Here is a 58,783-nt window from a genome sequence, read left to right on the forward strand (position 1 = left end):
CGATCAACAGTTTATTAAAAGGTTTTAAATGATTCAATTGATGGCTCGTTATTTGTGGATGATGTTAATATTTCTTGTCGTGGTAAAAATATGCACACTATTGAACGACAACTGCAGTTGTGTCTAAACAGAATAAATAAATGGTGTCTTGAAAACGGCTTTAAATTTTCTAAATCCAAAACTAATTGCATACACTTTTGTAGACAATATAAGCAGCATACGGACCCTGAACTATCTTTAAATGGCACTCCCATCAAAGTTGTAAAGGAGGCCAAATTTTGGGGCTTAATTTTCGATTCTCATTTAACGTTCTTACCACACATTAAATCCCTTAAAGCTAAATGCCTGAAGGCACTGGACTTGTTAAAGGTTGTTTCAAAGTCACTCCTTCAATTATACAGATCATTAGTACGATCTAAACTTGATTATGGTTCCATCGTATATGGTGGAGCCTGCAAAAGCAACCTTAAACTTTCAGATTCCGTCCACCACCACTGTCTAAGATTTTGTCTTGGATCTTTCAGAACTTCGACAGTTGACAGCCTTATGTCGAGGCTGATGAGCCATCTCTTGACCAACGTCGTATAAAATTATCTTTGCAGTATATCACAAAACTATGTTCCAGTGAGTCACATCCTACATATGACTGTGTCTTCAATCCTCTCTATGAGGATTTGTACAATAAGAAATCTTCTCTTCTTCCGCCTCTTGGGCTCAGGATTAAGCCATTTATTATTGCTGCCGGCACTGACATGAAAAAAATATCTGCTTCCCGTCTTCTTTCTTCTCCCCCTTGGCAATTGGTTAGGGCACAAATCGATTTAACTTGAACTATTTTTAAGAAATCAGAAACAAATGCACTACAATACAAACAAGAATATATTCAATTAAAAAATAAATACTGCAATTACAAATCCTTATTCACAGATGGGTCCAAGGACGGTGACGCAGTTGCTTGAGCCACTGTCATTGGATCCAGAACGATATCTTCTAGATTACCACAGTTCTATATTTACTGCAGAAGCTAACGCCATATTGATGGCTCTTAAATATATTGAAAAACACCCTAAACAAAACAATATGTAATCTATTCAGACTCTCTTTCTTGCCTTAAAAATATTTCTTGTAAACATCCACTTTTAATAGAAATTATTGAATTGTATAATGATCTTGCTACTGGCCAATGCGACATCGTCTTTTGTTGGTTACCTAACCACGTACGCATTTCTGGGAACACACTGGCTGACCTTGCTGTCAAGGCAGCACTCAGCAAATCCGTGACACCACTTCTTATTCCCTACACTGATTATAAAGCTACTATTAGATCTTACATCCATGATTTGATGCGGAAGAGCAAAACCCGATATCGGTTATGCCTACTTGGGTTGTCAGTCCAGATTTGAAGAGGTCATCATGCGACGATGTCATATTGGCCACACCAGATGTACCCACAACTACCTACTGAAAGGTGAGGATCCTTCCGAATCACAGTCAGGCACGTGATGACTGCTTGACTGTGTTGAATACTCCATCACAAGGAATACCTATTTTAAATCACGAACTATGAAGGATCTTTTTAACAATATAAGTTCTCATTTAATTATTGGATTTTCAAAAGAATTGGATTTGTTGACTGATTAGTAAATAGATCAATATTTTATGATTGGAACTTTAAATTAATAACTGGATAGTGGCAGTACCCTCAAGAGAGGTTGAAGTACCGTAAAATTATTGTCCTCCTGAGAGGGTAGGTAAGTCCCAAAACATTTAAAGTAAAATTTAATCTTCCACACTTTTAGATGTAATATTATTGTCATTTTAATTCGTGGCTAAACTTGCATACAATCGCCAATAGGTGAAGGGATGGTGTACATCCAAATAGGGATCACGCAGGTAGCTAAGGTACTGTAAGTCCCCATGGCCCCTAGTATGGTGATCTACCTTTAGTTGTTGGTGATCAAGAGCCAATTTTTACGTGGTATTGTCTAACATAGTTTTCTGCTTTTAAAAATACATTCTAGCTAGTTTTAATTTTTTTTGTGATACTCTAGTTGTTTTACAGTGCGTCGCTGACTGGTTCTTTAATTACTTGTATTTGTTGTGTGCATCTACAACATTTTTCGTCACTATATGGCTGCAATATTGCCGATGTGACGTTAAATTTTAACTCACTCACTCACTCACTCTTTATCCAAACTCGGAATTTTGTTTTGCTTCTTGTTACTTTATTCAAACTTGAAGTGAAAAATAATTGATTGCAGAACGTCAGTTCGAAAGAATACGCAGTCTTAAATGGTCTTAAAGGAAAAGTAACTTTGAACATTATTGGAATGGATCACTGAAAATCAAATTGATCAACTCGTCAAGTTTTTGAAACAAAGAATAAATAATGGCTGAAGTAGCGGGAAAATACTAGCAATTTTAGAGAGTAAAAATAAGGTAGGTTTGAAACAAAATGTTTGTTGCCAAAAAGGCGCGATTAGCACCATGGTGGGCTTGTGTTGCCATTACAGGCAGAGTAGGAACATGTGTTTCGCTGTTGCCGTCACAAACTGCTGACGCCAACAACATCCGAGTGGTCGTTATCCACCTATCTAGCCATCTGGTGGTAAACGTGTTAAAATATCATTTCCAAAGAACTAAATAACACGTCAGTATCGCAATAACTGTGTTAAATCAATATTCCCAATTGACATCCTTCTCTCCCAGCTGTTTCTTGTAACGATGGTACAGATACCCAACATGTTGTCCAATCAAGCGCCATTATTCGTGACATGTTATCTTTGAGATCTCAAATGCTTTTCCTGTTTCCTTTCACGAGTTTCTGATCCATACAAGCATAAATATGTGCGGTTTATACATACAATCTGCAGAAACTCTTTTCGTCGTCCATTTTGGTAAGTAACATTTCTATGATTTCTTGATTTGATGACTGTAGTTAAGCAGCAGCATCCTGAACTACACAGTAGACCTATCCCAACAGAATCAAGACACACCACATTGCCACAGGAGTGGTTCATCTACTGCATCAGATAACAAACACAAAGACACTTCTTTTGTACAGAAATCAGCGGTGGTTGCCATCTGAGACATTATAATGGTTAAAATGGAGCATTTTCACAATTTAGAACTTTAGAGAGCTCATATTTTAAATGCCATTTCAACTGCCTACTGTATCCATATAAGCGTCCTCTTAATAAATGAAAAACGAAGAGAATATATCAGTCATGCCCATGACATACCTATAAAGGTCTATCTCGTATTTCACGTCATTATCTCAAGGTATTATTGTCTGAAACAGTTGTGATGAATAATAAGCGTGTTATCCTTCTAAAGGCAGATACAAGAGACAAAAATATTGTCAGTAGTGTGTTCCACTATTGATTGCGTTTGTAATTTGCACAATGATCTATATGTCAAGCAGATAATATCAACTGACCAGAATGCGTCTGTTCCTCGTCCTCCTGCTTGTGGCCGTGGTTCTGATGTCGGAATCGGACGCCTGGAGAAGATTCAGGTTAAGGGTGCGCGGCCGGCGTTTACTTCGAACCGCTGGACGGGTGTACCGAGTTTACAGGCGATACAAACACATCATCAACCCAGCCGTCGGTAAGCCAGTACAGAAAGATGTTCTACAAACATGTTTAAGACTTCATACCTCTCAGTATATCAATATTTCTTGAGGACATCAGTTCATTTATTTGAAGATTATCTGTGGTAATAATGTGGGATCCACTTATTTCTGCCATAAGTAGAATCAAGGCACAGCAGAAGACAATGGTGGTCGTCGTCGTTTAGAATGTAATCAAAGTTTGGACATTTTTGGCATGCATTAGTTTTGCTATATCGCATTTTCTCTCCTTGAGTCCCATCCGGGATCTATAAAATGTGTAACTAGACGTCAAACCCACTCTGAAAAGTATCAAAGGTCGAAAGCTATTAATACACTGTACCTTTCAGTAAGTGATGACTTTTAATAGTAAAAAGTGTCCACATTATGTGTTTCTCCTTTGTTTTCAATGTGAACATCATCAACGGATTTGAACGCCAACATACTGAAGACCGTTCACTAAGAGACTGATAAACAGGTGGAACCATTAGACTAAGAAACAAGTTAGCTTATGAAGAAATGCCAAAATTCAGGTGTCTTATTTAACAAAGAAATAATGTTCTTGGGTGTTTGAGTGATCGAATGAGTTATAATTGTGCTTCTTTGAAAACACGTTCAGTTAAATAGGCGGTTTTCATTGTACTGAGGACTCAACTCTGAAACATGAATTACTGTGTTTGGAAGTACTGTTTCATCTGTTCTGAGAAATATTGAAATAGTCAAGGGGACAGAATCCTGTTATTATCAGTCTTAACAAACCGTAGCAATATGTGTTTGTTTTTCCTTTCTGTGTGAAAAAATCTCATTGTGTTAGTTTGAAGCCATTGCTTTGTAACTTTTGCTACTGCGCGAGAATATATTTGTGTGTTCTTTGCTTTCAGGAGCCCTAGTTGGTAAGCGAAGTATTGACGACCTCGATAAGAACAAGGATGGCAATATTGACCAATCAGAAGCTGAGGAACTGATGGAGAGAAGGGCGGCCGAGGATCTACTTTCACTTGCTGATGAAAACGGTAAACTTGACTCACCGTTCACATAATGACGATATATACAGTCCCTGTAACCCTGACTTTAATCACAAGTTATTTCATTGTGAACATGAAAATAATGCTTAAGTAATGAAGAGATTTGGACTGATCATTTCAACAATTTCAGATGATTCAAACGTGAGTTTGGAGGAGTTCTCGAGGAGCATCCATGACTTCATGACCATAGATTCAGGTAATCGGACATGACGAGTTGAATTGTACTGGTTTTGTACAATCGAACATTACAGATAAATTGTATACGTTGTTGCACATAACATTAACTTGAAATGTTCATATTCAAGTGAAGTCTAAAGCTGATATTAACAGTGTTCTTCATATATTACATTCTATCAAAAACATGAAAACATGTGCTACAGTGGAAACAGACCGAGGATCGTAATCAGGAATCATCCACAACCAGTCCTCGGGACTGCAAGATTGGATTTGAAGTATGGCTGAACTATAGTTGTCTGTGTATATTGTAATCTGTGCCTAATGTTTCTTTTCAGACCCTGATTTGCAAAATGTACTGGAGAAGGAGTTTGCTGACGCTTTTGACTCAGAGTAATGATCCTTATCACAGTGTTTATTACAAGATTTCAATAATAATGTGGGTACACTAGAACTGTCTCGTGTCTGTTCTTCATACTTAGGGAATCAGAGTTGCGTCCCTTAGTAGTGTCAAAATCCGATGATGGATATACCATGCTACAACCATGAGGGAAGGTACACCTACAACCGTCATAATTACAATACACAGCGGGACTGTTACACAATACAGCGCCACGGAATAGCACTGTAATGTTTAAGGAAATGTGGCGAGTGGAGTTGATTGTATCGCTGCTACCCTGTCATCTGTTTATAGTCACGTTCCAATTGTGATGACATCGGTGAAAATGTGAGTGTATCCTGCACCACTGCAGGGACCCGTCATGAATACATCCAATGTATATCAATACGTTTGAACAGTTGTCCCCCTTAGCTGTGTCAAAACTCATTTATGGACACACCATGCTACAACCATAAAGAAAATTGGAAGAAATTGTACCTCACAGTAACATTCGTAGTCTTTCCTTAATTGTGTACCATATGTTGACTTTGGAATACACTTTCTAGTTTAAAGTAGAGATTCTGTTGCTTTTGAGGGGTTAAGTCCCACTTCAGAGGAATATGAATTAAGTTAAACACATCACATCACAACACAACAGAACTCGAAACAGCACAACACACAGTGAGCGGGATTCCAACTGTACAGTATCCTCTAACATCAATGTCCAACACCGACATCTATATGACATTATACTCTCAACTAGTGGTCATACATATACTGTGAAAATCGCATCTGTTTTATAATAACATGGTTATAAGTTTTTCAGATGCATCAAATACATTTAGTATTTTTTTCTTCATTGTCCAAATTGTGGGGTTAAATGAACATCATACTTTGACAGGTAAAAATATATGAGTTACTATTCTATTGTTGCGTTGTTTCTTACATGCTGGTGTTTGTTACATCAACCAACTCATTTTAAAGAGTTATAGTAAAGTGTGCAATATGAGCACAGAAACATCAAACCAGCTCTTAAGAGGCATTGTATCTTGAAATGTCATACTTCTATATACACTCCTTTCACATTAATATCCCCTAGAGATTAATCAGTGGTATAAGACGGATTCTTTCTATTGCTGGTCGGCGGGTTGGTGTCGGATCTCCCCCAATAGCCATCGGGCATGAGAACTCTGCTTTTGGTCTTGAAATCCTGTCAGATCAGTGCATTGATTATCAACTTCCTCAGGAATTCTGAAACTAATTCTATATTTTATAGTGAGCAATGTCAAAAATTGATTTTTGTAGTATGCTGCAACTGACGTTTTATAATCGGTAGAATAATTTATCAACTAGCTAGGATAGTTACTAGCTCCATCCTCGAAGAGGGTGAAGTACTGTGAATGATTGTCCTCCTGAAAGGGTACGCTAGTCCCGAAATTCAGTTTAGCCCTACATAGGATTTTGATCTTAGAATATTTCTTGTTTTATTATGGCTAAATATCAGTAATATCGCAAATGGTTGAAAGGATGGTACAAATCCAGCTAGAGTCCATGCAGGTAGCCAAAGTACTGTAAGTCCCCATGGTTCTTAGAGAGGTGATCGACCTTAGGTTACTAGCGATCCTCAGCCTTTTTTAAGTCCCGGTATGACTGAAATACTGTCTGCTGTGACTATAAACTTTAACTCGTTAACTCACTCACTCACTCACTCACTCACTCACACTGTCAGTAAGCTTAGATATGTTGTAGATCCACTGTATCCCTACTTTAATCCCAGTGTACGTGACATAATTCCAGTAGGCCAGTAAACTTACTTAAATCACCCCATTGTGACAATTATTTATAGGTTCAATGAATCATTAATTAGACATACCTTTTAACACACACAAAAATATGTGTGTGTTGATCAACTGATCAACTATTCCGCTGAGGGTGGGGCCCTCCATCGCAAACACATTTTGAAACGAGAAAAGGGATGGAAATTACATTCCCAAGCCTCCCAGGATATTATCTTTCATCAGAACCGCAAGTCTCTCATGCAGCCCATTTCCTCGTTATCAACAAAAACGGGAAGGTCAAAAATCCGGACAACCAGAAACTTGGGGAGCTAATGGCGCCTTAGCAACAAGCCATATCACGGTGACGGAAAGATGCGATCTGTTTGGATGAAGAACGATCAGTAGTAACCATGCATAATGATGTGTTGTGTTGTGCTAGGTGTAGTAAGTGTTATTAACTGTTTGTTGATAACTGAATGAAAAGTGTATGGAATTCTCGTTTTGTCTGCAGTTATCTGTGACAGCTGATGTTTAGGTGTGTGGCATCGATGTTCGTTGTGTAACAATGTTCTCAATGTAATGCATTGTATGTAAATAATAATAAAGGTAATCTTGCATAGCTCCTGTTCCAACGTATTGATATACTTTGGATGTATTTATGACGGGTCCCTGCAGTGGTGCAGGATACACTCACATTTTCACCGAGACGTGTTGTGTTTACAAAGAAAATGTGATATTAGAGCCTGCCTACGATGAATAACCATCTTTTAACTGTTAACAATTTTTATACGTCCTTGCTTTTCTTCTATCATCTTATTGCTGTACGATCATCAGAGTGTTGCCGTTCAAACCCGTTGATGATATTCACATTGAAAACAAAGGAGAATAAAATAAAATGTTCCTGATGAAACCCCGGTCACTGTGTATACAGTGTTGGATTGTATATTTAATGTGTATTCAGTGTTTCGGTTGAAGTCGTTGCTGTCCTTCTTAGGCCAGGAGACCGTCGGTAGTTTGAAGATACCTTTGTACTAGATTGTTTATTAATTATACTTTCTCTTTCTGGTCATCATAATAAATAGTTTTATGAATTTGGGCGGTGTTCCACATTGTTCCACTATGAACATCACTGCAATATGCCAATGCTACAGTCTTAGTTATCACAGGTAATTGCAGACAAAATGAGAATTGCATAAACGTTTCATCCAGTCATCAACAAACAGTTAATATCATTAACACACATCACAACATAACACAACACAACACAACACAACATATCTCATCACAACGTAATGCAAAGCTGCTTGAAAGAACACAACACACAGTGAGGGGGATTGCAACTTAGTTCTCCGCTAACTGCAACGTACAATGCCGACATCAATGTCACATCTACTGTATATCATCTGTAAATCATGAAATTGATGCGTCATGAATTTAATGCGAATGCAAAGGTCTTGTCTAAAATGCATCATGAAATTAATGCGAGCTCAGGAAGCGGTGTTGATCAGAAAATGCGACACCCTGATTCTTTGATGTTCATTTTCTTTTCATTTCTAATTACCACACACTAGTGACCTGAATTGAACTTGTTAAGTATTGAATAGAATGGAGCTGATGATGTTTTGATTACGCTGAGATATTTGATCACGTGATTGCTTGCCACTACTTGTCTTATGACAACAATTATAGAGGTCGCGATTGCAAAGGTGAGCAAAGATCGCGAAACGATCCTGCGTGACTGGAGAATGTCCGGTCTGGCTGATGTGCTTCAATGACTTTGAACAATTGACAGTGATTATTGTAACAATTTTAGCAATAATTTATTATTGCTGCCGGCACTGACATGAAAAATATATCTCCTTCCCGTCTTCTTTCTTCTCCCCCTTGGCAATTGGTTAGGGCACAAATCGATTTAACTTGAACTATTTTTAAGAAATCAGAAACAAATGCACTACAATACAAACAAGAATATATTCAATTAAAAAATAAATACTGCAATTACAAATCCTTATTCACAGATGGGTCCAAGGACGGTGACGCAGTTGCTTGAGCCACTGTCATTGGATCCAGAACGATATCTTCTAGATTACCACAGTTCTATATTTACTGCAGAAGCTAACGCCATATTGATGGCTCTTAAATATATTGAAAAACACCCTAAACAAAACAATATGTAATCTATTCAGACTCTCTTTCTTGCCTTAAAAATATTTCTTGTAAACATCCACTTTTAATAGAAATTATTGAATTGTATAATGATCTTGCTACTGGCCAATGCGACATCGTCTTTTAAATTTGTTGGTTACCTAGCCACGTACGCATTTCTGGGAACACACTGGCTGACCTTGCTGTCAAGGCAGCACTCAGCAAATCCGTGACACCACTTCTTATTCCCTACACTGATTATAAAGCTACTATTAGATCTTACATCCATGATTTGATGCGGAAGAGCAAAACCCGATATCGGTTATGCCTACTTGGGTTGTCAGTCCAGATTTGAAGAGGTCATCATGCGACGATGTCATATTGGCCACACCAGATGTACCCACAACTACCTACTGAAAGGTGAGGATCCTCCGTTCTGCGTTCCTTGTGATGAAAGAATCACAGTCAGGCACGTGATGACTGCTTGACTGTGTTGAATACTCCATCACAAGGAATACCTATTTTAAATCACGAACTATGAAGGATCTTTTTAACAATATAAGTTCTCATTTAATTATTGGATTTTCAAAAGAATTGGATTTGTTGACTGATTAGTAAATAGATCAATATTTTATGATTGGAACTTTAAATTAATAACTGGATAGTGGCAGTACCCTCAAGAGAGGTTGAAGTACCGTAAAATTATTGTCCTCCTGAGAGGGTAGGTAAGTCCCAAAACATTTAAAGTAAAATTTAATCTTCCACACTTTTAGATGTAATATTATTGTCATTTTAATTCGTGGCTAAACTTGCATACAATCGCCAATAGGTGAAGGGATGGTGTACATCCAAATAGGGATCATGCAGGTAGCTAAGGTACTGTAAGTCCCCATGGCCCCTAGTATGGTGATCTACCTTTAGTTGTTGGTGATCAATAGCCAATTTTTACGTGGTTTTGTCTAACATAGTTTTCTGCTTTTAAAAATACATTCTAGCTAGTTTTAATTTTTTTTTGTGATACTCTAGTTGTTTTACAGTGCGTCGATGACTGGTTCTTTAATTACTTGTATTTGTTGTGTGCATCTACAACATTTTTCGTCACTATATGGCTGCAATATTGCCGATGTGACGTTAAATTTTAACTCACTCACTCACTCACTCTTTATCCAAACTCGAAATTTTGTTTTGCTTCTTGTTACTTTATTCAAACTTGAAGTGAAAAATAATTGATTGCAGAACGTCAGTGCGAAGGAATACGCAGTCTTAAATGGTCTTAAAGGAAAAGTAACTTTGAACATTATTGGAATGGATCACAGAAAATCAAAGTGATCAACTCGTCAAGTTTTTGAAACAAAGAATAAATAATGGCTGAAGTAGCGGGAAAATACTAGCAATTTTAGAGAGTAAAAATAAGGTAGGTTTGAAACAAAATGTTTGTTGCCAAAAAGGCGCGATTAGCACCATGGTGGGCTTGTGTTGCCATTACAGGCAGAGTAGGAACATGTGTTTCGCTGTTGCCGTCACAAACTGCTGACGCCAACAACATCCGAGTGGTCGTTATCCACCTATCTAGCCATCTGGTGGTAACCGTGTTAAAATATCATTTCCAAAGAACTAAATAACACGTCAGTATGGCAATAACTGTGTTAAATCAATATTCCCAATTGACATCCATCTCTCCCAGCTGTTTCTTGTAACGATGGTACAGATACCCAACATGTTGTCCAATCAAGCGCCATTATTCGTGACATGTTATCTTTGAGATCTCAAATGCTTTTCCTGTTTCCTTTCACGAGTTTCTGATCCATACAAGCATAAATATGTGTGGTTTATACATACAATCTGCAGAAACTCTTTTCGTCGTCCATTTTGGTAAGTAACATTTCTATGATTTCTTGATTTGATGACTGTAGTTAAGCAGCAGCATCCTGAACTACACAGTAGACCTATCCCAACAGAATCAAGACACACCACATTGCCACAGGAGTGGTTCATCTACTGCATCAGACAACAAACACAAAGACACTTCTTTTGTACAGAAATCAGCGGTGGTTGCCATCTGAGACATTATAATGGTTAAAATGGAGCATTTTCACAATTTAGAACTTTAGAGAGCTCATATTTTAAACGCCATTTCAACTGCCTACTGTATCCTATAAGCGTCCTCTTAATAAATGAAAAACGAAGTTACAAACAAGAGAATATATCAGTCATGCCCATGACATACCTATAAAGGTCTATCTCGTATTTCACGTCATTATCTCAAGGTATTATTGTCTGAAACAGTTGTGATGAATAATAAGCGTGTTATCCTTCTAAAGGCAGATACAAGAGACAAAAATATTGTCAGTAGTGTGTTCCACTATTGATTGCGTTTGTAATTTGCACAATGATCTATATGTCAAGCAGATAATATCAACTGACCAGAATGCGTCTGTTCCTCGTCCTCCTGCTTGTGGCCGTGGTTCTGATGTCGGAATCGGACGCCTGGAGAAGATTCAGGTTGAGGGTCCGCGGCCGGCGTTTACTTCGAACCGCTGGACGGGTGTACCGAGTTTACAGGCGATACAAACACATCATCAACCCAGCCGTCGGTAAGCCAGTACAGAAAGATGTTCTACAAACATGTTTAAGACTTCATACCTCTCAGTATATCAATATTTCTTGAGGACATCAGTCCATTTATTTGAAGATTATCTGTGGTAATAATGTGGGATCCACTTATTTCTGCCATAAGTAGAATCAAGGCACAGCAGAAGACAATGGTGGTCGTCGTCGTTTAGAATGTAATCAAAGTTTGGACATTTTTGGCATGCATTAGTTTTGCTATATCGCATTTTCTCTCCTTGAGTCCCATCCGGGATCTATAAAATGTGTAACTGGACGTCAAAATCACTCTGAAAGGTCTCAGAGGTCGAAAGCTATTAATACACTGTACCTTTCAGTAAGTGATGACTTTTAATAGTAAAAAGTGTCCACATTATGTGTTTCTCCTTTGTTTTCAATGTGAACATCATCAACGGATTTGAACGCCAACATACTGAAGACCGTTCACTAAGAGACTGATAAACAGGTGGAACCATTAGACTAAGAAACAAGTTAGCTTATGAAAAAATGCCAAAATTCAGGTGTCTTATTTAACAAAGAAATAATGTTCTTGGGTGTTTGAGTGATCGAATGAGTTATAATTGTGCTTCTTTGAAAACACGTTCAGTTAAATAGGCGGTTTTCATTGTACTGAGGACTCAACTCTGAAACATGAATTACTGTGTTTGGAAGTACTGTTTCATCTGTTCTGAGAAATATTGAAATAGTCAAGGGGACAGAATCCTGTTATTATCAGTCTTAACAAACCGTAGCAATATGTGTTTGTTTTTCCTTTCTGTGTGAAAAAATCTCATTGTGTTAGCTTGAAGCCATTGCTTTGTAACTTTTACTACTGTGCGAGAATATATTTGTGTGTTCTTTGCTTTCAGGAGCCCTAGTTGGTAAGCGAAGTATTGACGACCTCGATAAGAACAAGGATGGCAATATTGACCAATCAGAAGCTGAGGAACTGATGGAGAGAAGGGCGGCCGAGGATCTACTTTCACTTGCTGATGAAAACGGTAAACTTGACTCACCGTTCACATAATGACGATATATACAGTCCCTGTAACCCTGACTTTAATCACAAGTTATTTCATTGTGAACATGAAAATAATGCTTAAGTAATGAAGAGATTTGGACTGATCATTTCAACAATTTCAGATGATTCAAACGTGAGTTTGGAGGAGTTCTCGAGGAGCATCCATGACTTCATGACCATAGATTCAGGTAGTCGGACATGACGAGTTGAATTGTACTGGTTTTGTACAATCGAACATTACAGATAAATTGTATACGTTGTTGCACATAACATTAACTTGAAATGTTCATATTCAAGTGAAGTCTAAAGCTGATATTAACAGTGTTCTTCATATATTACATTCTATCAAAAACATGAAAACATGTGCTACAGTGGAAACAGACCGAGGATCGTAATCAGGAATCATCCACAACCAGTCCTCGGGACTGCAAGATTGGATTTGAAGTATGGCTGAACTATAGTTGTCTGTGTATATTGTAATCTGTGCCTAATGTTTCTTTTCAGACCCAGATTTGCAAAATGTACTGGAGAAGGAGTTTGCTGACGCTTTCGACTCAGAGTAATGATCCTTATCACAGTGTTTATTACAAGATTTCAATAATAATGTGGGTACACTAGAACTGTCTCGTGTCTGTTCTTCATACTTAGGGAATCAGAGTTGCGTCCCTTAGTAGTGTCAAAATCCGATGATGGATATACCATGCTACAACCATGAGGGAAGGTACACCTACAACCGTCATAATTACAATACACAGCGGGACTGTTACACAATACAGCGCCACGGAATAGCACTGTAATGTTTAAGGAAATGTGCTACCCTGTCATCTGTTTATAGTCACGTTCCAATTGTGATGACATCGGTGAAAATGTGAGTGTATCCTGCACCACTGCAGGGACCCGTCATGAATACATCCAATGTATATCAATACGTTGGAACAGTTGTCCCCCTTAGCTGTGTCAAAACTCATTTATGGACACACCATGCTACAACCATAAAGAAAATTGGAAGAAATTGTACCTCGCAGTAACATTCATAGTCTTTCCTTAATTGTGTACCATATGTTGACTTTGGAATACACTGTCTAGTTTAAAGTAGAGATTCTGTTGCTTTTGAGGGGTTAAGTCCCACTTCAGAGGAATATGAATTAAGTTAAACACATCAGTTCACAACACAACAGAACTCGAAACAGCACAACACACAGTGAGCGGGATTCCAACTGTACAGTCTCCTCTAACATCAATGTCCAACACCGACATCTATATGACATTATACTCTCAACTAGTGGTCATACATATACTGTGAAAATCGCATCTGTTTTATAATAACATGGTTATAAGTTTTTCAGATGCATCAAATACATTTAGTATTTTTTTCTTCATTGTCCAAATTGTGGGGTTAAATGAACATCATACTTTGACAGGTAAAAATATATGAGTTACTATTCTATTGTTGCGTTGTTTCTTACATGCTGGTGTTTGTTACATCAACCAACTCTTTTTAAAGAGTTATAGTAAAGTGTGCAATATGAGCACAGAAACATCAAACCAGCTCTTAAGAGGCATTGTATCTTGAAATGTCATACTTCTATATACACTCCTTTCACATTAATATCCCCTAGAGATTAATCAGTGGTATAAGACGGATTCTTTCTATTGCTGGTCGGCGGGTTGGTGTCGGATCTCCCCCAATAGCCATCGGGCATGAGAACTCTGCTTTTGGTCTTGAAATCCTGTCAGATCAGTGCATTGATTATCAACTTCCTCAGGAATTCTGAAACTAATTCTATATTTTATAGTGAGCAATGTCAAAAATTGATTTTTGTAGTATGCTGCAACTGACGTTTTATAATCGGTAGAATAATTTATCAACTAGGATAGTTACTAGCTCCATCCTCGAAGGGGGTGAAGTACTGTGAATGATTGTCCTCCTGAAAGGGTACGCTAGTCCCGAAATTCAGTTTAGCCCTACATAGGATTTTGATCTTAGAATATTTCTTGTTTTATTATGGCTAAATATCAGTAATATCGCAAATGGTTGAAAGGATGGTACAAATCCAGCTAGAGTCCATGCAGGTAGCCAAAGTACTGTAAGTCCCCATGGTTCTTAGAGAGGTGATCGACCTTAGGTTACTAGCGATCCTCAGCCTTTTTTAAGTCCCGGTATGACTGAAATACTTCTGCTGTGACTATAAACGTTAACTCGTTAACTCACTCACTCACTCACTCACTCACTCACTCACACTGTCAGTAAGCTTAGATATGTTGTAGATCCACTATATCCCTACTTTAATCCCAGTGTACGTGACATAATTCCAGTAGGCCAGTAAACTTACTTAAATCACCCCATTGTGACAATTATTTATAGGTTCAATGAATCATTAATTAGACATACCTTTTAACACACACAAAAATATGTGTGTGTTGATCAACTGATCAACTATTCCGCTGAGGGTGGGGCCCTCCATCGCAAACACATTTTGAAACGAGAAAAGGGATGAAAATTACATTCCCAAGTCTCCCAGGGTATTATCTCTCATCAGAACCGCAAGTCTCTCATGCAGCCCATTTCCTCGTTATCAACAAAAACGGGAAGGTCAAAAATCCGGACAACCAGAAACTTGGGGAGCTAATGGCGCCTTAGCAACAAGCCATATCACGGTGACGGAAAGATGCGATCTGTTTGGATGAAGAACGATCAGTAGTAACCATGCATAATGATGTGTTGTGTTGTGCTAGGTGTAGTAAGTGTTATTAACTGTTTGTTGATAACTGAATGAAAAGTGTATGGAATTCTCGTTTTGTCTGCAGTTATCTGTGACAGCTGATGTTTAGGTGTGTGGCATCGATGTTCGTTGTGTAACAATGTTCTCAATGTAATGCATTGTATGTAAATAATAATAAAGGTAATCTTGCATAGCTCCTGTTCCAACGTATTGATATACTTTGGATGTATTTATGACGGGTCCCTGCAGTGGTGCAGGATACACTCACATTTTCACCGAGACGTGTTGTGTTTACAAAGAAAATGTGATATTAGAGCCTGCCTACGATGAATAACCATCTTTTAACTGTTAACAATTTTTATACGTCCTTGCTTTTCTTCTATCATCTTATTGCTGTACGATCATCAGAGTGTTGCCGTTCAAACCCGTTGATGATATTCACATTGAAAACAAAGGAGAATAAAATAAAATGTTCCTGATGAAACCCCGGTCACTGTGTATACAGTGTTGTATTGTGTATTTAATGTGTATTCAGTGTTTCGGTTGAAGTCGTTGCTGTCCTTCTTAGGCCAGGAGACCGTCGGTAGTTTGAAGATACCTTTGTACTAGATTGTTTATTAATTATACTTTCTCTTTCTGGTCATCATAATAAATAGTTTTATGAATTTGGGCGGTGTTCCACATTGTTCCACTATGAACATCACTGCAATATGCCAATGCTACAGTCTTAGTTATCACAGGTAATTGCAGACAAAATGAGAATTGCATAAACGTTTCATCCAGTCATCAACAAACAGTTAATATCATTAACACACATCACAACACAACACAACACAACACAACACAACACAACATATCTCATCACAACGTAATGCAAAGCTGCTTGAAAGAACACAACACACAGTGAGGGGGATTGCAACTTAGTTCTCCGCTAACTGCAACGTACAATGCCGACATCAATGTCACATCTACTGTATATCATCTGTAAATCATGAAATTAATGCGTCATGAATTTAATGCGAGTGCAAAAGTCTTGTCTAAAATCCGTCATGAAATTAATGCGAGCTCAGGAAGCGGTGTTGATCAGAAAATGCGACACCCTGATTCTTTGATGTTCATTTTCTTTTCATTTCTAATTACCACACACTAGTGACCTGAATTGAACTTGTTAAGTATTGAATAGAATGGAGCTGATGATGTTTTGATTACGCTGAGATATTTGATCACGTGATTGCTTGCCACTACTTGTCTTATGACAACAATTATAGAGGTCGCGATTGCAAAGGTGAGCAAAGATCGCGAAACGATCCTGCGTGACTGGAGAATGTCCGGTCTGGCTGATGTGCTTCAATGACTTTGAACAATTGACAGTGATTATTGTAACCAGTGATAACTTACTTGCGATACCTGTGATGAGGAAGTGACCTGTATTGACTGGTGTAGTGTGTAGTGTCAACACTTCTGCTTAGTGACAAAATGTGCCGATGAATAATTTCAATGGGTATTAAGTAGTGTCATTGAAACGAGTGCTCGATTGTCAATCAATGTTATACAAGATGTCTAAATTGTTGTTATATTCTGTATTGATTGTATTGAAGACAATAAGGACAAGAAGAGATTTCTGTTTTCTGACGTTTATTCAAAAGTACACCCCAAGACTGAAATGCGTCATTTTAATAATGCGACACATGTACAGACGCATTTTTCGCATTAATAAAATGCTCGCATTAATTTCATGATTTACAGAAACACACACAAATATGTCTCACTTGAAGGTGACCTTGGACATCCAAAGATGAGTTATTTGTTCATCTGAGACAACAGAGAAACGCCCGTCCAACAGGTTAGTGCGTAGGACATTTCTGCTATGCCATTTTTCAAAAGGGGTTGAAAGGCTTTGAATAATGTCACCTTGATGAAAAAACTTATGGCGTTTTGGAAATCTTCATATGGGAGAGTGCACTTTGGCAGCACTTAGAAATGCTTACAGTGATTGTTCTAGTTAGTTTAGTTATTTGTATATCTTATTTCGATATTTATATTTATATATTTGTAATTGCGACCCCATGATCTCTACTTCAGGGTTATAGCCAAATCTGTGAATATTAACTATTTTCTAGTTCTTTTGATTATTCTAGCTGATTAAATTGGATTTCCTGGTTTCGCTCCTAGCTTCCTTTCTTTGTGATTTCCATTTCAGGTCTCTTTTTCCAAAAGGCACACGTGGCGAGCCACCTCCTCGTGGTGGGTGCTGGGTTACGCCAAGAGCTCGCCAACACCCCTGTAGTGGACCTGGGGGCATATTTGGTCCACCAACCCGTTCGCCATGGGTTGCGGCCCTGTGTCGGTGGAGGAAGGGAGTCTGGGGGTTGAGGGCACTGGGGCCTGTGACCGCATTCTCTTTGCTCAACACACCCCTTCGACCCTTACTTCACCTAGACGAGAGGTTGAATGGGCCCGGTTCAACCAATCGGCTGGGCACGCCATTCCCTGTGCGTAGAACTATTTTTGCACAGTTAATCAATTGGGTATTGGTGTCTTTGATATATGTAATTCAAAATATTTTCAAATTATTCCTGATCTTATATTGCCTAGAGTCCTATGCCAGAATTTTGGTGGCTCATTGGCCAATCTGGTAATGTCAACCTCTGAATTCCGTATGCCTCCAATTACCTGTTTAAGACTGAACCAGCCTGACTGTGCTTTTTGGTAGGCAAATATGGCTATTCACATTGTATTTCCTGGTGTATACCACTCTTGTATCTCTGGTGTTGTAGATGGTTGCCTCTGCAACATCGTCCTTGTTGACGCTCGATCGCGGGTGGGGGTCAAGGGTGCTGAGTATTATTCACACGCCATGTCTCAAAACCCCAGTCCTGGTTCATTGAAGGCAAATAAACGTCGCCACGTAGAATCTTTATCCTCTGATGAAGAAGTTTCTTCAGATGTAGCTAATTCTTGGTTTATTGTTATATCTTCTTTTGATGGAAACCCACTAAAACGTAATTCTTTCGCTGTGTCCAAAGGCATTCAAAGTGTATGTGGAGAGGTGAAAAATGTCACTGTTCTCCGAAATGGTTCACTGCTTGTTGAATGTGCACGGAGGCAACAATCTGTCAATTTGCTGAACCTTCAGGAATTTGTTAACACCAAGGTTGTTGTGTCGGTGCACAAGTCACTCAATTCATGTAGAGGAATAGTGCGGGATTATGCAAAGTGTCTGTCTGACATGGCAGAAGATGAAACATCAGCTGCTTTAAAAAGTCAAGGTGTTACATCTGTAAAACGGTTCACTAGGAAACAAGATGACAAAACACACACATACCTCCTTACATTTGCCTTGTCCTCTTTACCCAAATCTATAAAGGCCGGGTATTATAACATTGCTGTGGACGTTTATATACCAACACCACTGAGATGTTTTAAATACCAAAGATTTGGTCATGGTACCAAGACTTGCAATCACAAGGTTAACTGTGTCCTTTGCAGCGGGGCGCATGAGAGCTCTGACTGCAATAATGAAATCAAGTGTGCTAACTGTCACGGACAACACTTAGCATCATCCAAATCCTGTCCCAGTTTAGAAACCCAATATAGATTCCTCACAATTAAGTACACAAACAATATATCTTTCAGTGAAGCAAGAAATATTAGTTTCCACTGTAACTCAGTCTACTGCCTCTACTTACTCCGCTGCAGTTTCTTTAACTCAGCAAACTCAAGATTCTGTCTCATGGCAAACAGATATGTCTTGGGTGACAGAGAAGCAGATCAGCCTTGATAAATTTATCTCATCTCCAACTTCGCAGAAATGTTCATCAGCCTCTCAGACGGACGATCTCTCTGAATCGCTATCTGTCCATACCTTTCATTCTACAAGTGACCAAGAAAATGAGAAAAGTCAACTATCAAGAAATAAAAAGAAACATTCAAAGAAAAAGTTTAAAACGCTTATGCGTTTGGAGGTGCCTTCCACTTTGGAAGCCCCTGTGGCGGTTCATAATTCATTTGAACCGCTTGAGATGGATATCACTTCCTCACACTGTATCTTGCATGGGAGTGGTCCTTTCTATATGTCCTAGATCTCCAGTTCAGCCCCCACGAGTGGCTCATATCTCATTCAGTGGAATTGCAGAGGACTCAGGAAAAATTTCAATGAGGTACAATTATTAGTCCAAGATTTTCAGCCCATAGCAGTTTGTCTCCAAGAGACGTATCTTAAATCTACTGACGACTTGGCTTTAAGAAGATACAACTGTTACGATTCCTTCTCTCCAGCGGGAGATAAGGCTTCAGGAGGATCTTCTATTTTGATTCGTCAGGATGCCATAAGTAGCTCCATTCCTCTTAAGACAAATCTCCAAGCTGTTGCTGTACGGTTGACTATGCACATTGTATTTACTCTGTGTTCATTGTATATCCCTCCATCTACTACACTACAACAATCTGATCTTCGACAGCTATATGATCAGCTTCCTAGGCCCTGCATTATCATGGGGGGCCTGAATGGACACAACCCTCTGTGGGGAAGCATAAATACAAACATCAAAGGGAGAATACTCGAGGAATTCATAAATGACAATAATCTGTGCATATTTAATGACGATTCAAACACGTACATCCTGCCACTGGAACGTATTCAGCACTGGACCTTTCTCTTACAGATGCCAACTTATTAAATGAATTTCAATGGTCAGTTCATGACGACCTTTGTGGCAGCGATCATTTTCCCACTGTTCTGAAAGTGATAAGCCCACATGCTGATTCATCGTCATCTAGGTGGAATTTTAAAAAAAGCAAACTGGCAACTGTATGAGGTATTGTGTTCTTCAAATCTAACTCCTGACCATTTTAATAATACCGAAGATCCCATTCAGTTATTTTCAGATAAGCTCAATGCTATAGCTGATCACACAATAGCTAAATCCTCTGTAAATCCTTACATTCGTAAACCATGGTTTACCAATGAATGTAAAGAGGCCAGAAAGTGTAGGAAGAAAGCCGAAAAATACTTTCGTCAACATCCAACAGTTGATAATTTAGACAAAGTAAAACTTTCAAATGCCAAGGCTCGACGTGCATTCAAACAAAATAAACGTCAGTCTTGGCGCAACTATGTTTCCAAAATCAGTTCTCGTGCACCGATTTCAAAAGTGTGGAATATGATTCAACGTATCAAGGGTAAAGGTTCGAAATCTTCAGTTTATCTTCTGAAGGATGGTGATTCTTTATTGACAGGTAAGGCTGACATTGCCAGCAAGCTTGGTGAAACACTCGCTAAGCATTCCTCTTCAACCAACTATGTCCCTGAGTTTCAGAAATACCAGACACAAGAAGAAAAGAAAAGAATTAATTTTAAGTCAGACAATGGTGAGGATTACAACGAACTATTTTCACTACATGAGCTACATCCACCCCTTGAGCAAGCTCATGATACAGCAACAGGAGATGATAATATTCACTATCAGCTCTTGAAGCATTTACCAGAATCATGTTTGGAAACACTTCTACACATTTTTGATACTATATGGACTTTGGGGGATGTCCCATCTTCATGGCGTAATGCCATTGTCATCCGTATACCAAAGCCTGGAAGGGATCATTCTGTTCCGTCTAATTACAGACCAATTTCTCTAACGAGCTGTGTCTGCAAAACAATGGAACGAATGGTAAACAATCGTTTAATTTGGTATCTTGAAACCAACAACCTTATTACAAATATTCCATATGGTTTCCCGAAAAAATCGAAACACCATTGATCATTTGGTACGTTTAGATTCCTTTGTTAAAAATGCTATAGCCAATAAACAACATACTGTATCAATTTTCTTTGATCTCGAGAAAGCTTATGATACGACCTGGAAGCATGGTATTTTAAAGGATTTACATGACTTTGTCTTTGAGAGGCCGTTTGCCTCTTTTTATACCACAGTTTTTAAAAGACAGGCAGTTTCAAGTCCGAGTGGGTTCAACCCGGTCTGATCATTACAATCAGGTTCAGGGTGTCCCTCAAGGTAGTATTTTGTCTGTCGTTTTATTTAGTATTACGATCAACAGTTTATCCAAGGTTTTAAATGACTCAGTTGATGGCTCGTTATTTGTGGATGATTTTAATATTTCTTGTCATGGTAAAAATATGCACACTACTGAACGACAACTGCAGTTGTGTCTAAACAGAATAAATAAATGGTGTCTTGAAAACGGCTTTACATTTTCTAAATCCAAAACTAATTGCATACACTTTTGTAGACAATATAAGCAACATACGGACCCTGAACTATCTTTAAATGGCACTCCCATCAAAGTTGTAAAGGAGGCCAAATTTTGGGGCTTAATTTTCGATTCTCATTTAACGTTCTTACCACACATTAAATCCCTTAAAGCTAAATGCCTGAAGGCACTGGACTTGTTAAAGGTTGTTTCAAATTCACTCAAAGCAACCTTAAACTTTTAGATTCCGTCCACCACCAGTGTCTAAGATTTTGTCTTGGATCTTTCAGAACTTCGACAGTTGACAGCCTTATGTCGAGGCTGATGAGCCATCTCTTGACCAACGCCGTATAAAATTATCTTTGCAGTATATCACAAAACTATGTTCCAATGAGTCACATGCTGCATATGACTGTGTCTTCAATCCTCTCTATGAGGATTTGTACAATAAGAAATCTTCTCTTCTTCCGCCTCTTGGGCTCAGGATTAAGCCATTTATTATTGCTGCCGGCATTGATATGAAAAATATATCTCCTTCCCGTTTTCTTTCTTCTCCCCCTTGGCAATTGGTTAGGGCACAAATCGATTTAACTTTAACTATTTTTAAGAAATCAGAAACAAATGCACTACAATACAAAAAAGAATATATTCAATTAAAAAATAAATACTGCAATCACAAATCCTTATTTACAGATGGGTCCAAGGACGGTGGCGCAGTTGCTTGTGCCACTGTCATTGGATCCAGAACAATATCTTCTAGATTACCACAGAACAGTTCTATATTCACTGCAGAAGCTAACGCCATATTGATGGCTCTTAAATATATTGAAAAACACCCTAAACAAAACAATATGTAATCTATTCAGACTCTCTTTCTTGCCTTAAAAATATTTCTTGTAAACATCCACTTTTAATAGAAATTATTGAATTGTATAATGATCTTGCTACTGGCCAATGAGACATCGTCTTTTGTTGGTTACCTAGCCACGTACGCATTTCTGGGAACACACTGGCTGACCTTGCTGTCAAGGCAGCACTATAAAGCTACCATTAGATCTTACATCCTTGATCTGATGCAGAAGAGGTGGGACACTGAAGTAGGTATAAATAAATTACATGAAATAAAACCCTATATCGGTTATACCTACTTGGGTTGTCAGTCCAGATTTGAAGAGGTCATCATGCGACTATGTCATATTGGCCACACCAGATGTACCCACAACTACCTACTGAAAGGTGAGGATCCTCCGTTCTGCGTTCCTTGTGACGAAAAAATCACAGTCAGACACGTGATGACTACTTGGCTGTTGAATACTCCATCACAAGGGATAAATATTTTAAATCACGAACTATGAAGGGTCTTTTTAACAATATAAGTTCTCATTTAATTATTGGATTTTTAAAAGAATTGGATTTGTTGACTGATTAGTAAATAGATCAATATTTTATGATTGGAACTTTAAATTAAGAACTGGGTAGTGGCAGTACCCTCAAGGGAGGTTGAAGTACCATAAAATTATTGTCCTCCTGTGAGGGTAGGTGAGTCCCAAAACATTTAACGTAAAATTTAATCTTCCACACTTTTAGATGTAATATTATTGTCATTTTCATTCGTGGCTAAACTTGCATACAATCGCCAATAGGTGAAGGGATGGTGTAAATCCAAATAGGGATCATGCAGGTAGCTAAGGTACTGTAAGTCCCCATGGTCCCTAGTATGGTAATCTACCTTCAGTTGTTGGTGATCAAGAGCCAATTTTTACGTGGTATTGTCTAACATAGTTTTCTGCTTGTAAAAATACATTCTAGCTAGTTTTAATTCTTTTTGTGATACTCTAGTTATTTTACAGTCCGTCGATGACTGGTTCTTTAATTACTTGTATTTTTTGTGTGCATCTACAACATTTCTCGTCACTATATGGCTGCAATATTGCCGATGTGACGTTAAATTTTAACTCACTCACTCACTCTTTATCCAAACTCGAAATTTTGTTTTGCTTCTTGTTACTTTATTCAAACTTGAAGTGAAACATAATTGATTGCAGAACGTCAGTGCGAAGGAATACGCAGTCTTAAATGGTCTTAAAGGAAAAGTAACTTTGAACATTATTGGAATGGATCAATGAAAATCAAACTGATCAACTCGTCAAGTTTATGAAACAAAGAATAAATAAAGGCGCGATTAGCACCATGGTGGGCTTGTGTTGCCATTACAGGCAGAGTAGGAACATGTGTTTCGCTGTTGCCGTCACAAACTGCTGACGCCAACAACATCCGAGTGGTCGTTATCCACCTATCTAGCCATCTGGTGGTAAACGTGTTAAAATATCATTTCCAAAGAACTAAATAACACGTCAGTATGGCAATAACTGTGTTAAATCAATATTCCACATTGACATCCATCTCTCCCAGCTGTTTCTTGTAACGATGGTACAGATACCCAACATGTTGTCCAATCAAGCGCCATTATTTGTGAGATGTTATCTTTTAGATCTCAAGTGATTTTCCTGTTTCTTTTCACGAGTTCCTGACCCATACAAGTATAAATATGTGTGGTTTATACATACAATCTGCAGAAACTCTTTTCGTCGTCTATTTTGGTAAGTAACATTTCTATGATTTCTTGATTTGATGATTGTAGTTAAACAGCAGCATCTTGAACTACACAGTAGACCTATCCCAACAGAATCAAGACACACCACATTGCCACAGGAGTGGTTCTTCCACTGCATCAGACAACAAACACAAAGTCTCTTCTTTTGTACAGAAATCAGCGGTGGTTGCCATCTGAGACATTACAATGGTTAAAATGGAGCATTTTCACAATTTAGAACTTTAGAGAGCTCATATTTTAAACGCCATTTCAACTGCCTACTGTATCCATATAAGCGTCCCCTTCATAAATGAAAAACGAAGTTACAAACAAGAGAATATATCAGTCATGCCCATGACATACCTATAAAGGCCTATCTCGTATTTCACGTCATTATCTCAAGGTATTATTGTCTGAAACAGTTGTGATGAATAATAAGCGTGTTATCCTTCTAAAGGCAGATACAAGAGACAAAAATATTGTCAGTAGTGTGTTCCACTACTGATTGCGTTTGTAATTTGCACAATGATCTATATGTCAAGCAGATAATATCAACTGACCAGAATGCGTCTGTTCCTCGTCCTACTGCTTGTGGCCGTAGTGCTGATGTCGGAATCGGACGCCTGGAGAAGATTCAGGTTGAGGGTCCGCGGCCGGCGTTTACTTCGAACCGCTGGACGGGTGTACCGAGTTTACAGGCGATACAAACACATCATCAACCCAGCCGTCGGTAACCTAGTACAGGAAGATGTTCTACAAACATGTTTAAGACTTCATACCTCTCAGTATATCAATATTTCTTGAGGACATCAGTTCATTTATTTGAAGATTATCTGTGGTAATAATGTGGGATCCACTTATTTCTGCCATAAGTAGAATCAAGGCACAGCAGAAGACAATGGTGGTCGTCGTCGTTTAGAATGTAATCAAAGTTTGGACATTTTTGGCATGCATTAGTTTTGCTATATCGCATTTTCTCTCCTTGAGTCCCATCCGGTATCTACATTATGTGTAACTGGGCGTCAAAACCACTCTGAAAAGTCTCAGAGGTCGAAAGCTATTAATACACTGTACCTTTTAGTAAGTGATGACTTTTAATAGTAAAACGTGTCCACAGTATGTGTTTCTCTTTTGTTTTCAATGTGAACATCATCAACCGATTTGAACGCCAACATACTGAAGACCGTTCACTAAGAGACTGATAAACAGATGGAACCATTAGACTAAGAAACAAGTTAGCTTATGAAGAAATGCCAAAATTCAGGTGTCTTATTTAACAAAGAAATAATGTTCTTGGGTGTTTGAGTGATCGAATGAGTTATAATTGTGCTTCTTTGAAAACACGTTCAGTTAAATAGGCGGTTTTCATTGTACTGGGGACTCAACTCTGAAACATGAATTACTGTGTTTGGAAGTACTGTTTCTTCTGTTCTGAGAGAATATTGAAATAGTCAAGGGGACAGAATCCTGTTATTATTAATCTCAACAAACCGTAGCAATTTGTGTTTGTTTTGCTTTTTTGTGTGAACAAAATTTATTGTCTTTGTTTGAAGCCATTGCTTTGTAACTTTTGCTACTGCGCGAGAATATATTTGTGTGTTCTTTGCTTTCAGGAGCCCTAGTTGGTAAGCGAAGTATTGACGACCTCGATAAGAACAAGGATGGCAATATTGACCAATCAGAAGCTGAGGAACTGATGGAGAGACGGGCGGCCGAGGATCTACTTTCACTTGCTGATGAAAACGGTAAACTTGACTCACCGTTCACATAATGACGATATATACAGTCCCTATAACCCTGACTTTAATCACAAGTTATTTCATTGTGAACATGAAAATAATGCTTAAGTAATGAAGAGATTTGGACTGATCATTTCAACAATTCCAGATGATTCAAACGTGAGTTTGGAGGAGTTCTCGAGGAGCATCCATGACTTCATGACCATAGATTCAGGTAATCGGACATAACGAGTTGAATTGTACTGGTTTTGTACAATCGAACATTACAGATAAAATTGTATACGTTCTTGCACATAACATTAACTTGAAATGTTCATATTCAAGTGAAGTCTAAAGCTGATATTAACAGTGTTCTACTTATATTACATTCTATCAAAAACATGAAAACATTGCTACAGTGAAAACAGACCGAGGATCGTAATCAGGAAGCATCTACAACCAGTCCTCGGGACTGCAAGATTGGATTTGAAGTATGGCTGAACTATAGTTGTCTGTGCATATTGTAATCTGTGCCTAATATTTCTTTTCAGACCCAGATTTGCAAAATGTACTGGAGAAGGAGTTTGCTGACGCTTTCGACTCAGAGTGATGATCCTTATCACAGTGTTTATTACAAGATTTCAATAATAATGTGGGTACACTAGAACTGTCTCGTGTCTGTTCTTCATACTTAGGGAATCAGAGTTGCGTCCCTTAGTAGTGTCAAAATCCGATGATGGATATACCATGCTACAACCATGAGGGAAGGTACACCTATACCGTCATAATTACAATACACAGCGGGACTGTTACACAATACAGCGCCACGGAATAGCACTGTAATGTTTAAGGAAAAGTGGCGAGTGGAGTTGATTGTGCCGCTGCTGCCTTGTCATCTGTTTATAGTCACGTTCCAATTGTGATGACATCGGTGAAAATGTGAGTGTATCCTGCACCACTGCAGGGACCCGTCATGAATACATCCAATGTATATCAATACGTTGGAACAGTTGTGTCCCTTAGTTGTGTCAAAGCTCATTGATGGACACACCATGCTACAACCATAAAGAAAATTGGAAGAAGTTGTACCTCGCAGTAACATTCATAGTCTTTCCTTAATTGTGTACCATATGTTGACTTTGGAATACACTTTCTAGTTTAAAGTAGAGATTCTGTTGCTTTTGAGGGGTTAAGTCCCACTTCAGAGGAATATGAATTAAGTTAAACACATCACATCACAACACAACAGAACTCGAAACAGCACAACACACAGTGAGCGGGATTCCAACTGTACAGTCTCCTCTAACATCAATGTCCAACACCGACATCTATATGACATTATACTCTCAACTAGTGGTCATACATATACTGTGAAAATCGCATCTGTTTTATAATAACATGGTTATAAGTTTTTCAGATGCATCAAATACATTTAGTATTTTTTCTTCATTGTCCAAATTGTGGGGTTAAATGAACATCATACCTTGACAGGTGAAAATATATGAGTTACTATTCTATTGTTGTGGTGTTTCTTACATGCTGATGTTTGTTACATCAACCAACGCTTTTTAAAAGAGTTATGGTAAAGTGTGCAATATGAGCACAGAAACATCAAACCAGCTCTTAAGAGGCTTTGTATCTTGATATGTCATACTTCTATATACACTCCTTTCACATTAATATCCCATAGAGATTAATCAGTGGTATAAGACGGATTCTTTCTATTGCTGGTCGGCGGGTTGGTGTCGGAACGCCACCAATAGCAATCGGGCATGAGAACTCCTGTCAGATCAGTGCATTGATTATCAAATTCCTCAGGAATTCTAAAACTAATTATATATTTTATAGTGAGTAATGTGAAAAATTGATTTTTGTAGTATACTGATGTTTTATAATCAGTAGAATAACTTATCAACTAGGATAGTTACTAGCTCCATCCTCGAAGAGGGTGAAGTACTGTGAATGATTGTCCTCCTGAAAGGGTACGCTAGTCCGGAAATTCAGTTTAGCCCTACACAGGATTTTGATCTTAGAATATTTCTTGTTTTATTATGGCTAAATATCAGTAATATCGCAATTGGTTGAAAGGATGGTACAAATCCAGCTAGAGTCCATGCAGGTAGCCAAAGTACTGTAAGTCCCCATGGTTCTTAGAGAGGTGATCGACCTTAGGTTACTAGCGATCCTCAGCCTTTTTTATATTATGTATTGTCTTTATTTGAAATCCCAGGAATTTATAATTATTTTAAGTCCCGGTATGACTGAAATACTTCTGATGTGACTATAAACTTTAACTCGTTAACTCACTCACTCACTCACTCACTCACTCACTCACTCACTCACTCACTCACTCACTCAACCAGAAACTTGGGGAGCTAATGGCGCCTTAGCAACAAGCCATATCACGGTGACGGAAAGATGCGATCTGTTTGGATGAAGAACGATCAGTAGTAACCATGCATAATGATGTGTTGTGTTGTGCTAGGTGTAGTAAGTGTTATTAACTGTTTGTTGATAACTGAATGAAAAGTGTACGGAATTCTCGTTTTGTCTGCAGTTATCTGTGACAGCTGATGTTTAGGTGTGTGGCATCGATGTTCGTTGTGTAACAATGTTCTCAATGTAATGCATTGTATGTAAATAATAATAAAGGTAATCTTGCATAGCTCCTGTTCCAACGTATTGATATACTTTGGATGTATTTATGACGGGTCCCTGCAGTGGTGCAGGATACACTCACATTTTCACCGAGACGTGTTGTGTTTACAAAGAAAATGTGATATTAGAGCCTGCCTACGATGAATAACCATCTTTTAACTGTTAAGAATTTTTATACGTCCTTGCTGTTCTTCTATCATCTTACTGCTGTACGATCATCAGAGTGTTGCCGTTCAAACCCGTTGATGATATTCACATTGAAAACAAAGGAGAATAAAATAAAATGTTCCTGATGAAACCCCGGTCACTGTGTATACAGTGTTGTATTGTGTATTTAATGTGTATTCAGTGTTTCGGTTGAAGTCGTTGCTGTCCTTCTTAGGCCAGGAGACCGTCGGTAGTTTGAAGATACCTTTGTACTAGATTGTTTATTAATTATACTTTCTCTTTCTGGTCATCATAATAAATAGTTTTATGAATTTGGGCGGTGTTCCACGTTGTTCCACAACGAACATCACTGCAATATGCCAATGCTAAAGTCTTAGCTATCACAGGTAATTGCAGACAAAATGAGAATTGCATAAACGTTTCACCCAGTCATCAGCAAACAGTTAATAACGTTTAACACACATCGCAACGCAACTCGAAAGAACACAACACACAGTGAGGGGGATTGCAACTTAGTTCTCCTCTAACAGCAACGTACAATGGCGACATCTATGTCACATCTATATTGTCAGCATGTGATCATACCAGGCATTCACTTGAAGGTGACCTTGGACATCCAAAGATAAGTTATTTTTTCATCTGAGACAACAGAGAAACGCCCGTCCAACAGGTTAGTGCGTAGGACATTTCTGCTATGCCATTTTTCAATATTTTTTTATATTTGTAATTGCGACCACATGATCTCTACTTCAGGGTTATAGCCAAATCTGTGAATATTAACTATTTTCTAGTTCTTTTGATTATTCTAGCTGATTAAATTGGATTTCCTGGTTTCGCTCCTAGCTTCCTTTCTTTGTGATTTCCATTTCAGGTCTCTTTTTCCAAAAGGCACACGTGGCGAGCCACCTCCTCGTGGTGGGTGCTGGGTTACGCCAAGAGCTCGCCAACACCCCTGTAGTGGACCCGGGGGCATATTTGGTCCACCAACCCGTTCGCCATGGGTTGCGGCCCTGTGTCGGTGGAGGACGGGAGTCTGGGGGTTGAGGACACTGGGGCCTGTGACCGCATTCTCTTTGCTCAACAAACCCCTTCGACCCTTACTTCACCTAGACGGGAGGTTGAATGGGCCCGGTTCAACCAATCGGCTGGGCACGCCATTCCCTGTGCGTAGAACTATTTTTGCACAGTTAATCAATTGGGTATTGGTGTCTTTGATATCTGTAATTCAAAATATTTTCAAATTATTCCTGATCTTATATTGCCTAGAGTCCTATGCCAGAAGGCGGTGGCTCATGGGCCAATCTGGTAATGTCAACCTCTGAATTCCGTATGCCTCCAATTACCTGTTTAAGACTGAACCAGCCTGACTGTGCTTTTTGGTAGGCAAATATGGCTATTCAAGTTGTATTTCCTGGAGTATACCACTCTTGTATCTCTGGTGTTGTAGATGGTTGCCTCTGCAACATCGTCCTTGTTGACGCTCGATCGCGGGTGGGGGTCAAGGGTGCTGAGTATTATTCACACGCCATGTCTCAAAACCCCAGTCCTGGTTCATTGAAGGCAAATAAACGTCGCCACGTAGAATCTTTATCCTCTGATGAAGAAGTTTCTTCAGATGTAGCTAATTCTTGGCCAAAGTTTATTGTTATATCTTCTTTTGATGGAAACCCACTAAAACGTAATTCTTTCGCTGTGTCCAAAGGCATTCAAAGTGTATGTGGAGAGGTGAAAAATGTCACTGTTCTCCGAAATGGTTCACTGCTTGTTGAATGTGCACGGAGGCAACAATCTGTCAATTTGCTGAACCTTCAGGAATTTGTTAACACCAAGGTTGTTGTCTCGGTGCACAAGTCACTCAATTCATGTAAAGGAATAGTACGGGATTATGCAAAGTGTCTGTCTGACATGGCAGAAGATGAAATATCAGCTGCTTTAAAAAGTCAAGGTGTTACATCTGTAAAACGGTTCACTAGGAAACAAGATGACAAAACACACACATACCTCCTTACATTTGCCTTGTCCTCTTTACCCAAATCTATAAAGGCCGGGTATTATAACATTGCTGTGGACGTTTATATACCAACACCACTGAGATGTTTTAAATACCAAAGGTTTGGTCATGGTACCAAGACTTGCAATCACAAGGTTAACTGTGTCCTTTGCAGCGGGGCGCATGAGAGCCCTGACTGCAATAATGAAATCAAGTGTGCTAACTGTCACGGACAACACTTAGCATCATCCAAATCCTGTCCCAGTTTAGAAACCCAATATAGATTCCTCACAATTAAGTACACAAACAATATATCTTTCAGTGAAGCAAGAAATATTAGTTTCCACTGTAACTCAGTCTACTGCCTCTACTTACTCCGCTGCAGTTTCTTTAACTCAGCAAACTCAAGATTCTGTCTCATGGCAAACAGATATGTCTTGGGTGACAGAGAAGCAGATCAGCCTTGATAAATTTATCTCATCTCCAACTTCGCAGAAATGTTCATCAGCCTCTCAGACGGACGATCTCTCTGAATCGCTATCTGTCCATACCTTTCATTCTACAAGTGACCAAGAAAATGAGAAAAGTCAACTATCAAGAAATAAAAAGAAACATTCAAAGAAAAAGTTTAAAACGCTTATGCGTTTGGAGGTGCCTTCCACTTTGGAAGCCCCTGTGGCGGTTCATAATTCAATGAGGTACAATTATTAGTCCAAGATTTTCAGCCCATAGCAGTTTGTCTCCAAGAGACGTATCTTAAATCTACTGACGACTTGGCTTTAAGAAGATACAACTGTTACGATTCCTTCTCTCCAGCGGGAGATAAGGCTTCAGGAGGATCTTCTATTTTGATTCGTCAGGATGCCATAAGTAGCTCCATTCCTCTTAAGACAAATCTCCAAGCTGTTGCTGTACGGTTGACTATGCACATTGTATTTACTCTGTGTTCATTGTATATCCCTCCATCTACTACACTACAACAATCTGATCTTCGACAGCTATATGATCAGCTTCCTAGGCCCTGCATTATCATGGGGGGCCTGAATGGACACAACCCTCTTTGGGGAAGCATAAATACAAACATCAAAGGGAGAATACTCGAGGAATTCATAAATGACAATAATCTGTGCATATTTAATGACGATTCAAACACGTACATCCTGCCACTGGAACGTATTCAGCACTGGACCTTTCTCTTACAGATGCCAACTTATTAAATGAATTTCAATGGTCAGTTCATGACGACCTTTGTGGCAGTGATCATTTTCCCACTGTTCTGAAAGTGATCAGCCCACATGCTGATTCATCGTCATCTAGGTGGAATTTTAAAAAAGCAAACTGGCAACTGTATGAGGTATTGTGTTCTTCAAATCTAACTCCTGACCATTTTAATAATACCGAAGATCCCATTCAGTTATTTTCAGATAAGCTCAATGCTATAGCTGATCACACAATAGCTAAGTCCTCTGCAAATCCTTACATTCATAAACCATGGTTTACCAATGAATGTAAAGAAGCCAGAAAGTGTAGGAAGAAAGCCGAAAAATACTTTCGTCGACATCCAACAGTCCATAATTTAGACAAAGTAAAACTTTCAAATGCCAAGGCTCGACGTGCATTCAAACAAAATAAACGTCAGTCTTGGCGCAACTATGTTTCCAAAATCAGTTCTCGTGCACCGATTTCAAAAGTGTGGAATATGATTTAACGTATCAAGGGTAAAGGTTCGAAATATTCAGTTTATCACCTCAAAGATGGTGATTCTTTATTGACATGTAGGCTGATATTGCCAGCAAGCTTGGTGAAACACTCGCTAAGCATTCCTCTTCAACCAACTATGTCCCTGCGTTTCAGAAATACCAGACACAAGAAGAAAAGAAAAGAATTAATTTTAAATCAGACAATGGTGAGGATTACAACGAACTATTTTCACTACATGAGCTACATCCACCCCTTGAGCAAGCTCATGATACAGCAACAGGAGATGATAATATTCACTATCAGCTCTTGAAGCATTTACCAGAATCATGTTTGGAAACACTTCTACACATTTTTGATACTATATGGACTTTGGGGGATGTCCCATCTTCATGGCGTAATGCCATTGTCATCCGTATACCAAAGCCTGGAAGGGATCATTCTGTTCCGTCTAATTACAGACCAATTTCTCTCATGAGCTGTGTCTGCAAAACAATGGAACGAATGGTAAACAATCGTTTAATTTGGTATCTTGAAACCAACAACCTTATTACAAATATTCCATATGGTTTCCCGAAAAAATCGAAACACCATTGATCATTTGGTACGTTTAGATTCCTTTGTTAAAAATGCTATAGCCAATAAACAACATACTGTATCAATTTTCTTTGATCTCGAGAAAGCTTATGATACGACCTGGAAGCATGGTATTTTAAAGGATTTACATGACTTTGTCTTTGAAAGGCCGTTTGCCTCTTTTTATACCACAGTTTTTAAAAGACAGGCAGTTTCAAGTCCGAGTGGGTTCAACCCGGTCTGATCATTACAATCAGGTTCAGGGTGTCCCTCAAGGTAGTATTTTGTCTGTCGTTTTATTTAGTATTACGATCAACAGTTTATCCAAGGTTTTAAATGGTTCAAGTGATGACTCGTTATTTGTGGACGATTTTAATATTTCCTGTCATGGTAAAAATATGCACACTATCGAACGACAACTGCAGTTGTGTCTAAACAGAATAAATAAATGGTGTCTCGAAAACGGCTTTAAATTTTCTAAATCCAAAACTAATTGCATACACTTTTGTAGACAATATAAGCAACATACGGACCCTGAACTATCTTTAAATGGCACTCCCATCAAAGTTGTAAAGGAGGCCAAATTTTGGGGCTTAATTTTCGATTCTCATTTAACGTTCTCACCACACATTAAATCCCTTAAAGCTAAATGCCTGAAGGCACTGGACTTGTTAAAGGTTGTTTCAAATTCACTCCTTCAATTATACAGATCATTAGTACGATCTAAACTTGATTACGGTTCCATCGTATATGGTGGAGCCTGCAAAAGCAACCTTAAACTTTTAGATTCCGTCCACCACCAGTGTCTAAGATTTTGTCTTGGATCTTTCAGAACTTCGACAGTTGACAGCCTTATGTCGAGGCTGATGAGCCATCTCTTGACCAACGCCGTATAAAATTATCTTTGCAGTATATCATAAAACTATGTTCCAATGAGTCACATCCTGCATATGACTGTGTCTTCAATCCTCTCTGTAAGGATTTGTACAATAAGAAATCTTCTCTTCTTCCGCCTCTTGGTCTCAGGATTAAGCCATTTATTATTGAAGGGATGGTGTAAATCCAAATAGGGATCATGCAGGTAGCTAAGGTACTGTAAGTCCCCGTGGTCCCTAGTATGGTGGTCTCCCTTCAGTTGTTGGTGATCAATAGCCAATTTTTACGTGATATTGTCTAACATAGTTTTCTGCTTGTAAAAATACATTCTAGCTAGTTTTAATTCTTTTTGTGATACTCTAGTTATTTTACAGTCCGTCGATGACTGGTTCTTTAATTACTTGTATTTTTTGTGTGCATCTACAACATTTCTCGACACTATATGGCTGCAATATTGCCGATGTGACGTTAAATTTTAACTCACTCACTCACTCTTTATCCAAACTCGAAATTTTGTTTTGCTTCTTGTTACTTTATTCAAACTTGAAGTGAAAAATAATTGATTGCAGAACGTCAGTGCGAAGGAATACGCAGTCTTAAATGGTCTTAAAGGAAAAGTAACTTTGAACATTATTGGAATGGATCAATGAAAATCAAACTGATCAACTCGTCAAGTTTATGAAACAAAGAATAAATAATGGCTGAAGGAGCGGGAAAATACTAGCAATTTTAGAGAGTAAAAATAAGGTAGGTTTGAAACAAAATGTTTATTGGCAAAAAGGCGCGATTAGCACCATGGTGGGCTTGTGTTGCCATTACAGGCAGAGTAGGAACATGTGTTTCGCTGTTGCCGTCACAAACTGCTGACGCCAACAACATCCGAGTGGTCGTTATCCACCTATCTAGCCATCTGGTGGTAACCGTGTTAAAATATCATTTCCAAAGAACTAAATAACACGTCAGTATGGCAATAACTGTGTTAAATCAATATTCCCAATTGACATCCATCTCTCCCAGCTGTTTCTTGTAACGATGGTACAGATACCCAACATGTTGTCCAGTCAAGCGTCATTATTTGTGAGATGTTATCTTTTAGATCTCAAGTGATTTTCCTGTTTCCTTTCACGAGTTTCTGACCCATACAAGTATAAATATGTGTGGTTTATACATACAATCTGCAGAAACTCTTTTCGTCGTCTATTTTGGTAAGTAACATTTCTATGATTTCTTGATTTGATGATTGTAGTTAAGCAGCAGCATCCTGAACTACACAGTAGACCTATCCCAACAGAATCAAGACACACCACATTGGCACTGGAGTGGTTCTTCTACTGCATCAGACAACAAACACAAAGACACTTCTTTTGTACAGAAATCAGCGGTGGTTGCCATCTGAGACATTATAATGGTTAAAATGGAGCATTTTCACAATTTAGAACTTTAGAGAGCTCATATTTTAAACGCCATTTCAACTGCCTACTGTATCCATATAAGCGTCCTCTTCAGAAATGAAAAACGAAGTTACAAACAAGAGAATATATCAGTCATGCCCATGACATACCTATAAAGGTCTATCTCGTATTTCACGTCATTATCTCAAGGTATTAATGTCTGAAACAGTTGTGATGAATAATAAGCGTGTTATCCTTCTAAAGGCAGATACAAGAGACAAAAATATTGTCAGTAGTGTGTTCCACTATTGATTGCGTTTGTAATTTGCACAATGATCTATATGTCAAGCAGATAATATCAACTGACCAGAATGCGTCTGTTCCTCGTCCTACTGCTTGTGGCCGTAGTGCTGATGTCGGAATCGGACGCCTGGAGAAGATTCAGGTTGAGGGTCCGCGGCCGGCGTTTACTTCGAACCGCTGGACGGGTGTACCGAGTTTACAGGCGATACAAACACATCATCAACCCAGCCGTCGGTACGCCAATACAGGAAGATGTTCTACAAACATGTTTAAGACTTCATACCTCTCAGTATATCAATATTTCTTGAGGACATCAGTTCATTTATTTGAAGATTATCTGTGGTAATAATGTGGGATACACTTATTTCTGCCATAAGTAGAATCAAGGCACAGCAGAAGACAATGGTGGTCGTCGTCGTTTAGAATGTAATCAAAGTTTGGACATTTTTGGCATGCATTAGTTTTGCTATATCTCTCCTTGCATTTTCTCTCCTTGAGTCCCATCCGGGATCTACAAAATGTGTAACTGGACGTCAAAATCACTCTGAAAGGTCTCAGAGGTCGAAAGCTATTAATACACTGTACCTTTTAGTAAGTGATGACTTTTAATAGTAAAAAGTGTCCACAGTATGTGTTTCTCCTTTGTTTTCAATGTGAACATCATCAACCGATTTGAACGCCAACATACTGAAGACCGTTCACTAAGAGACTGATAAACAGATGGAACCATTAGACTAAGAAACAAGTTAGCTTATGAAGAAATGCCAAAATTCAGGTGTCTTATTTAACAAAGAAATAATGTTCTTGGGTGTTTGAGTGATCGAATGAGTTATAATTGTGCTTCTTTGAAAACACGTTCAGTTAAATAAGCGGTTTTCATTGTACTGAGGACTCAACACTGAAACCTGTGTTTGGAAGTATTGTTTCATCTGTTCTGAGAGAATATTGAAATAGTCAAGGGGGCAGAATCCTGTTATTATCAATCTTAACAAACCGTAGCAATTTGTGTTTGTTTTGCCTTTTTATGTGAAAAAATCTCATTGTGTTTGTTTGAAGCCATTGCTTTGTAACTTTTGCTACTGCGCGAGAATATATTTGTGTGTTCTTTGCTTTCAGGAGCCCTAGTTGGTAAGCGAAGTATTGACGACCTCGATAAGAACAAGGATGGCAATATTGACCAATCAGAAGCTGAAGAACTGATGGAGAGACGGGCGGCCGAGGATCTACTTTCACTTGCTGATGAAAACGGTAAACTTGAGTCAGCGTTCACATAATGACGATATATACAGTCCCTGTAACCCTGACTTTAATCACAAGTTATTTCATTGTGAACATGAAAATAATGCTTAAGTAATGAAGAGATTTGGACTGATCATTTCAACAATTTCAGATGATTCAAACGTGAGTTTGGAGGAGTTCTCGAGGAGCATCCATGACTTCATGACCATAGATTCAGGTAATCGGACATAACGAGTTGAATTGTACTGGTTTTGTACAATCGAACATTACAGATAAAATTGTATACGTTCTTGCACATAACATTAACTTGAAATGTTCATATTCAAGTGAAGTCTAAAGCTGATATTAACAGTGTTCTACTAATATTACATTCTATCAAAAACATGAAAACATGTGCTACAGTGAAAACAGACCGAGAATCGTAATCAGGAAGAATCTACAACCAGTCCTCGGGACTGCAAGATTGGATTTGAAGTATGGCTGAACTATAGTTGTCTGTGCATATTGTAATGAGTGCCTAATATTTCTTTTCAGACCCAGATTTGCAAAATGTACTGGAGAAGGAGTTTGCTGACGCTTTCGACTCAGAGTGATGATCCTTATCACAAAGTTTATTACAAGATTTCAATAAATCGTTTGGGTAAATGAGAGCTGTCTCATGTCTGTTCTTCATCCTTAGGGAATCAGAGTTGCGTCCCTTAGCAGTGTCACAATCCGATGATGGATATACCATGCTACAACCATGAGGGAAGGTACACCTACAACCGTCATAATTACAATACACAGCGGGACTGTTACAGAATACTGTGGCACGGAATAGCACTGTAATGTTTAAGGAAATGTGGCGAGTGGAGTTGATTGTACCGCTGCTACCCTGTCATCTCTTTATAGTCACGTTCCAATTGTGTTGACATCGGTGAAAATGTGAGTGTATCCTGCACCACTGCAGGGACCCGTCATGAATACATCCAATGTATATCAGTACGTTGGAACAGTTGTGTCCCTTAGTTGTGTGAAAACTCATTGATGGACACACCATGCTACAACCATAAAGAAAATTGGAAGAAATTGTACCTCGCAGTAACATTAACAGTCTTTCCTTAATTGTGTACCATATGTGGGGTTAAGTCCCACTTCAGAGGAATATGAATTAAGTTAAACACATCACATCACAACACAACAGAACTCGAAACAGCACAACACACAGTGAGCGGGATTCCAACTATACAGTCTCCTCTAACATCAATGTCCAACACCGACATCTATATGACATTATACTCTCAACTAGCGGTCATACATATACTGTGAAAATCGCATCTGTTTTATAATAACATGGTTATAAGTTTTTCAGATGCATCAAATACATTTAGTATTTTTTCTTCATTGTCCAAATTTTGGGGTTAAATGAACATCATACCTTGACAGGTGAAAATATATGAGTTACTATTCTATTGTTGTGGTGTTTCTTACATGCTGATGTTTGTTACATCAACCAACACTTTTTAAAAGAGTTATAGTAAAGTGTGCAATATGAGCACAGAAACATCAAAACAGCTCTTAAGAGGCAATGTATCTTGAAATGTCATACTTCTATATACACTCCTTTCACATTAATATCCCAAAGAGATTAATCAGTGGTATAAGAACTCCCCCAATAGCAATCGGGCATGAGAACTCTGCTTGTGGTCTTGAAATCCTGTCAGACCAGTGCATTGATTATCAAATTCCTCAGGAATTCTAAAACTAATTATATATTTTATAGTGAGCAATGTCAAAAATTGATTTTTGTAGTATGCTGCAACTGACGTTTTATAATCAGTAGAATAATTTATCAACTAGGATAGTTACTAGCTCCATCCTCGAAGGGGGTGAAGTACTGTGAATGATTGTCCTCCTGAAAGGGTACGCTAGTCCCGAAATTCAGTTTAGCTCTACACAGGATTTTGATCTTAGAATATTTCTTGTTTTATTATGGCTAAATATCAGTAATATCGCAAATGATTGAAAGGATGGTACAAATCCAGCTAGAGTCCATGCAGGTAGCCAAAGTACTGTAAGTCCCCATGGTTCTTAGAGAGGTGATCGACCTTAGGTTACCAGCGATCCTCAGCCTTTTTTATATTATGTATTGTCTTTATTTGAAATCCCAGGAATTTATAATTATTTTAAGTCCCGGTGTGTCTGAAATACTTCTGATGTGACTATAACCTTTAACTCGTTAACTCAGTCAGTAAGCTTAGATATGTTGTAGGTCCACTGTATCCGTACTTTAATCCCAGTGTACGTGACATAATTCCAGTAGGCCAGTAAACTTACTTAAATCATCCCATTTTGATAATTATTAAAAGGGTCAATGAATCAGTAATTAAATATACCTTTAATAAACACAAATATGGCAGTCGTCGGAAGGGCTATTCTTTAGTTCAGTCAACTGTTCTTGATGATTCCAGGTATGTAATAATGAAAGTAGGAAATTCAGAAATGGTGTCCATTCTGGCTAGTGGTTTATTTTTAAAACGTGAGTGTTAATATTTTGTAGTTATTGATGTTTATATATTTTAGTGTTATTTCTATATCTGGTTCCTGCAGAAATAAGTTTAACTCTCAAGGTAACTGTATAATCAAATTTAATATTGTTTCTTTTGTTATGTGAAAAAAGGTACAATATAAAATATTAAATACATTATTCCAATCTTGAGTAAGTATGTAGACCATGTTTGAAAGAGCATTTGCAACCAACTATTGCATAATGTTAACAAGTATTTAGAACAATACAAATTATTTTGTATTATTAGTATTGTGTATCTCCATTTTCAGATCAAGAGATGTACTGTCGGACAGAGCGTGGAAGTCATTCTTCATTGACCTCAGTGATGACCCTACAGATAACCCATGTCAAGAAGCAACAGATTCTGATAGTTGTTCAGCAGATGAATTCTTAGTTATTTTGGACAAAGTTCACCAGTATCATCCAGACAACAATGTGGATGAATTTGTTGATGGCACCATGTGGTACCACAGGTACCAGGAATATTTGAATTTGAAAAAGGAGCTGCTTCAGCATGTAGATGAGCTTGGTAATTTTACAATTGCAAGAAACCAACGTGAAAACATCACAATTGTGCAGTTTTATGACAGTGACTTAGGCTCAGTCCAGCTTTCAGTAGTCATCAAGCCATCCTTTACAGCAGCCATATATGCGCATCGACGTGACATTGGCCCAAATCATGAATTCTGGATTGGTTTACCTTCATTTTTCTCCATTCTTAATGATGTGAAAAAACTTCTATCAAAACTGTCTACATACCATGTTTGTGTTGACAATTACGAAGACAGATTTGTAGACATGATTCCGGTTGGTGCAGGGTTAAGTAGAGGAGCTATTTCAGCAATATCTGCCTACCGAGAAGGAGAGTTTGGAGCTAACATAACTGGAATTGCTGATACTTCTACCATCCGATCCATGAAATGTCAGTTCCTGGTGTCTCAGAGAGACCGTTGTAGCCATTGCAGTAAATACAGAGCCACACTCCGAGCAAATGCCAGAAGAGACTGAAAAACAGAAACCAAATAACTTTTGTCACACGACTCATAACAACATGTCGAAGAATGAAGTCATAGAAAAGTACCTAATGATGAAAAGTCGAATGTCGAAATTCCATTCAGCTTGAAATGGAGCGTTTAAGAAAAAACATATCCAAGAATATTACTCAGAAAGGTCTTCACGTAAGTGCTTCATCTAACTCAGAATTCCAGAAGCTCTTGATGGAACACTCGGATGAAGTATGTCATAATTACCCCGATGAAACATCTATTCAGAGACCTTTCTGGGAGCAGCAGAAACAATAGAGTGACGTCAAAGACAAACGCACAATGAGATGGCATCCAATGGTAATTAAATGGTGTCTCTACATGCGAAGTAGAAGTCGAAAGGCTTATGACATTGCTGGCAAGTCGTGCTTCATATTATTCCCAAGCAAAAGGACATTGTATGATTATTCCCATGCTCTTCCACGTTCACTTGGCTTTGATTCCAGTTATTCAAAACATTTAGAAGGAGAATCCAAGTCACCTCGAATGTTAGACATTGAGGCAAAATCCTATGTTGGCATTCTTCAGGATGAAGTAAAAGTGTCTGAAGGTCTTGTATATGCCAAAAACACTGGAGAACTGGTTGATTATGTTGATCTTGACAGAGTTGGCCATGCCTTGCTCTGTTTAGAGGAGGTTATTACAGGCAGTAAACCTCAACTAGCAAATACAATGTTCGTCCCCATGATCCGTGGTATTGTGGCAGATCTGAAATACCCATATGCAGCCTTTGCCACTGGGGGTGTAAGTGCCGATTACCTATTTCCAATACTTAGGGGAGCTGTTATTAATTTGCAAACAATTGGATTGAAGCCGCTTTTTATAACCTGTGATAGATCTTCACTCAACCGAAGGTTCTTCAGCTTGCACGAAGTACCACAGGTGAATACTTTCTACTGGACGTGGAATCCCTACTGTCGTCCATGCAGGAAAGTTTACTTCATTTCAGATGTTCCTCATCTTATCAAGACCACCAGAAACTGTTTTTCGAATTCAGGATCCCACAAAATGACCAGAGATCTGTGGAAGGATGGCCGTGACATCAGTTGGATCAATATTTTGAGGTTGTATGAAGAACATGTAGAAAAAGCCTTGTTTTGCAAGACATACAAGCTTACTAGAGACCATGTAGATTTGCCACCATACACAGCCGTGAAAGTCAACCCGTTAGCACAGATATTTAGCAGCTCTGTTGCAAATGCTATGGAGGAACCATATGGGTACCCAGTCAGAGAAACTGTGAACCTAATTGGACATATGAACCGTTTTTTATTGTCTCAACACAAGGAGTTTGCAGGAAGGAAACATAACTCGGAACAGTGACAAACAAGAGTACCGAAATGTTCACGACACCAGAGTGGATTATCTTGTTAATGACTTCTTGAATTTTTTCAAAGCCTGGGAGGATAGTGTTATGCAACGGCCAGGGCAATTTACTTCCACCCAAAGCAAATGTATGATGCTCACACATGTCATCAAACACTGAAAGGACTTACAATATATGTATATTCCACTGTAGGGCGTGTGCGATTCATGCTTGCTGCAGGTGCAGAATTTGTTCTAACTCACCGATTTAATCAGGACCCTGTAGAAGAACAGTTTAGACATAAAGGAGGCGCAAATGACAATCCATCAGTTTACGCTGTCAAACAGAACTTTTCACAGATAACGGTCATTGGTTCATCTGTGCTCCAACCAATACGTGGCAACATATCCAACAAGAGACCACACCCTACCATGACAGTTGATGATGAAGCACTCCCTAGGCGCATGTGTAATGTGTTTTACTTTAGTAATAAAAGGATAGACAAATGTATAATCTCAACACTCCATCTCCCATACCACTGGCGTACCGCTCAGTAAAAGTATCTGTTGTAATTGTGGCACTGTAACTTAAATTTGTTGACTCTTATATAGGAAAAACACAAGACCAAACTGAAGATTGAATTATTACATACAAATGATATGTAATATATTTTACATATGATTCTCATTTTTGAACAGATCATTGCATTTTTTTTATTACATGTTGCTGATGCTAATGTCACTCTCACCTGGATTTTCATGTGTGTGCAAAATGTATACATACAAGCTATTGTTATAATTAACCACCCATATTAAATAGTCTCATAAAAGTGTCTATGACTATTCTCTCATTGATGATTACAGTAAATTGTCTCTTGATTTTAAGATTTTTCTGAGTTACTGGCTGTTTTTCCCTTCACTAGATTTTCTCTCGATTTTTTTCTCTTTCTGGTGTTGGCGCTTCACATATTGGCCACGGCCCCACCACGCACATTCAGGAACAAAGAGACTAGAAATTTTAACAGTTGTAACTTTAGTTTTTCTTCGCACATGATTAACTTGTCCCAGTAGAACATGACCATGGGGTTAGTCAGAATAGTTTCTTTCAGTTTACCACATTGAAGTTAGTGAGCACTAGGGTTGGACAGATCCTAACTACTGTTTCAACTGATCTCAAAAGAAGAAAGCAACAATCACTTGGAAGTGTAAGGCCACCCCTGTTGATTTTTTCTGTCCATCTTGAAAAGGTCGGAATGTATCCTTCCTTGGATTCTCTTTTCGCATGAAGGCCCTCGATGAGAGCCTCTATGTTTTGACCACCTACTGGTTTCTTTTTGAGCATTGCATGGACAATATAAGACTTTTGAAGATTGTTTTTCATCGGGTTTGAAGCTGTGTTGCTTGTTGGTGGTGTTCTTTTGTCTGTGCTCATAAGCTGAAATCAGGAGGATAGCTATATTTAATAATTTAAGATGTGATAGAGACCGTGGGTAGAAATTATGGAAATTAAAATTTAGTGTACTATTCACTTCAAAGATGTCTAAAATACCAGTTAACAACTTTATTTTAAGATTGTATACACTGTACAGAATTGTATGATTTTATGTTTTCCATTTACAGTCAGTCCTCAATGGACAACACAACTATCCAGATTGTGTTGCAAGATGTTTATCAGTTATCACGGCGTAATATGTTAATATTATAGTATATTCTTTGGTCTTAAGCTCAATTTCAATATCACTTTTAAGTTTCATTACAATGATTGATATTCATAAATTACATGTGAAGAAATTATGAAAATTATAATCAAATGTACAATTCAAATTATGCGTATCTAAGATATTGGTTTTAAACTAAAGAGCTTGTAACAGTTTACTGGGGTAAAATGAGGAAGTTGTTCTTCAGTTAAATACTAGTATAAGTGGATCACTCTCACTTTACCCTGTTAATTACAGTTTTTTCTGATTAATAAATAACATGATCACGAATGGTTGAAACAATGAACAAGAATTTATTACATATAAATTTATATGAATTAATAATGACATTAAAGATGACGTTTTCCCCAAAACGAAATACCAAGAGCAGTTTTCAATCTCTACAGTCAGTCATAGACGATTTATGGGACGCTTCACTCAATTTAAATATCGACGAGTGTAATCGTCTATGAATAACAGTCTCACGCAAAGCTTGGGCAGTAAAACACTTACATTTGTAGTGTTGCACACGGTAGATAGCGACAAAATATCTTCTCAACGGAAATACTGGCATGCACCGCAGTTAGTCAACGACTACAACTGTCAAGAACTGTTAACTGACGAGAGTTACGTCACAGTCCTCTTGACGTAATATATTTACATAAACAAGCAAAATATTTTAATTTCCTATTGGTGCAGTACTATTACATGTAGAGCGTTATGAGTCTCAATATAAATACGGAAATGCCTTTTGATGCTCAAAATATAGAATTTGCAAAAGTAATTTTGTCAACGAACTGTGTACACATAACATCATCAATATGGCCGCCTCCATGGATAACATTGCCGAAGCAATAACTCTGACAAAACGGCAGTTAAATATAATTTTTTGTCAGGTAACAAGGATATGCATTAGAGTGTACATAACACTGAATATCAATTGAATGTCATTTAAACTGTATTATGTCTCCTAATCTAAAGACTGAGGACAAATGCGATGACGCTCCCTGCCACTATGTCAATATGGGCATACTCGTCGCATGCAAACACCCCGAGGCCAAATGCCAACTTGGGCTGTATATTACAATATCCCCCTCTTTATAAATAAATCGTCCTCGATTTAACCTCTTACTTTATAAATCTTGTTGAATGTCGAACATAAATATATACATATACATTGTTAAATAATCATGTGCATCATCATAGTGAGTGAAGTCTTATGCCGAGCTCAGGAATGTTCCCGCCATATGGCGGCGGTCTGTAAAATACGAGTCTGAACCAGACAATCCAATAAAAATTTAAAAACAATCCAATAAAACAATAAAACTTAAATCTTTCACAGTCCCAGAATAAACACAGTTCCAAAAAGGCAAGGTCCACTAGTTCCACACAGAGATTGTTCCAGAGATATGTAGAGACTGAGAGATGGTTCCACATAGTCATTCAACAAGTCCAGAGATAGTTCCAGGGTTGCCAAGAATAATGGTAGCCTACTTGCTCATTATTCGGATGTAGGCATCCGCTTATCGATGCAAAGTTAACTGTTCATTAAATCTTCTGTCCTCAGCCTCATAAAGGACAGCCATTGCTTCTCGCTCAGACCGGATGAAATCGTCCAGTGCTGGTCTGGTAAGAGGAATGTCAAAGGTGGTAGGCCAGCTGGGAACTGACCTGGCTATCTGTCTCTCCAGCTGAGACACCTGACATTTCAGGGCCTGTATCTCTACTTGGGCTCGATCATAGGCCAGTTCCCACTGGTTAGGAGTAACTTCACCAATGGAAACTGGTTCACTCTCCCTCTGAGTTGACTCAGGAGCAGACTTGACGTTTACCAGTTCTACTGGTATCTCCTTTTGTTGTGGTTGGGAACTTGCTAGGGTAGATCTGATTCCCTTCTTTGACTTACCCGCCGGGAAGGTCCATTTTCCTGGATCCCTGAAAGCTCTATTTGTTGCCACAGTGGTTCGGGCCTTTCTGCAAACCTGCATCATTTTCTTTGGATTGGCTCGCTTGTTAGTGTGATGCCTCATATAGTGTCGGGTCAAGTCCGGGAAGATGTTGTATGTCGCTCGGCAATCCAGGACAGGACAATGGAATGTGGTCAACTGAGGTCTATGTCTCATTGTCCAGTGACGCTGAAATGCCGGAAGATGAGTGAATATACTTCTCTCCGGACATGCCGGGCAATCCATTCCTGAGTTAAAATGTATTTCCTGCTCCTCATCTGTTGGAAGGTCCATATCAATGTTTGTGTCCCCATCCAAGATGAGAACCTCCTCCACTGGGGAGGGTGAGGTGACAGATTTTTCAGCCCTGAAGATGCAAATTTACATATTACATAGTGGATAGGATGATATAATTTAAAGGTTTGTTCTGAATAAGGTAACGAGAGAGAGATCCATTCCCTATGTTATTCCAGCAATAACATATCCTACGAATCGTACTGAAAATTAAGTTTATCCAACATCTACTCACAGTGGGATTTTTAGCTCAGACATTCTAATGTTTAGGCCCTTAGAAATACTGATGGAAAGCGTCCAACACGCCTAAAGTTTAAATCTGTACAGGTTTGTAAGCTTCCAAACACTAGATTTTAGTTTTCATCACTCTGTTCTCTACCACCTTAAGTACGTAGACTGATAATTTTGAATTTTGATTTTAACGTACTGATCTTAACTCTAATCTCAGACTGTTTCTGGAATACGGAAACAACAGGTGGATGTCTCAAGCCTGCTGCTTGGAAGTCCACTATATAGGTGGATCACTCCCCAAGTATGGTAACTACCGGTCAGTATACACAACCTTGGGTGTCTTATTTGGTCCATTCTGGATACGGTAGGTGACGTCATCAATTTGTTTGATGACTACCCAAACCTTTGACCATTTTGGAGTGAGTTTGTAGCTGAGGTTAGTGGCTTTGTGGGGCTTAAATAACCATACTGGTTGCCCTACTTTGAGTCTGGACTCTTTACTTCCCTAGTCAAAACGTTTTTTCCGCACCTCAGAAGAACATTTGAGACTTCTTCTGGCAGTTTCAAAAGCTTTTTGAAACTGTTGCTTGATCTCTTTCACCTATTCTTCTCTGGTGATGGAATTCTCCTTCGGATCACCAGTTACCAGGTGAAATGGCATTCGCACCTCTGAACCAAATACTAATTTATTTGGCGTGCAGCCAGTTGATTCATGCTTTGAACTTCTGTATGCAGCCATCACAAAGGGGAGATATTTGTCCCAAGACTTCGGCCTCCCTTCGGTATATATACTTAGCATTGCAGCTAGTGTGCGGTTAAAACGTTCGACCTGACCGTTAGCCTGAGATCTAAGAGAGGTTGTTCTGGTTTTCACCACTCCCAGCAATTTACATAGCTCTTGGAAAAGTGTAGCTTCATATTGTCTACCCTGATCGCTATGTAAGATTTTTGGGGTACCAAACCGGCATATCCACTCTTCCACCACTTTCTTAGCCACCGTTTTAGCCTCGATATTTGGTATGGCATAGGCCTCTGTCCACTTCGTGAAAGAATCTGTGACCACGAGAACATATTTATTTCCCGCAGTTGTTTTTTCCAAGGGACCCATGATATCCGTTGTCAGTCTCTGGGTGAGCCAGTTATATATTCCTTCATGGGTGCTTTCTGCTTTTTAGGTGTTTTCCTGGCCACACATTTGTCACAATGTAGACAGTGGTCTCTGACATCAGCCTTCATTCCAACCCAGTAGAACGACTATTCGAGCTTTGCAAAAGTCTTAGAAACACCAAGGTGGCCTCCCAAAGGCGAGTCATGACAACCTTTAAGGATGAATCTTCTCTTAACAGCTGGTACAACAATGAGCCAGCGCCATTCCTTACCATCATTACTTTCCCATCTACGATGAAGAACTCCTTGTCGTATAGACAAACGATCAAATTGACCCCATAATGCTTTGCAAGCATCAGAGCATCCTGAAACAGTTTCCCATTCCGGACATTGATTCTGCTGTCTAGCCTTAAAAATAAGACTGATGTCAGGATCCTGTATTTGCATGTCTTTAAGCTCTTCCTTTCCAAATGTTATGTCATTCTGTTTTGCAGATTGGGATCTGGTGATGGCGGAGCAAACAGCACTTGCCTCAGCAACACTGCATGGTCCTTCCTCCCTGTGACATTGCGGACACGGGGTACAAGGTCGGCGACTTAGGGCGTCAGCATTCCAGTGAATTCGGCCGGGTCTATGAACTTCTGTCAAGTCATAGTTACCTAATTCCTGTAACCATCGAGCCATTTGATTGACTGGCCTCTTGATGCGCTTAGCCCATGCGACTGCAGAATTGTCCGTTCTGATGGTAACAGGCCTACCGAAGACATATGGATGCCAATGGCGACAAGCTGCCATTACTGCCAACAGCTCACGATGAGTAACACAGCAGTTCTTTTCTGCTGGTGTGAGACATTTACTGTAGTAACCCAGCACCACCTCTCTGCCATTTTGATTCTGTGACAGGACAGCTCCAAGACCATCACCTGATGCATCACTGTCGATGGTGATTTCGCCTTGTCTTGTGGGAAAACCAAGGATAGGGGCTGAAGTGAGAGTCCACTGGAACTCAACCAACGGACTGGAAAGTTTTGTCAGCGGTCTTGCAATTTTTGAAAAATCTTTTATGAATTTTCGATAGTAATTGGCTAGCCCCAGAAATTGTTGAATCTGTTTTCTAGATTTGGGAGTTGGCCAGGACCTCACAGTCTCAATTTTCTCTGGCTGGGTGTGTACGCCGTCAGTTGAAATGACATGACCCAGAAAGTCCACTCTCCCCTTGAAGAAATGACACTTCTTTGGCTTTAATTTAAGGCCCGACGAAGAAGATCCGAGAGTGTTTTCAAGAAAATCAGTACTTGATTGAAATCTTGCCCAAACACTATTATGCCATCTTGGAAACAGAGACATTCGTTCCATTGGTGACCTCTGAGAATCATCTCCATGAGCCTTTCGAACGTGGAAGGAGCATTGCAGAGACCAAATGGCATAACATTCCATTCAAACAAGCCGAAACGTGTTACAAAAGCTGTTTTCTCACGATCACGTGAATCAATCTCGACTTGCCAGTAGCCCGCTTGTAAATCCATGGTACAATACATTCTTACCCCCAAGGCTATCAATACAGTCATCAATACGAGGCAAAGGATATGAGTCTTTTCTAGTGTGCTCATTTAAAACGTGAAAATCACAACAGTATCTCCAACGACCATCCTTGCGTTGAAGAAGAACTGTTGGGGAAGCCCATGGACTACTGGATGGTTGTATGACACCTTGTTCCAACATTCGATTGACTTCCTTCTCCTCTGCTTCTTGTTTAGCAAGGGTTTGACGGCGAGGGGATTGTTTGACTGGTCTCGCATCACCAGTGTCAATGCGGTGTTTCACTAAGTTGGTACATCCAAGATCATCCTCATTCTTAGCAAAAGTATCCCTATAATTGTATAGAAAATCTCGAAGCTTTTCTTGCTGGCTTGCATCCAGATTAACCCTGCTTCGGTCAAACAAATCTGGTAAATGATCAGGTACCTTAGCATTGATAACTCGGACACGTGAGACTCTCTTGTTCTTAGCATGTTTGTTTGGAACTAAGTTTACATTTTCACACTGTCCCAGGATTCTACCTTTAGCTAGGATATATTCTTTATCAAGAACATTGATGAATAATAATGATTAATAACTACTGAATGTCCCATCACTAACCCATGTACAAATAACATGTCTTTGCAGGGTTCTATGAGGATAGAGGACTGGTCTCTCTGACTCGCAGGCAAGCTAACTTGGACATAGGATACAACTGAGGTGGCAACGAGGCATCATCTGCAACTATGACAGTGGTGTCTGTGCCAACCATTGGCATCCATCTGCCGCGCAACTGGATTCTCGACCCAGCAATGTCGGTCACACCTTCAAGTCTCTCTAACACATCTATTCCAAGAATGCCATCGCACTCATGAGAGTTATCTACCTCTGCAATAATGAATTCCTCCTTAGTAGGGCTTAAATCATCTCCCAGAAAGACAGATGTTTGGAAAATCCCTATAGCCTTGAACAAAGTTCCATTCACAGCCTCAAGCATCAGGTCAATAAGTTTAATAGCTGTAGAGGAGGACAAACGCTTGCTTGCAGCATGAGACAACAGAGACACTTGACTACCAGTGTCAACAAGTAAGGTGAAATAAGTTTGACCTATCCTTAAGTTAACAAATTGGCCCTTATCACCTATTTTAAAACAAGTTTGGAAATCTGCTTTGACAGCAACTGGGTCAGGTGGATTGTGTTGAGGATTATTTGGAATTATCTCCTTTTCATTGGAAAACACACAAATCCCACTTTCCACCTGACCACTGGTTTTAACTGAGTTAGGATTTGTGGTCCCATTATCTGGTTTATTCTCCACTGCATCCGACCTACTTCCGGGCCAGTGGATAACCGTTTCCCTGACAGCCATTCCCCTGGTTATTCAGAGGACACTCAGAAGCCCAATGACCTGTCTGTTTACACTGAAAACAGGCATCTTTATCTCTCCGGCTCGTACTCGGTGAGCGAGATTCACTCCACTGACCGGAATTGTCTCTCTTCCGTTGAGACTGAGACCGATTTTGCCTGTCTTTATTGTGATTGTAGTATTGTCTTCCTCCTTCAAATCGCGTTCGAGAACAGGAACTGTGAAACTGCATGGCAGCAAGTTTTTCCACAGTCTTCTGGAGGCTTGATAACTGTTCAGTAAGAGAATCGATTTTCTTATTCACTGTAGAACTTTCCAACTCAAACTGAACTCTCTTCTCTCGAGAAGGATATGGACTGACAGATCTCACAGATCTATTTGAACCTGGTTTACCAACAACAGACTCGTAAAGTTCTGCGACTTCAATAGCATCTTGAAGAGTGCAGACACCTCTATCAAGGAATCTGAGTCTTAAGTCTTTATCGACTGCTCTTTTAGGTGCATCTCAAAAGGTAGATCTGGATAGGCTCCCAAAGCCAAATGCCAGATATCGTCACACATTTCAGCGATATTCTCGCCAGGTTTACGGCGTCTCATCATGAGCTCTTCTCGTTTGACATCAGGGATACAAGTTCCATACCGTCTTCTTAATTGATTGGACAGCCATTGATAGTCCAAACGCTCTCTCACAGGTAAACCTGCATAGAAACGTTGTGCTACCCCATCCAGAGCACATCCCAACATCTGAGCAGCCTGGGTATTGTCCCAATTGGACTGATTAGCAATATTGATAAACCTGGCTTCAAAAACCGGAAAATCACCAGTTCTGTTGAAATTGGGCAACTGCAGAGAAATTCTACCAATGGAATTATTTCCCCTTGAGGTACCTTTATCCATGGAATCTATTCTCTGAGACAAACGTAGAACACAGATGGACAACTGTGACACCAGACCCACAAGATTTGGATCTGAACTCCCTACTGGGTGTGGCGGATTGTACAAAGGTGTAGCATGGATAAACTTGTCCTGAGATTGGAGCTCAGGATGAAAACCATTATTCACTGGAGAATGAATGGATGTGTTTGAACTATGCACCTCAACTGGGGAAAGCTGAGTTGGTACACTACCAGCTACAATCTCAGACCCAGCCCTATAGGCATTATCTGGAGAAGTATTGATCTCAGAGTGTAACTCTGGAAAACTGTGCATTTGTCGAGAACGCAAATTACCAGCTGGACCCTCCACAGGGTTTACTCTCCATAGATCAGGGTTTTTCTGACTGTGAAGCTCCATCTTTATGTTAGGGAAAATGTTACTTGAAATTAGAATAAAAGTTGGGAACATTCTATGTTTTAATCAAGTTATTTACAAAATATTTCTTTGATCCACAAGAAGGGATCCCACCGGTGCCACCATAAAACTGTAACGGTCTACTGGGGTAAAATGAGGAAGTTGTTCTTCAGTTAAATACTAGTATAAGTAGCCTGCTGGTTCTGTGGATCACTCTCACTTTACCCTGTTAATTACAGTTTTTTCTGATTAATAAATAACTTGATCACGAATGGTTGAAACAATGAACAAGAATTTATTACATATAAATTTATATGAATTAATAATGACAAACATTAAAGATGACGTTTTCCCCAAAGTGAAATACCAAGAGCAGTTTTCAATCTCTACAGTCAGTCATAGAAGATTTATGGGACGCTTCACTCAATTTAAATATCGACGAGTGTAATCGTCTATGAATAACAGTCTCAAGCAAAGCTTGGGCAGTAAAACACTTACATTTGTAGTGCTGCACACGGTAGATAGCGACAAAATATCCTCTCAACGGAAATACTGGCATGCACCGCAGTTAGTCAACGACTACAACTGTCAAGAACTGCCAACTGACGAGAGTTACGTCACAGTCCTCTTGACGTAATATGTTTACATAAACAAGCAAAATATTTTAATTTCCTATTGGTGCAGTACTATTACATGTAGAGCGTTATGAGTCTCAATATAAATACGGAAATGCCTTTTGATGCTCAAAATATAATATTTGCAAAAGTAATTTTGTCAACGAACTGTGTACACATAAACTCATGACGCCATCATCAATATGGCCGCCTCCATGGATAACATTGCTGAAGCAATAACTCTGACAAAACGGCAGTTAAATATAAGTTTTTATCAGGTAACAAGGATATGCATTAGAGTGTACATAACACTGAATATCAATTGAATGTCATTTAAACTGTATTATGTCTCCTAATCTAAAGACTGAGGACAAATGCGATGACGCTCCCTGCCACTATGTCAATATGGGAATACTCGTAGCATGCAAACACCCCGAGGCCAAATGCCAACTTGGGCTGTATACTAATCTATACTGAATACACGCTGTCGTGTCTGTGTTTATGTAAAACAACACCCTTCTTTCAAAGGATTAACCGCCAATACATTGATTGATTGCTCATTATTGGCTAACTAAATAACTTTTTAAAAAGAATGACGCACATTTTGCAATTAGTTGCCAGGTGTGATCTCTTGGGTATCCAATGAAACTATACAGCAATGTGAAAAACCTGAAACGATACATCACGTTTTCGTATATTAGACTGTTAAAAGACACATCACTTGGGAAATCTGCAGATGAATTATATATCACTCGTTTTTGTGGATATTGATGGATACATTCCTCGAAGAAGGTAATAGCCTGACATTGCTCCTATAACTTTAATTTTATTATTTGCATTTTTGTTTTTAATAAGTTGTCGTAGCTTTCAACAGAATCATTGTTCTCGTCGTTAAGTGTAATGATGCAGACGACATACACTAGGGCGTGCGTGCGAATTATGATTCATACAGGAAAACTATGAAATGTCTACATATTACATTCCAGTTATACTTTCGCAGATCGCTTCTTTTTATTAAGTTTCAAAATGCATACAAGTATGATTATAAAGTAATTAGGATTATGAGACCAAGCATAAAGACGTATGTGTCTACATACTGGTGAGTGAACGTTACAAACCAAGTAAATTAAGTAAACCAAGTGAAGAAATTTATCGCGCAGTATTTTCACTTCGACCCCGACCTCGTTTAGGTTATGTTACAGGTTGTGTCATGCAAACTCCTTTTGGTAATGATTCAAATACACATTTATGTAGTTTTGATTTTCTAACTTGATGAGAAGAAACCATGCATAATCTCATTAATTCAAATGGATTTGACTTCACGATTTTCAAAAATGGCGGCGCCCTGTCTTGGGATGAATGCTATTCAAGTTTGTTTTCACCTACTTACAAAATCAAAATTACTTTCTACTGGTAGTAAAATATGTATTTTATTGATGGACATTAGGATTTTACATGGCATTGCTTATAACATAACAATTTCACTCTTGGAATCGGTCAGTATAAGGAGTCAAAATAAGATTACGTACGATAATACTGTCACTTCGACCACAACCTCGTTTCCGAGGAAGAAAGCGTTATATCCATGCAAAATCCTTTCGGTCAGCAATATATAGTAAGCAGTCTTAATTTTATAAACTCGATGAAACTTAAATTCCATTTTCTATCCTGGAAGCGTGGTAGGGTGCGAACCATCCGATTTAGTATACACCACAGGCTTCCACAAAGCTCACTTCGCACACAAACAACAATTTAAGCACAAACTACGTGCTCCGGTGGAAATCTGTGCATAATGACACCATCACCCGACCCCAAGGAACAATTGACGGCAACACAACAATTCGGCATGTCTTTGGTGACGTCAAGAAATTAGTAAAATGACGAGCTTCCTACACATTTTCTATACATTTAACTGGAAACCGTTCCTTCTATGACGTCACTGTAGGGCTCTGGCGACAGAGTTACGTAACCTGTCTGCGGTTTCGTTTGCGGGCGAGAGAGAAGCAGACGGCTTTTTAGCGACTTTTAAGCGCTTGGTATTAATTAACCACAAGTTGTTTTTTTTTTTAAAAATGGTGTTTCGTTTATGACTAACCAAAAATATTTCATATGCAGTGATAAAAAGAGTACCAAAAAATTGAGTTTAATGGTCCTTTAAGACTGCAATATTTTTGTGTGATTTTATGTTTTTCAATTGCAGTCTAAATATTAAATGGACAACATGGCTATGCTGTTTGTGTTGCACCAAGTTAAAACATTAGTACACTTTTAACTCTTCTAATAGTTTACCTTTAGTATTCGTAGTTGGACCACCCCAGAGTTATGGCCATTCAAATCTCCCATAATAAGACACGGTTTGGGGAGTTGATCGTATAGGGTTTGAAGGTCAGTCCTCTGAACAGCGGTGAGACATACCAAGAACATAATGTAAGCGTAACATGTAAAGTGAGTCGGACGGCAACTGTTTGAAGATTAGTAGTGAGTGTAAATAGGCTATGGATAACATTCTGTTTGGCGAGGATTGAAGATCCTCCAGTGGCTCTGTCACCCGGAGGTGAGAAACAATTATAAGCATTGAAATGATGTAACTCAAAAATATCTGTCTGCTTTAAATAGGTCTCCGGCAGACAGACTCCTCACGGCGTACAATCCTGGACCCATAACTGTAACTCATTATAATTATGCCTTTATGCCTCATTATAATTATCTGCAGTTCCACTGTACCATATTGTGGGAGCAGACTATCTTTTAGGGGGGTTTATTGGGGATCTACCCCGTACCTTTTCGATGGGCGACAAGTTGTGTGCCCTAAAATGGACATTATCGGACACGTCCATGTCCTCAAGTGATCCGTATTTGTTGTAAAGTTTAATCTTATTTTCGGACCCTTTTGGGGCTCTGCCACTTTGTTTTTGGAAAGGATCAGGCTTATGTTTACCTTTGCCTTTAGCAGTTTGTTGCATGTTACACAACAATTGAGACCTTGTGGTAGACTGAGATGACAAATTATGATCACGATCTGGTCCTGGTTGACTTTGAGACGTGCCAGGAAGTGGCTCAGCAGTTTGAGTAGATATTGCAGATGCAAAAGTCTGTGGGGAATCGGTGTTCATCCACGTCAAATCTGTTTGACAGCCTGAAGTTGATCTGGTTGCTTTATTCGTCGTCTCAGATGATGTCTTAGTTTTTGAAGCATATGTTACTGTTAATTCAGATCTCTGGACAAGCTGCTTTGCTTCAGAAACACTAATATTTTGGGCAAATTTGAGTTTGCTTATCTCCATCTGCTGCTTCCATATTGGACACTCTTCTGAAAAAGAGGAATGGTCTCCTGAACAGTTAGTACATTTCTTATAACTACTGTCGTAATCTTCTGTTGTGTGTGTCTTCTCACCACAGTGAGCACACACAACAGTGAGTGAGTGAGTGAGTTAAAATTTAAAGTCACATCGGCAATATCTCAGCCATATCGTGACGAGAACATCTAATATCAAAATTAATGATATGTCTACTATGAAACCTGTCAACGAAGGACAGTAAAACAACTAGAATATCACAAATGGAATTAAAACTAGCATGGAAAGTTAAAAACAACATCACCATTAGGACAATACACTATAAAATCAGGCTATAGATCGCCAACAACTGAAGGTAGATCACCAAACTAGGGACCATGGGGACTTACAGTATCTTTGCTACCTGCATGGACTCTAGTTGGATTTACACCATCCCTTCAACCGCTGGCGAGTATACAAAATGCTAACCAAAATTAAAACAAGAAGAATACTACGATTAAAAACCTGGTAGATTTAAATTTACATCGAATGTTTGTGGACTTATGTACTCTCTCACACACACAACAGACAATGTGCAAGTATTGACGCCATGCCCATACTTTTGGCTCTTGAAACATTTCAGTGGATTCGGAATATATGTTTCCACTTTGATATGACAGTAACCAGCCTTTTCCGATGTCTCCACCTCACCCACCTCCAGTGAGTGTTTCCTCAAGTCGGTCAATACTGTCCGAGGCAAAAGTTGCTGCAAGGTGAGGGTGGATATCCTGTGGCAAAGGAACAGCACCTTCCTGAATAAAAGCTAACTTCTGTAGACAAACTTTTGTTTCTTCATGCTTTGGATAGGAAACTCCATGACCTAATCTGTTCAATATCGGAATCATCTCAACATTCCCAGTTAGAGCAGAATATGCTTAGGTGTCAGCTTCATTCCTCCTGTAACAGAATATACGAGATCTTCACCAAATGATTCAATTAGAATCTTTGTCTTTTGGTGTGTGAGGTCAGTTTCAAATTACCTGTCAGAACATTTGCGAAATATTCCTTCACACGTGTGGGAATGTATCTATCTTAGCTTTTGGAAGAAGTAGTGCTCCTTTCTAAAGGACTTTCCTGCGCTCACTGCATTCAGTTTTTCCTTAAGATTTTTGTTTCCAATGACCACCACTTCAGTTGTCAATGTACAAGGAAACAGTAGAAGTCTTTATACAGTAGAAGCATATGAAGACTGTCACCTGACTTGAATTTCCTGTACAGATGTTTAGTTGTTGAAGTTTTGATATTCTGGCATTCGTTCTCCTCCGTGTTTCCTCCTTGTTCCTCAATCTTGTGGTTATATCTGACATCAGTTGGATTTTGGAATACAATGTGTTATGAGTGTGTATTTTCTGTATATTTTTGTTATTAATTAAGTAGTAATTATTTTTGGGTCACAACATTTAGTGTTCTGAATATTAAATATGATGGGTCACATTTCGTTTTAATAGCTGGTCAACACTTTTAGCATTCTGGTTTTCCGGAATTTATCTGCTCCTAGTTTTCTATGTGTCTGGGAGAGGGCATTCTACAGTGTTGACGATGTTCGTTTGTGCCCGAACTTTCGGGAAATTACTTTGTAAATATATATAAGGGCTGGTTGCCGTACAGAGAGTGACACTCACACTCATTTACATCACAGCCACGCTTAATCATCAAAACCCGTCAACACCTGACCTACATTATCTGCTGTCGCACCGATCGTTGTGTTGACATTCTGCCATAGTTTATTACCTCTCGTACCAAGACTTTGGTGAGTTTGATATATTGTGTTTTTGTGACCCACCAACTTTTGTCTCTCTTGAATTGTATTTGTAATCAGCATTATTATATTGACTTGTGACTTTGTATACCTTGCTCTCGTTGCATAATAAAGGAATTTGAACGTGAACGACTTGTCTTTGTTCTGTTTTGGTGATTCATGAAAGGAATTCCTTAAATTGTTGTCACGGTAAATTCATAACAAGTGCTCATGAAATTCTTATGATATGCTGCTGTCAAAGCCTCTTAATAATGTTGCTTTTCTTGTATGACTTTAGTGACTGAGATCTGTAGCAACTCCTTTGGCAGTGCACCTCTGCTGCAAGAGTATACCGGCCTCTAGCTGCTAAGATCTTGGAATCCAATTTCTCAATTGCTTTTCTCCTCATTGTGTCATCTGTTCTAAACTATGAAGATTTCACCAGTGGCTCCCTTGTGTTTGATCCTTTGATGTGCTTTTTTTCTTAAGCAAAATAAATAAAGAGCTTCACATACAGCTGATGACTTGATGTTGGGCATGAGTGTCTCCCTGGGCTCTGTTGCTGTTTGGCCATCGTCAGGTGTAATGAATCGTTTTATGATCTCTTTCATCAGGGAGCCTGCTCCGGAAATTCCTGTGATAAAGACATGATGGAAATTTATCATCATCAGTTTGTTTTCCAATTTCGAAAGTGGTTTAATTTTGACCAAGTTTTGCGCCACTTAACAGTGTTTTCGAAGATGATATGTAGGAAAGTGCACTTAATTCATCAGATGCCTTTTCACATATTATACAAGTATCCTTTACTAATGACTGAGAATTACCAGTGTCGGTCATAGCTGACTATGATTGTTTGATCTCCCCAGCAACCATATGTTATCTAATTGCTGGTATAACAAGCTAAAAACTTTAAATGCAATGGTTTACTACATTCCTCCATAAGATAACAACAAATCATTATAATCTATTAACTATTAACCATGAACTGTTCCACTGTTGTCACGGATCATTGCAGGTATCACTCAGAGTTGAGACCTCAAGTAGTATCTGATCATCTCAAAATCTCATCTGTATCAAAGTACACATCACATCCTGAAAAGTTAAGTAGTTCAAATTACTTACTAATTCAGTTCAGTTTCTAACATCATCCAGCTCTCACAGCTGTTACAAGACCAACGGCTGGCATTGTCGACGTGAAAGGCAATTCGATTGAAGGGGATAACTGTAGATGACTTCGGTCAATGTTCTAGCCTGAAACTCCCTTTTTGCTGTTTCAGTCCCTAAATTAAACTTTAATCAATACCACACCGTCATTCAGTTTGACATCAAATGTGTCAACTTTCTCGTAATCCATGTTACTCATATGTCTCCTTGACAGTGTGAACGACAATCGTATAACAACCTCATATAAATTGAATGAAGAGCAGAGTTAGGTCTTGAAACCAAAATACAAACTAGGTTTATTAACCCCATAGGCATGATCATAGGATGATGAAGCAATATTGTTATTCTTCGATCATAAATGAGTTTTCACAATGTTTGGGAAATGATTATTTGATATCTTACCAACACGATGGGACGTGTGCTTTGTCGGAAGTGAGAATTTAACAGGTTTAACACGAGATGATCAGATATTCAGTATCACCAGTCATCATCGATGGCAACAGCTGAACAGAAGTTTTTACGCTTGTCATAATAGTATTTGAGTCGTTTGCTTCTCTGTTTGTCACTAAGTGATTAAAGATTAACAAGAGCATGGTTATCATGATGGACGCCTTAAGCACAGGTCCCCAGGTCCTCTTACTCGGATACATCGCTTTACACAGATGACATTGAAAGGATGGCTATGGGATATTTAACGATGGCAAC

General features: G+C 38.8%; 4 protein-coding genes and 1 pseudogene across 4 annotated transcripts; all 5 read left to right on the plus strand.

Moving 5' to 3' along the window:
* Positions 1-2,870: 2,870 nt before the first annotated feature.
* Positions 2,871-5,263, plus strand: LOC137296664 (uncharacterized). Its single transcript, XM_067828483.1, has 5 exons — positions 2,871-2,897; positions 3,425-3,609; positions 4,492-4,623; positions 4,766-4,831; positions 5,148-5,263. The coding sequence occupies exons 2-5, from the start codon at positions 3,444-3,446 to the stop codon at positions 5,204-5,206; spliced, it is 423 nt and encodes a 140-aa protein (XP_067684584.1). The 5' UTR covers positions 2,871-2,897; positions 3,425-3,443; the 3' UTR covers positions 5,207-5,263.
* Positions 5,264-10,963: 5,700 nt separating this feature from the next.
* Positions 10,964-13,359, plus strand: LOC137296640 (uncharacterized). Its single transcript, XM_067828453.1, has 5 exons — positions 10,964-10,983; positions 11,521-11,705; positions 12,588-12,719; positions 12,862-12,927; positions 13,244-13,359. The coding sequence occupies exons 2-5, from the start codon at positions 11,540-11,542 to the stop codon at positions 13,300-13,302; spliced, it is 423 nt and encodes a 140-aa protein (XP_067684554.1). The 5' UTR covers positions 10,964-10,983; positions 11,521-11,539; the 3' UTR covers positions 13,303-13,359.
* Positions 13,360-24,820: 11,461 nt separating this feature from the next.
* On the plus strand, positions 24,821-26,593 carry LOC137296655 (uncharacterized). The gene is made up of 4 exons (XM_067828474.1): positions 24,821-24,995; positions 25,879-26,010; positions 26,153-26,218; positions 26,535-26,593. Exons 1-4 carry the CDS (start codon positions 24,830-24,832, stop codon positions 26,591-26,593), a joined length of 423 nt encoding a protein of 140 aa, XP_067684575.1. The 5' UTR covers positions 24,821-24,829.
* Positions 26,594-35,702: 9,109 nt separating this feature from the next.
* On the plus strand, positions 35,703-37,498 carry LOC137296674 (uncharacterized). Its single transcript, XM_067828494.1, has 4 exons — positions 35,703-35,877; positions 36,760-36,891; positions 37,034-37,099; positions 37,417-37,498. Exons 1-4 carry the CDS (start codon positions 35,712-35,714, stop codon positions 37,473-37,475), a joined length of 423 nt encoding a protein of 140 aa, XP_067684595.1. The 5' UTR covers positions 35,703-35,711; the 3' UTR covers positions 37,476-37,498.
* A 1,393-nt stretch (positions 37,499-38,891) lies between these two features.
* LOC137296484 (uncharacterized) lies at positions 38,892-42,336 on the plus strand (annotated as a pseudogene).
* Positions 42,337-58,783: the final 16,447 nt, after the last annotated feature.

The sequence above is a fragment of the Haliotis asinina genome, chromosome 9, assembly GCF_037392515.1.
Source record: "Haliotis asinina isolate JCU_RB_2024 chromosome 9, JCU_Hal_asi_v2, whole genome shotgun sequence".
Classification (NCBI taxonomy): domain Eukaryota; kingdom Metazoa; phylum Mollusca; class Gastropoda; order Lepetellida; family Haliotidae; genus Haliotis; species Haliotis asinina.

What these genes read in the sequence shown, in the direction of transcription:
- LOC137296664 (XM_067828483.1), top strand. Translation starts at nt 3,444, where the DNA reads ATGCGTCTGTTCCTCGTCCTCCTGCTTGTGGCCGTGGTTCTGATGTCG. An exon ending in TTCACTTGCTGATGAAAACG is followed by an intron (nt 4,624 to 4,765) that starts GTAAACTTGACT and finishes CAACAATTTCAG; the next exon opens with ATGATTCAAACGTGAGTTTG. An exon ending in CTTCATGACCATAGATTCAG is followed by an intron (nt 4,832 to 5,147) that starts GTAATCGGACAT and finishes GTTTCTTTTCAG; the next exon opens with ACCCTGATTTGCAAAATGTA.
- LOC137296640 (XM_067828453.1), top strand. Translation starts at nt 11,540, where the DNA reads ATGCGTCTGTTCCTCGTCCTCCTGCTTGTGGCCGTGGTTCTGATGTCG. An exon ending in CATCATCAACCCAGCCGTCG is followed by an intron (nt 11,706 to 12,587) that starts GTAAGCCAGTAC and finishes CTTTGCTTTCAG; the next exon opens with GAGCCCTAGTTGGTAAGCGA. An exon ending in CTTCATGACCATAGATTCAG is followed by an intron (nt 12,928 to 13,243) that starts GTAGTCGGACAT and finishes GTTTCTTTTCAG; the next exon opens with ACCCAGATTTGCAAAATGTA.
- LOC137296655 (XM_067828474.1), top strand. Translation starts at nt 24,830, where the DNA reads ATGCGTCTGTTCCTCGTCCTACTGCTTGTGGCCGTAGTGCTGATGTCG. An exon ending in TTCACTTGCTGATGAAAACG is followed by an intron (nt 26,011 to 26,152) that starts GTAAACTTGACT and finishes CAACAATTCCAG; the next exon opens with ATGATTCAAACGTGAGTTTG. An exon ending in CTTCATGACCATAGATTCAG is followed by an intron (nt 26,219 to 26,534) that starts GTAATCGGACAT and finishes ATTTCTTTTCAG; the next exon opens with ACCCAGATTTGCAAAATGTA.
- LOC137296674 (XM_067828494.1), top strand. Translation starts at nt 35,712, where the DNA reads ATGCGTCTGTTCCTCGTCCTACTGCTTGTGGCCGTAGTGCTGATGTCG. An exon ending in CATCATCAACCCAGCCGTCG is followed by an intron (nt 35,878 to 36,759) that starts GTACGCCAATAC and finishes CTTTGCTTTCAG; the next exon opens with GAGCCCTAGTTGGTAAGCGA. An exon ending in CTTCATGACCATAGATTCAG is followed by an intron (nt 37,100 to 37,416) that starts GTAATCGGACAT and finishes ATTTCTTTTCAG; the next exon opens with ACCCAGATTTGCAAAATGTA.